Below are 71,461 nucleotides of genomic sequence, written 5' to 3'. Positions count from 1 at the left end.
GATATGGGCTCTCTTCTGAGACTATTGTTATGAACAAAACAGAAAAATACAATAATTTCACGTAGTGTGCAATTCCTTTCTTAATTATAACTGACGTCTATAAAATATGATCTGAACTGGCTACCCTTAACAAAAAATAAGTTGGATTTTAGTTTGTATACACATTTTAGTTGATATTAACTTGGTTTTAAGTAAGCTCAAGTAGTCAACATATTTCAATGAACTAGTTAAAAGGGTAATAAGTTGTTATTAAGTTGGCAGGGAAATCCTTTTTCTTTTTCAAGTTTGTAATTAGTTGGTTTTTAGTAGTCAGAAAATTACATGTTGGTTTTAAGTTTAGCTTTAATTAATATTTAGTTTGTATTTGTCCCAAATACAAACTTAAAACCAAGTTTAAGTAGTTTCAAGACAACTTATTTTTTGTTAAGGGATAAGGAGGGCAGGCGCTTCTCACCCTGTACCAATTAAAGGGTAATGCTATTAGGCATGGAAAATTATTTTTCCACCCAATCGTTTAAATTCAGAGTGGCCTAACATATGCAACTTTAACCACACTCCTGTCAGTCATATTGCATTGCCCTTTAAGTGTAGTTACAAATATTAATTTATGAAATTGAAATAAAATATAATTTTCAAAGCTCAGTGGTGGATTAACCAATAGACTGAGTAGGGCCTAGAACTTGGCAAAAAGTATGACAGTCAAAATAGAAGGTAGAACATGGTCAGGAGGCCTTAGTTAAACTTGAGCTTAGGGGCTTGATAGTCAATCCGCCACTGTCAATGGGAACAGTTTTTCTAAAAATGAAATTTTCTTTCAAGATAGAAAAGTTTTATTTAAATTGAACAGACATCAATGCCCATCAGATCAAAATGGATGAACCTGTTATGTCAACCAATGATGATGCTGCTATGTGCAAACGATACGCAGTTCAGTTGGGATATTGGGAAGATGATTTCCTTCCTTATTTTGTGAAATCTGGTGATAGAAAGGCTCCAGAAATAAGTCGTGGCTATTATGCTAGAGTGAAAGGAATTAAAAGTCTAATTGACCAGTTCATAAAGGTTTGTTTACTTTTCCATGTCTAAATGGATGGGGCTGCACAATGGACCTCTGGTCAAAGTGCTAGGTTGGGATTGACCCAACCAGTACTAATATTAAAAGGTTTTTTTTATGTAAAGAGAATGACTTACTATGTTTAGGTGATGCTCAGGCATCATAGTCTAATTTTTCCCCTGCATGAGAGGGTGGAGGGGGAAGAAAAATGTAACTGGCTTGCGCTTCAATCACATCAGAACTCCTAAGTTTTAGAACACCAATATGATACTGCGTTGAGCAGGGAGGTGGCCTGATAAGGGGAGATTGACGTGAGGTTGCTGGGAGGTTAGAGGTAGACGGAAGGTTGTGTAGTTCAGCCGATTAAAGTGTCACTAACATGAAAGCGCCGCCTCTAGTAACAACACTTAGACCAGTAATTTTGGTAAGAAGTATTAAAAAGGGTTTGATTTATAATAATTTTGTGAATTTAATTGCCTAAGTAAAATTAGTCCCTTACAAATTAGTAACTTGAAATATGCTGACAACTTGAGCCTACTTAATACCAAGTTAATATCAACTAATAATGTGTATACAAACTGAAATCCAACTTATTTTTTGGTAAGGTATGTATGACTCAATTTTTTAACTGATTCCTTACAATGTTATTCCTTTTGTGCCATCTCAGGTACAAATGGTATACCTTACCTTTATTCAGGGATTTACTGGAACAATAACAATTAAACTTAAGCTTAAATTTTTGTATATTAATATTTAAGGACATGTTTTAGTGAAATTTCCATAATAGTTCTTTCTCTAAATTAACTTGACCTTTAATGTTACTGTTACAACACTGTCTCTTACATTTACAAGGCTGCAAGCATGTGATGGAGTTGCAAGGAATTTTTTTTGTTCATTTTTTCATTTTATTTTATAGAAACACCTATTTGATAGTTTTTCACTGAGATTGACGCTGAAAAATTGTAATCAATGAATTACATGATTTGGAAAAATTAATAATTCGGGAAAGGGAAACTAAACTTTGCTATATGGAAAAACAGATTATTCTACTATCACGAAATATTTAGTTGATCTAAGAATCAAAAATCACTTTTTTTAACAGACCTTAAAAAGTATGATTTTTAATTGGTACTAGATCTTTAGATAGGGATAATCAATAAACTAAGCAAATAATCATATCTTTATTTGCCTTTGCAAAAGGGATATATCAGTTTAGTTTAGAAAAACTGTTTTACAATGAGGTCCCATATACATTTAAATTACAATAAATTAACATAAAATAGACTACTGGGTGTTTTTTACATATTTAGTTATTTCAATTTTAAAAGTGTTGAGATTATTGATAGTTTTAAGATTAGTTGGTAGTTTGTACATAAATATAAGTAAGCTGAAGTGATATCTTTGCCTTAGAGTTAACCAACCCAATTCAATAAATTATTCTGTTGCTGAGTCATATTTGCTTTTGTGTGGGATTATTTTAGCACAACGATTTTGAATTATCTGAAGTTTTTTAGATAGGTGTCCGTGCACATATTATAAAAAATTGATCCATAGTCGAAAACTGGTTGGATAAGTGTATTATATAGTTGAATCGCTCATTCAAGTTTAAGGTTATGTAAAAGTTGATATAGAGTCCAAATTCTTTTATTTAATTTAGCGATGGTGTATTCAACGTGATGTTTCCAGGTCATGTTTTCATCTAGATATATACCAAGATATTTAATTTTGTCGACCCTTTTGATATTAGTGGTTCCCAGTTCAGTGATGCTGTTTAGTTGGTTGGTATTTTTGTTCGGGGAAAATAACATAAATACATTTTTGTTAGGTTATTATTATTATTATTATTATTGATGAAGGGGTGAAGGGCTTTGGGAATGCCCGTTCGCGCACGTCGACCAGAGGTCCATTGTGCAAAACCCGAACCTTAAGACTTAAAAAGTCCAATATCCGACACAAAACGGAGAATCCTCTTGGCCGGCATATTATAGAAATCAGAAGTTTCCAGTTGATGCATACCAAGATGCTCGAATCTTTGGGCCGCGTAGTAATCGCTTTTTGTTAGGTTTAAATTTAAACCTAATTGGCTTAGCTCATTATTAAAAATCATAGTCATTTTGTAATTTCATCAAAACATTGTTAATTGATTCATCAGAGACAAGCAGAGAATTATCATCCGCAAACTCTAAGGATAATGAGGAATTTCCCTTACCAAAAAATAAGTTGGATTTCAGTTTGTATACACATTATTAGTTGATATTAAGTTGGTATTAAGTAGGCTCAAGTTGTCAGCATATTTCAAGTTACTATTAAAGGGGTAATAAGTTGTTATTCAGTTGGTAGGAAAATACTGCTTTTGCTAAGTTTATAATTAGTTGGTTTTTAGTAAGGAAATTACATAATATTTTTAAGTTGGTTTTTAGATGTTTCCCTAGTAGGATTTAAGTTGCTTTTAAGTAGTTAAATGTAAATGTTGATTCTGGTTTAGTTGGAAATAAGTTGATTAATAAAGAGGATTTAAGTAATTTTTAAGTAGGCATTTGTCCCAAATACAAACTGAAAACCAAGTTGATATACAAGTTGTCCTAAGTGGCTTTTAGCCAACTTATTTTTTGGTAAGGGTAATGACTTGATTGTTATTGAAGTATTGGGCTGATATTAAGTATAAATCATGTTTCTATCCATTTCTGATTATGAAATGTGAATGTATGAAATCCAAAAAGTTAAGGGCTACAGAAGATCAATTACCCTCTATGACGATAGTGATGGTTATTCATGTGAAAAAAATCTGCGAACTAATTGCCAACGAATTTTTTGCTAGTTAGTGGTTAACTTTTGGTACATTTTATAATTAATTGGTTCTACTGATATCATAATAAACAATACTATTTCTGTTGATAGTGGATTAGCATTATTGGTTTTATTTTCTCTAAGTAAAATATGTGAATATGAATTTGTCATAGTATTATTTCATCTGAAATCATGGTAGTATTTGAAATGGCGTTATTATCACTCTTTCTTTTCAGGCTACTGATGGTAATTGTCAAATTGCTAGTCTCGGAGCAGGATTTGATACACTTTTTTGGAGATTAAGGGCTCAGGGTATTCACATAAAAAGTTACGTTGAAATTGATTTGCCTGGAGTTACATCGAGGAAAGTCTACTATATTAGACACAGGAAACCATTACTTAATGGCATGGTTAGTGAAGGTTAGTTCAAGGTGCTATTTGGAAAAAAATTTAAGTGTTATTTATTAATTTGTTTTATATTTCTTAAAGATGAAGACATAAAGTTCTCATCAAGCGATTTACATGCCGGTGGCTATCATTTAATTGGTGTTGATATGAGAAATATTCAAGAACTTAAAAATAAAGTGAAAGACTGCTTAGACTTGTCAATTCCAACAGCTTTTTTGGCAGAATGTGTGTTGGTTTATCTTCCAGTACCACAGTCAACTGCGCTCATAAAATGGATTTCTGAAGATTTTGATTCAGCGGTTTTTATCAATTATGAACAAGTACATCCTCCTTGTATTGCAACCATCATTATCATTAACACTTAGAAAACTTCGCACAGGAATGTCCCAATACCAATTTTAGCTTTGAGAATTGGTAAATTTCCTTCGACAGCAGAGTTAGGAACTATGACCACAGAGAGTGGAAGTAGAACTTCCATCTTGAAACTGCAGTAACAGTTTCTCTTTGGCAACATTTTGCCTCAATAATTTTTGTTGGGAGAATAGAAATTTAATTGACAATCAACAAGTCTTAATGTTCCTAAAGGAATATCATAGAAGTAAAGTGTTCTTGTGTGAAATACTTTTATTTGTCCATGGTCTCTAATTGCTTTATGAAATATATTTTGGGTAAAGTACTTTGAATCTTAACTTTTTGGGGGAAATTTCTAAAATAATTTTGTTAAATAATAACCAAACTTGGTTATTTAATTTTCTTAGAGAGACTCAAATTAGCTGTACGCTTTACCGTGTTATTAATAAAAATAAAAGTAATTATAAAATCTCTTCTACTTAAAGGTACAAATGACTGATCGATTTGGTGAGATAATGATTGAAAACCTTAAGAAAAGGTTATGTAGCCTTGAAGGAGTCGCAGCCTGTGCAACAGTGAAGTCACAAGAAGATAGGTTAGTATGGTGTAGTTTTGACGTATCTGTATATAAATATGTTGGAGGATGTGTGTGGTAATCAAAACAACTGTCAAACATTATCATTAAGTTTAATATAAACAGATTAAGTGTATACATACATTATTTTTGACAACTGACTAGCTAAGCACAAAAAAATAACAAACCTCTCCAGAAGATACAAGTTTGCCCAATTATTTCACCCCTCAGTGATTATTAAGAAATAAACGTGACAAATTATAATGGTTGTTAATTGGTCAATTTAAGATTATCATACTGTCTACTGATTATTTAATATTAAATCAACATTAATAATTATGTCAAAGCTCATTAACTAACCAAGTTTTTTTTTCTTAGCAAAATGTATAAATAATGGTGAATTTATTTATTTTAGGTTTTTGTCTCAGGGATGGAACTTTGCAAAGTGCTACGATATGCAAGAGGTTTACAACTCGTTAGAGAGAGAGGATGTAAATAGGTACCGTTTACATTTTCCAAGTCATATGTACTTAATAACCAAATATTGAATTTTTGTTAGTGTCTGGCTCTTAAAACCCACCCTGTAACTCTGAAGATGATTCATCACTTAAATTGTACCATTTATCCTCATTTGATATTTATATGCAGATAGATCTTGGAATTTTTAGCTGGTACTTAGGCAATGCTTACTGTAAATGCAAAAGTTCAATTAATATTCACTCAAATAACACTAGTAGTATAAGTAAATCAATGATGTTTATCTTACAAAACTGCCCAATGCTATAGTGTTAATTTGTATATTTGTTAATTTAACCAATTAATAAGATTAGCTTCGTTACATACTTTTATCTTTTGGTTGAAAATTGTTTTATTTAGCAGTTATTTCATTTTTCAGGATAGAAAAATTGGAGTTTCTTGATGAATGTGAACTACTACAGCAGTTACTACAACACTATTGCGTAACTGTCGCTATAAAAGGAAATCAAATTCCACCAGATGAAATTTGTTTTGAGGCATCCTGATAATGCCTCAGCATATTCTTTTGAAACGAATCCCAGCTTTTTAATCATGGTAAACATTTTGTATAAGAACCCATTTAGGAGGTGTTTGAGGCCCTTGCTGAAATTCATTTAGTATTTAAATACTTTAAAGAGAGGCACATAACACTGTCTAATTATAATTGGTTTGTAAAAACCTTCGTGTAAAATACCTAGGTTGATGAGACCTTTCAGTATCAATAGTAGAAGGAAAGTGATGGCGAGACGCCACTCCCGGGTTCGGGATTGAAATCCGGGATTTAAGGGATGAAATGGGGGTAAAATCGTCAAAAAGTCAATGTATTTAGGGTATTTCTCGCGACGATTTGTTTTCTCATATATCAACATATTATGTCCAGGCCAACTTGTTCATTTATCTACGCTTATCTCGAAAGATACTTGAACGTATATCTTATCACGTTTTATCGTACGGAATAAGTTGAAATGATGTAAAAATTGATAACCTAGACGGCGCGTGCGCGGATTACCCGGGGGACGTGGTTAATTGGAATTTAAGAGTGTTTTGACGTCATGGAATATTCGTTGTTAAAGTAGAATGGAAATATTTTTAAACTTCATTTTAATATCATTGTAGTACGCTTGGCACTTGAACCTATCTCACGAGTATTTCACTGGGTGAGAGATAACGCGCGTGCGTGGATTACCCGGGGCGTTGTTTTTGCGGCGCGGTTAATTTGAATTTAAAACCCGGATTTGAGTGTTTTGACGTCATGGAATATTCGTTGTTAAAATGACGTAGAATGGAAATATTTTTAAACTTCATTTTAATATTATTAGCACGTAAGTTTTAAATTTGATTATCATATTTTTATACCTATATTTACATATTGAAATTGTTACGCATACATGGTCCCCATTTAATATTGGGATATTTATAGTAATAAATACATAGAAAAATACTATAAAAGTTCAAAACGTATAAAGAGTCCTTCAAAGTACTTTAAAAGGATTTTATTTACGAACTAAATCCATATTTTTTTTTTCAAACTTAGAAGTTAGTTTGTATGAAATACTTTCTAATACCTGAAAAATGGACTTTAGAGTGGATAATTAAGTATTTTTTCAATCCTTATACCTATATTTACATATTGGAATTGTTACAAAAGGTTCTTTTAAACGTAACTTAGTACATTAATTTATTTTGGAAGTTCAAAACTTTTTAAGAGCCCTTCAGAGTACTATAAAAGGATTTCATTTACAAACTAAATCCATATTTTAGAAGTTAGTTTGTATGAAATACTTACTAATACCTGAAAAATGGACTTTAGAGTTGATAAGATTTGTAAATATCATTTGAAACTAATAATTTTCATGCTTTATTTAAGTCAAGCAATTACATTTTTAAAAATGAAAGAAGTTAAACAATATAAAAATTTGTAAATATTGTAAATATTTTTAGGTAATAAAGAAATTAAGAAATGTTTTAATTAACATATCTTTCATTTTCTACTACATTTTTAAAAATGAATGAAGTTTAATAATATAATTATTCTAATATAATTTCAAATCCAGGTATTATTTAATGTACAAATGCATAATTTAGTGAAGCAATTCTTATTTAAATACTTTTATTTAATTAATTTGTGTATCTGAAATGTATTTATTGAAAAATAAGTGGGTTTTACTATTTATCACGGTAATTTTTATATATATATATTGGAATTGTTACTAAAGGTTCTTTTAAACGTAACTTAGTACATTAATTTATTTTAGAAGTTCAAAACGTTCAAAACGTATAAAAAGTCCTTCAAAGTTCTTTAAAAGGATTTTATTTACGAACTAAATCCATATATTTTTTTCAAACTTAGAAGTTAGTTTGTATGAAATACTTACTAATACCTGAAAAATGGACTTAAGAGTGGATAATTAAGTATTTTTTCAATCCTTATACCTATATTTACATATTGGAATTGTTACAAAAGGTTCTTTTAAACTTAACTTAGTACATTAATTTATTTTGGAAGTTCAAAACGTATTAAGAGCCCTTCAGAGTACTATAAAAGGATTTCATTTACAAACTAAATTAATATTTTCTTCAAACTTTCAATTCGTTATAATTTGAATGTAAATGAAAACATCATGGATTATAGGTGCGTAATCTACTATTAGACCGAACGGATTAAAAAATACTTAAAGTGAGTGGTTTTACTGATAAACTCTAAAGGAATTTAACTTTAAAGGGTATCTTAGATTATTGTTTTTAATTTTATTCAAGTTCAAAACTTATAAAGAGTCCTTCAAAGTACTTTAAAAAGGATTTTATTTACGAACTAAATCCATATTTTATAAGTTAATTTGTATGAAATACTTACTAATACATGAAAAATGGACTTTAGAGTTGATAAGATTTGTAAATATCATTTGAAACTAATAATTTTCACGCTTTATTTAAGTCAAGCAATTACATTTTTAAAAATGAAAGAAGTTAAACAATATAAAAATTTGTAAATATTGTAAATATTTTTAGGTAATAAAGAAATTAAGAAATGTTTTAATTAAAATATCTTTCATTTTCTACTACATTTTTAAAAATGAAAGAAGTTTAACAATATAATTATTCTAATATAATTTCAAATTCAGATATTATTTAAAGTACTAATTAAAAAAAAATACTTAAAGTAAGTGGTTTTACTGATAAACTCTAAAGGAATTTTGGTATTTTCTAGAATAGCAAAGTAAAACTAAAACGTAAACCAAGTTTAAAACGAAACTAATAACTGGGAGAAAGGTTGAAGTAAGTAATTTTTTTTGATTTTTCGTTTTTTAATTTTTGAGTTCCCTATATTATTATAAACTAAATTAAATATAATTTTTGAAAATTTGTGATAAAAGATCTGCTCCTTCGTGTTTTACATATATTTAAAAACTCGAGATTTTAATGAATTGTTTTCAAAGCATGAAAAATATAGCAGATCCTTTGATTTTAATTGTAGTTAGTAGTTACTTAAAAAAAAAGTCGCTAGCTGACTTGGAGCTGGTGTAGTTAAATTTTAAAAATGTGTATTTTAAATTTTGTTTGTAAAAGTTTTTTTTGAAAAAGTTTTTAGTATTATAGTTTAAATTTATTAAATAAAATATAAATTATACATTTGGTTTAGTATTTTACTATTGCAAGTAAAATTAATAGTAATTTCAATAACTTTTTTATATTTTTTTTTTTTTTGACAAATATGCAAACTATTTATTTATTTCAAAAACAAATACGTGGAATTATTTGGTATTCGAAATACTATTGGTTAGTTTTTACATCTTTAATTTTATTTTTCAGAACAATTTATCTTTGTCTAGCTTCTTCTAACTTTAATTTAGATCGCCTTAAAGCCAAGTATTTAACAAATTTTGTAACCAAGTAGATGGAGCTTTAAACAATTTTTCAGTCATGTAGTCAAGGAAATGTTCAAATATACGTGTATCTGGTCATTTTGATGGTCAAATAGCCCAGTATGGAACTGCGAGATGATAGTCAGACATTGAGACGCGGGTGGCGCCCGTGCCCCCAGCGTCCGCGCCCTCGCCCTGTCGGTGCCCCATTTCACATTTCAGACGTCGACGGAGGCTCGGGGCACCATCAGGGCGAGGGCACGGACGCCACCCGCGTCTCAATGTCTGACTATCATCTCGCAGTTCCATACTCGGCTATTTGACCATCAAAATGACCAAATACACGTATATTTAAACATTTCCTTGACTACATGACTGAAAAATTGTTTAAAGCTCCCATCTACTTGGTTACAAAATTTGTTAAATACTTGGCTTTAAGGCGATCTAAATTAAAGTTAGAAGAAGCTAGACAAAGATAAATTGTTCTGTAAAATAAAATTAAAGATATAAAAACTAACCAATAGTATTTCGAATACCAAATAATTCGACGTATTTGTTTTTGAAATAAATAAATAGTTTGCATATTTGTCAAAAAAAAACTAAAAAAGTAATTGAAATTACTATTAATTTTACTTGCAATAGTAAAATACTAAACCAAATGTATAATTTATATTTTATTTTATTTAATAAATTTAAACTATAATACTAAAAACTTTTTCAAAAAAAACTTTTACAAACAAAATTTAAAATACACATTTTTAAAATTTAACTAAACAGCTCCAAGTCAGCTAGCGACTTTTTTTTTTAAGTAACTACTAACTACAATTAAAATCAAAGGATCTGCTATATTTTTCATGCTTTGAAAACAATTCATTAAAATCTCGAGTTTTTAAATATATGTAAAACACGAAGGAGCAGATCTTTTATCACAAATTTTCAAAAATTATATTTAATTTAGTTTATAATAATATAGGGAACTCAAAAATTAAAAAACGAAAAATCAAAAAAATTACTTACTTCAACCTTTCTCCCAGTTATTAGTTTCGTTTTAAACTTGGTTTACGTTTTAGTTTTACTTTGCTATTCTAGAAAATTCCAAAATTCCTTTAGAGTTTATCAGTAAAACCACTTACTTTAAGTATTTTTTTTTAATTAGTTCGGTCTAATAGTAGATTACGCACCATGATAAATAGTAAAACCCACTTATTTTTCAATAAATACATTTCAGATACACAAATTAATTAAATAAAAGTATTTAAATAAGAATTGCTTCACTAAATTATGCATTTGTACTTTAAATAATACCTGATTTTGAAATTATATTAGAATAATTATATTGTTAAACTTCTTTCATTTTTAAAAATGTAGTAGAAAATGAAAGATATTTTAATTAAAACATTTCTTAATTTCTTTATTACCTAAAAATATTTACAATATTTACAAATTTTTATATTGTTTAACTTCTTTCATTTTTAAAAATGTAATTGCTTGACTTAAATAAAGCGTGAAAATTATTAGTTTCAAATGATATTTACAAATCTTATCAACTCTAAAGTCTGTTTTATTTAAAAAATAGGCTTGTTCACTTTCGATTATTTAAACATTTAACAATTTTTATTTAACTATTGGTTATTTAAATAAATACCACTTTTATTCAAATAAATGCTTGGTTGGGTAAAAAACACAATTAAATAAGTTAAAATGATATTCTTTTTACCAACGTTTTTTAAATAAATCGGAAAATTTGTGGATAAAAATTAATCGACTGCCGAACACTAGAAGCAATTCTAATTTAAATGCGTATATTTAAATAGGAAAAAATGAACGATTCGATCGGAGGCATATCATTAATTTAACGTATTGAACGTAGCGTAAGAGGCTTTTGTAGTAATTACTACCTATATTTGCATTTCAGAAATCTATTTTAACATATTGAACGCCAAGAAAAGAGGCTTTTGTAGTATTTACTACCTATATTTGCATTTCAGAAATCTATTTTAACATATTGAACGCCAAGAAAAGAGGCTTTCGTAGTATTTACTACCTATATTTACATATTGGAATGTAATTTAACGTATTGAAGGTAGAGTATAGAGATTTTGTAGTATTTACTACCTACATTTGCATTTCAGAAATCTATTTTAACATATTGAACGCCAAGAAAAGAGGCTTTTGTAGTATTTTTCCTCCTATATTTACATATTGGAATGTAATTTAACGTATTGAAGGTAAAGTATAGAGATTTTGTAGTATTTTACTACCTATATTGGCATTTCGGAAGTATATTTTAACGTGTTGAATGTAGAGTATAGAGAGTGTTGTAGTATTTTTCTTCCTACGTGACTACACCGGAAACGTCTGTGTTATTCGCTTTAGTAATCAAGCCGACTCTGAACATATGTTTTACTCTTTATTCTACGAGGTTTAAACATACACCATTTCAGTACATTCTTAACTTATTCCATACGCTATTTAAAACACATGCGATAAAGATAACGAGGAAACAAGTTAACTCTGAACATATATGTTATGCTCTATACGTGAAGGATGTTGTAAGCTTAAATTCATAATGGTTAATGTGTAGTATTTTTCTACCTTTTTACATTTTATAGTATTTCTTTATCTATATTTGTGTATCGGAAATGTATTTTAACGTATCGAACGTAGAGTAAATTTTTTTTTATATTTTCTTTATATATTTGCGTATCAGAGTTGTGTGTTGTCGTATTAAAAGAAGAAAAAGGAACTTTTCATAGTGTTATTCTACCTATTTACATATCGGAAATGTATTTATATTTTACCGTATTTAAAATATAGGTAATTGTTTTTATTGGCTTTGACTTAAATAAAGCGTGAAAGTTATTAGTTTCAAAATGATATTTACAAATCTTATCCACACAAATTTAATTTTAATTTTAGTGTTTTATAGTATCTTTCTGACTATATTTGTGTATAAGAATTATATTTTACCGTTAAATAGTATTAAAAGCGAATTGAAAGTTTGAAGAAAATATGAATTAAGTTCGTAAATAAAATCCTTTTATAGTACTTTGAAGGACTCTTAATACGTTTTCAACTTGAATAAAATTAAAAACAATAATCTAAGATACCCTTTAAAGTTAAATTCCTTTAGAGTTTATCAGTAAAACCGCTTTAAGTATTTTTTCAATCCTTATACCTATATTTACATATTGGAATTGTTACAAAAGGTTCTTTTAAACGTAACTTAGTACACTAATTAAGTATTTTTAATTTACCGTAATTAAAATATAGGTAAGTGGTTTTTATCTTATTTTATACCTACGGAAGCGATAAATAAATTAAAGCAATAAATTTTTGGAGTTTGGAGATGGGTGGAAAAAAAAAATAAGGCTCTTCGTTTTTCCAACTGCTTTTCTGATGTACCCAAAAATGGACCAAATTAGACCAAAAGTACCCTAAAAACGACCAAAGTCACCATTTTCGGCCCTATGTACCCCATTTCGGACCAAAAGTACCCCAAACTGGACCTATTAGCTTTATTGTAATGTTAAACTCCCATAGAGATTCCCCTAAAAAGAAATAAACTTGCGGTCCAATTTTGGGTACATGAATTATTTCGGAGAGGGAATCCATGTTTTAAATTCAAATTAACCGCGCGCCCGGGCAATCCGCGCCTCCCAGGTAATCCGCGCACGCTATCTTCCTGCCTAGGTTATCAAGTATCATACAACTTACATAATTTCCACTTATTTCGTACGATAAAACGCGATCGAGATATTAGTTTTAAGAAATACTCGTGAGATTGGTTCAAGTGCCAAGCGTACTACAATGATATTAAAATGAAGTTTAAAAAATATTTCCATTCTACTTAAACAACGAATATTCCATGACGTCAAAACAATCTTAAATTCAAATTAACCGCGTCGCCTAGGTTATCAATTTTTACATCATTTCAACTTATTCCGTACGATAAAACGTGATAAGATATACGTTCAAGTGTCTTTCGCGATAAGCGTAGATAAATGAACAAGCTGGCCTGGACACAATATGTTGATATACGGGAAAACAAATCGTCGCGAGAAATACCCTAAATACATTGACTTTTTGACGATTTTACCCCCATTTCATCCCTTAAATCCCGGATTTCAATCCCGAACCCAAACCCGAACCCGGGAGTGGCGTCTCGCCATCACTTTCCTTCTACTATCAATGTGTTATTAAAAATTAATTGTAATCATTCTTCCTGGAAAAGTGCATAGGCAATGTTGAAAGTGTCAATTTTACTCTTGAACATGGTTCTCATAAATGGGTTTTAGATTACATTTATTGATAAAAATTTAGCTTAAAGTGCAATCAAAAATGGCGTTTGGGTAAAGGGGTTATTCAGTTAATGGCAGTCCACCATGGTACACTTGAGCTAAGCTGAAAACATTGAGTACCAGTTGAACAGATTGTCCCAAGTTACATTTCCTATTCCCAAATAACACTTTTGATTTTTTTTAATTTACTAAAACCTTTGATATTGTTCTCACTATTTTGAAGAGCTTAAAGGGTGACAATGAGAAATCAGTATTAGCCAGATTACTTCCTGAGAACAAAGGTCTAGCAAGTCGAGATACTTGACTTTGGAAATAAAAATCCTAGAGTATTTTTACATTAGACTGGCTCATTAAAATTTTTGTAACATTGCTTTAACGATCTTTTTAGTATTGTAACCGGCTTCAATCCCTATTACAAATATTTAACTGGATTTACGAAGCCTTCGGTTTACAATTAATTACTTAAGTCGGGCTCAAAGATATTAGACTAGGCTTAATTGTAATTAACGAGGACTCAGGCTTAGAATATCGAAAAATAACTTTTAATGAAAAATACAACTTACAATAAAATCGACCCCGTCGATGTTTTCGTTATCGATGTGCCTGGGCATCGTTTACAAAACAAAAATGGAGTCTTTTTCTAATTTTAACTCTTAACAAGGTAATCAAAAGGAAATTGGTAAACCGCTTGACCACGAGAATGCTGCAACAGAATAATTGTCCCCTCAAAAAAAACAAAGCACGAGCCTTTTTGTCTTTTAAATGAAAAACATAAGAGTGGAAGAACGGGGAGCCGTCACGTGACTTTTGTGCGGCGGAAAAAGTTTTAAAAAATAATATCTGCTATATTGCAACGGGGCGGGCGACATTTGGTGGATGGCGTCTGACCCGTTGCAGTATATTTAAATTATTTGATTACTATAGATATAAGACTAAAAACTTGTTTGTCTCAAATTAGATTGTAGCCAATATGGTCAGTGGCAGGCATATTTTTTATTTTTAGTAGGCCAAATCGCCAGGCCCTTATCTTCATAGACCTAACTCCCAAGGGCACCAGTGGTGGCGCCCCCAGTGTGGGGTTAATATAAAAGGAGAAAACATGGAGAGGTGGTGGGCAGAAGAGCAGAACAGTAGAGAGAAAAGAAAGCAGTGGTTAGTAGCAGTCAGGAGTTAAAAGGGGAGTGGTTAACTCCCAGACAGCCAGACAGCCTGCTAGCTAGTATAGTATCTCCCCTTGTGGCTGCAAAGGTTGCATTTCCTTCCCTTGGTGGGAATGTCTAACAAGTACAAACTACACAATAATTATCCTAGTATAATAAGAGATTAATACTTGTAAATAAATACATTCTTGATTAAAATTTAGTTTGGTAAGAAACAATTGGAACAATTTAAGACGATGGCCTTAAATTTATTTACAATGTGAACCTTTTCACTGACAATAAACGTACATTTGAAGTTTTTTTTGCACAAAATTATGCCTCTTTAAACATTAATTCTATATTTGTTCAGGTACTGCTACAACTATTGGATTTTTACGGAATATAAATGTAGAATTGCTGTATCAAATAAATGCCAAATATGAAAGCTCAAATTGTAATTTATATTTGGTGTTTTTAATTGACACATTTCGTGAGGAAAACATGAAAAACTACTCAACATTCAAGTACCAGTAGACATTGTAAATATTATGTATTTTCATTATTTATTAAATCATTGCACTGTTCGTGATGTGTTTGTAAATTATTTAATTTCAAATATTTGTTAATTGTTCAAAGTTAGTATTAACTGCCTAGTAATAGAACTAATTTTTTGTCACATTTTTTATTAAAATAAAACAAATACCATGTGTAGACAGCATAGACTAAATGTCTATATGAAATCAACAAACTAGTTCAATTTGAAATTTGACGTGTGTTAATATTAACCTTGTTAAAAAAGTGTAATTGGAGTGACTTTTTAACCAAAAGTCATAAAACATTGTTAGGTAGAGCAAACTTAAATTACTCAATACACTAAAATATCTTTGCTTCCCAATTTTTCTCTACCTACACTACAACGTAAACCATTGGTGTCATAAGAATGTTATTTCATTTTTTACTACTACTCAGAGTAGGGGCGATTACTATAAACAGGAAAGAAAAGTGTCGGATTGGGCTGAATTTTACAAATTTTTTGAAATTGTTTGTCAGATCGTTTAGGTGACACCACATGATATTGGAGAATATTTTTATCTTTGTTACTAGCATTTGATTATTTTTAAACATTTTTCAATTTAAAAATTGTTTTTAACTGTGCTAAAAATGACTAAAGAATTATTATTATTAGGCAGCACTCCGACAAGAAGATCCATTGTGCTACCCTTACCATTGAACTCCTATCTCTGAAACAACTGATCAACTTCGCTAGAATATTGGAAAGTTGCATCTCTAACCTATGCATACCAAAAATTAAAACTTCAGAGTCGTGTAATAATCACAGCCATAATAAATATGAGAGGTGATTTAGTCTTCATCAAGGTTGTGAAGATGAGATCCTCACTGATAGCAATCAGATAAAGATACCAGCCAACGGTTATGCTTTGGGTATTACCCTAGTTGATTATTATTGGGTCATTCCATGTGAACTCAGTGATTTTGTAATGAGCAGAGCGATTTTATTCAAATTTTATACACATTTTTTCCAATATTCGAAACTTCTTTCTTAATTTTGAGCGCAAAATAATTTGTAGTTTTTGAATTACAGCTATATAATAATTTTAGATTAAATATTGGTTTCTAAGGTATATTGAGCTACGAAAGCCAGTGAAAGGTTTGTAGATCCTTCCTCGAGTTTTTATTTTAATGACCCCTAAATTAAGTGTTTTTTGGGTGGTATCATTTGGAGTGCTAAATAGCGACATAGACAAAAGAAATGGCAAAATTGAACTACCGCGGCCTCATGTAATTTTCCTTTTTTTTTGGTGGATAATGTAACACTTGACGCGTAGATTACGAAACTATTTTTTTTGGGCTGCAAATGATAATTTTTTTAATTAACTGATTTTAAAAAAGTAGTAATTTTAGGGAATTACCGTTTTTTTAATTTTTTTGGCGGAGAATGTAGCGTAGATTACGAAGTGTTTTTTTTGGGCCGCAAATGACAATTTTTTATGATCAATTTTAAAAAAGTAGTCATTTTAGGGGATTAGTAACATTTTTCTCAAAAATAGTTCCGTCCTGTATCCGTCGACACCACTTTTTTGACGCGCCCCAGCCCCATTCCAAGGATTGACGGTGGGCCTTCTGTAATCGTACCTAGTGGCATCGTAATTAGTGAAATCGTATCAACTTAAATAGTAACAAAAATGAGAACAGGTTTGCTTCCAAAACACGTAAAAGACGTTACTAAATTCCCTGTATTGGCGCCTGACGCCGCCGCGCACTCACTTCGCTCAAGCGCTGAGGGGGGGCGCAGCGCCTCCCAAACCCCATACCATGGCAAATAACCCCCAGAGGGTTATTTCTCGATGCCCATACTAAAAACCAAATTTGCCAGAACGAAAATTCTAAAAACTACATTTCTGGATAACGTGGGAACGCGACGCGGGAAAGGAAGTTTGGTCTGAACTACAGAAAAACGAACTGGGGAGTAAGTGCTAGGGTTCATATTTCTTACAAATGACGCAAGAGAGAATAATGAAATTAACGGTATTTATACGCCTTTATATGCTCTTTCGTTTAAAATTAATTTTATTCTGGGAGCGCCATAATTGAGCGAAATATCAATGACGTAAGCTTACCCAAAAACTGGCATAGGGTTGTATTCTATTTGAATTTTATAATAATTGACGCGGGGGAGGTTAATCAAATTATCGTTATTAGTACACCTTTAAATGCTCTATCGTTTAAAATTAATTTTATTCTGGGAGCGCCATAATTGAGCGAAATATCAATGACGTAAGCTTACCCAAAAACGCGCCGTTTTCGGGACCAAGACCGCCATAGGGTAGTTTTCTATTTGAATTTTATAAAAATTGACGCGGGAGAGGTTAATGAAATTAACGTTATTAGTACACCTGTAAATGCTCTATCGATCAAAATTAAAATTATTCTGGGAGCGACATTATTAGTCGAAATATCAAAGGCGTAACTCACTAAAAAACGTGTCAAATCTTAAATTCCGAAAACATGCCCGCCATGTTCTATTTGAATTTCCCAAATAATGACGCGGGACAGGTCAATCAAACTAACGTTAATTTTACACCCTTATATGCTTTATCGATCTTAATTAAAATTATTTTGGGAGCGACATTATTAGTCGAAATATCAAGGGCGTAAACTCACTAAAAAACGGGTCAAATCTTAATATCCGCAATCATGCCCGCCATGTTCTATTTGAATTTCCCAACAAATGACGCGGGACAGGTCAATCAAACTAATGTTAATTTTACACTCTTAAATGCTTTATCGATCAAAATTAAAATTATTCTGGGAGCGACATTATTAGTCGAAATATCAATGGAGAAACTCACTAAAAAAGCGCCTCTATTCATTAAATAGATAGCTTTGTACTAGTTTTTATTTTAAATTTTGTACATTTTATTGTTGTTTTGAACGTCTTAGATTTCTTTACCTTCAATTTCCTTGACGTGTCTTTAATTTGCTGCATGTGTAGTTTTAGAATTACACTGGAATGTAGTCTCTATCTCTGATTTCTGTTAATGAATACTATTAATATATGAAAAAATCTATTTTGAAATGGGCGCTCGGAAAGCGGTTAACGTGATTTTTTTTCGTACTTTAAACCAATTAGTTTCGCTGTTATATCAGTTTAAATTATAAATATAGTTTTAGTAATATTATAATTTTCTTTGATCATAAAAGTTACTTATGGCACACGCCGCGTAAAGGCTTGGTTTATTGTGGCCTGTAGAAATGCTGATTAAAATAAAATGGCGAACTTAATTGCTATTTAATTTTTTCTCAATATTTCTACAGATATATTATATTTCGCTTTTTCCAACAAAATATAACATATCCCCTCCCAACCCATTATGTTTTAAGATGTTTCCAAAGAAGCATGTCGCCTCTGAGAATGGTGTAGGAGAAGCATGTAGCCTCTGGGAATGGTGTAGGAGAAGCATGTCGCCTCTGAGAATGGTGTACGAGAAGCATGTCGCCTCTGAGAATGGTGTAGGAGAAGCATGTCGCCTCTGAGAATGGTGTAGGAGAAGCATGTCGCCTCTGAGAATGGTGTAGGAGAAGCATGTCGCCTCTGGGAATTAGGTTATGATAAGCAAGTCGTTTCAGATAATGGTGTACGAGAAGCATGTCGCCTCTATAGATCGTGAAGAATTATAAGTTGATCGTTTAGCCAAGAACGTTATTCCCCGCTATAATACAATTCGGAATTTTAAGTACTATCTATTTCAGAGATTCCGCCGTCATACTTTATATCACGTTTTGAAGCTCTGCTTTCGCGTAGAAACCGTCATATAAAGTTCGACAACGAACTTTCCTTTCCATTTTTGGACCACTCGAAAACGACTATCATCGCGGACAGCCTAGATGAAGGTAATTTTCAAGAAATAGAACTTTCTCTAGAAGATAAAGGTCTCCACGCAAAAGCATTGCAAACCTGTGAAATTGATCAAAATTAATTAGTTTGTATATGTTCTATTTCTGATTGAAAATTATCACGGAATTTGTTAATATCATTACTATTTTTATTAATTTCATCTGATAATTTTTCTGATAAACATTTAGCGTATAGACAAATAGCTGGTCCGCAGTTGTAATAATATGGTTGAAAGTACAAGTTAGATTTTGCCGACGTTATCCACGTGGTTGGCGTGAGCTTGAAATGATTTTGAAGGGAAGTTAAATATTTAACCAAATGATCTACCTCATTTTGATGTTTTCCTTTATAAGGAGTTATTTCGTCGTTGATGAAATCGGTGACTTAGCAATTAGAGTCGTAAACTGTAATTTTAAATACGTCTTTTTTGATCAATTTCACGGTTACCAGAAAGAAATGATTTTTAGCGTTAGTTCTTTAGTCTTAAATCTGTTAAATTCATATAAAAAATACTCGAAATAAAAGTTTAATTGGTATTCTGTAAGTTTGTTTAAATTATTTATAAATTTCGCAATGGAAGTGTAAAAAGAAGTGTCTAAATATTGATTTTTCAAAAAGCGCGCCTGCAGAGATTTAAAATAACCGTCTACCATAAATCCAGTAAAACACTTCTTAGACGCGATTTTTTCTAATTGTTTTTTGCCTAAACGGAATTGTTTTTTCGCACTAGATTCAATTTCTATTTCGTCAGGGTTCAGATCTATATCCCAATGTACCGTATTTTTACGCACCACTATCGAAGACGAAGGATTTCTGGAGTCGCAAATCTCCTCTACCGATTCGCAAATTTTCTTTTCAGTTATTTCGGAATCAGAAAAGAAATTTACCCTTTCGAGTAATTCGTTTCCAGATTCAAAAATTTTATCTGTGAAAATTCCCGTTTCGGATTCGGAAATTTCCTGCTCTGTAAATAAAGTGGTCTTTATAACTGTTTTAGCCAATTTTTTTGAAGGAGTTGTTAAACTAGTATCACTTATCCTTTTAGAAGCTTTTCTCGTACCCGATTTAGAGGTAGATTCTAAAATTTCGCCCAATGGTTTTCGCGGCTTACTTTGATATCCCCTTAATTTCTTCCCGCTGATGTCCGATTCCCCCCTTTCGTGTTGCGGCGTATGCTTAAATGTCTCTTCTAATTGTTCGTACGATTTCTTTCTGTTTTGATTTGGAATTATTTTCCTAGAGATTTTAACATATTCTAAATATAAATTATCGTTATATTCGTTTAATTTTGAAACAAGCGCGTCTACGCGTAACCGATTGTAACACAGTGCCTGACTTTTTAAAACTTTGTTGTAGCCCTCAATGTGCCCCTAGGTGGTGGCTTCCTGGTCTATGTAATTAACTAACCCATTATAGGGTTATCGACAGTATCATTAGCTGTCACGTGTTTCTGGACGTCAGCGAATACTCTTTCTACAATTTGGTCGCACATAACTTTAAAAATATTAGTGCTTCCTCCCCCCAACCAAAATTCCTCTTCATTATTCGAATAACGTGGTTTAGCGGTGTCACCGGCTTCAGCTACTATCTCTTCAGATTCAACAATTAAAACGCTGCTTACGTAATCGGCTATTAAAAGATCATTTTGCGGAACTTGGGATCCAATTTCGTCACCTAATATGTTAACTAAAATCGACCTTTTATCAAGATGCTTTTCGTAAAACGCGTTTCGTTTTTGCGAAAGAAATAAAACAGCTAAACTATACAATCTATCTTTAAATTCAGCCAAAGTTGCGCTATTAAGAAGTACACTAAATTCGAATAGTCCGAAGGAACGTTTGTCCTTGTAAAATTCTGTCGCCTTCACGCTGACGTCCTTCATCATGTGACAGGTACCGCAATGAATTAGTGTTTTGTTTAAATCCTCCCCCGTGGCCACCCCAGTTAATATCCTATTAGCCCTAAGCAAATACTAAGGTCTTCTCTGTTAAATTCCTTCAGTACCGAATTAATTAGAACTAAACTTCTATCGCACGAAATTACCGCTGGGGTTTTAACGTCCTTAGGCGCGCATTTTTGAGCCTTCATAAATGTCGCGAGAAAGTTGGTTATTGTGATTTCGTGTTGATCGTTAGTCACGAGTTCAGCGAGCGGAAGTGGAGTGGAAGTTGTTTTTCCTAAAATGGGGTGTCGCATTACAATGGCGTAATACATAAAAGCCTTGCCGTCCAATTTATGAGCTACAGACCCGGTCGCGTCGATGAAAAAAATATCCCTTTTACTGTGTTTTCTAAACGTTCTAACTGAAGCTTCTTTCCATAAATAAATTACGCAAGAAGGTTTGACTGCAATGTGCTGAACGTATCGCTTAAGATTTGAATCTTCGGTCATTTTACTTAGGCTTGGAATGACATCTTTGTCCAATCGCAATTTGCACAAAGCTTCGTACCTTGCCTGTTTTAACACGTTTGGATTAACTACGCTTTTCCGTAAATTACCCATTGCATAATCTGCAGGTGTACAGCTCCTATTTAAATCATTTAATTTTTGTTTAGGTTTCAACGCTAAATTCTTTGAAAACTCTTTCATAACTAATCGTCTTCTTTCGCCGCGTAGTTGAGGAGACCCTATTGATCCGGCTTCGTGATGCGGTTTCCCTTCATGCAAAATTTTACCCCGTAAATCATTAAAAATCTCAATTCTACATTTCATGCTACAAGTTTTAACTCTACAATACATGTTGCAAGAAAAAACTAAATTTGTGGGTGAATTTTTGTGGTAGTGTCTATTTAATACGCACCAATGACAGATAGGACTGTAGTTCTCGAGAATAATATCTAACTCTCTTTTGTACACCTCCGAATTGGACAATATATCCCACGCCCCCTCGGATATTTCGAAATTCATAACTCGCTTTCGCTATATTCGTTGAGCCCCATGATGTCACTATAAGTTTCAGGTGATAGTGGAGAAGTAAAAGAGCAGTAAGAATCTGGAATTGGCGTAGAAGATAATACACGCGAACTGTCTCCCATTTCTATATCAAAAACTATATCACGCGAGCTACCTCCGTTCTCTCTATCAAAAGTTGCATCATGCAAACTATTTCTCCCTTCTTGAATCGAAGTTAAACCACCCAAACTAACGACTCCTTCTTTATCTGAAGCTAAACCTCCCAAATAAACTACTCCTTCTTTATCTGAAGTTAAACTGCCCAAATTATCTACCCCTTCTGAATCTGAAGCTAAACCACCCAATTTATCTGTCCCTTCTCGAGGCGGCCTAGTAGAATTATCGCTGTTAGACACGCGAAGAGCATGGATTTTGGGGTTTGTTTCCGAAATGTCTTCTCTTTCAAAAAATGCCATAACCCAATTTCGAGAAATAGGAGGGTTAATAGCAGTGAAGACTACGGTGTCATCGTAGCAACCCCAATTTGAAGAATTTAGTTTTACGTACGCTTTATAATGACTACTCATAGACTCATCTCCGACGTGAAATAAGCAACTTTTTAAATTGTATTTTAAACCATAAAATTTTAAAATTCCCGGAACTTCGCACTCCTCTTTCGTGCCGTTTCTCCTCTATAAACTAAATATCAAAACTGGGTTTTTGGGCGGGGTAGACACATGGTGTGTCGTTACCCGTCTGCAATTGGGACAAGAACGATTTTCTCCTATTTCTAACCGATCCGAGTAATCGTTAATTGATCTTAAATTAGGATTAATTTTGTAAATGGCCTCAAAAGGTAAAAATTGTTTATTGTCACAAATCTGACAACAGTGGATCGCTTCGAGATTATCAATACTAAACAAAGGCCAAAATTTGGAAATAACCAAGTCAAAGAATTCAACGGGGTCTTCACTTCTACCTGACATTAAATGGTTTTCTGAAACATCTTCAATATAATCTAAAAAAACTTAACTTTAGAGGACGAAACGGGACTTTGGGAACTACATTTAATCGCGTCAACGCATTGATTTAATTCATCTGAAATGCTCGAACTATTGGAAAAAGCTATAGTTTCTATTAGGCCTTGGAAGACGGACGAAAACCAACAATTTAAATAGGTGTTTTCTATACCTCGTCGCATGAAGTTTTTAAAGCATAAGGGGCACTTAAAATTTGTATCACTTTTAACACGCGAGAGGGTAGTTGGACCGAGGGGCTAACCACTCTTAGAAAGTCTGTACACCGGATTACACTTAGATTACCACTGCCAAAGGCAGGGACTTCAAAGATTACGCGTAATCCCATTAGTATTGTCAAAGGTACGGCTCTGTACACCCATTACGCGGAGTGATCACCCCCTCGAGTTGGACTTTCGCCGAGATATACGCATCTAAAATGAAACCAGGCTTGACAACACCGCGTTCCATCGTTTGGTTGCTTACAAATGCAGTACAACTGCTTTGATTTAACTAAGGGAGAGTAATTATAATTAGCATCAATTTTGGGTTTTCTCACGCGTCCAGTTTTCCTAGTAACTAATTCGTTGTCAATAACACGGTTTTCAATATTAGCCGTCTCGTTCTCTTCTACTCTATTTTGTACTGTAGTCTCAGTAATGGAACTCACAACTAAATTAATATTATCAGTGGTGTCGTAACTCTCTACTAAGGGCTGAGAAAAGTGAATTTTAGATGGGCATGAAATGGAATTATTGACCTGGTTTATTAAATCGGGTGTAACCTCGATCTCTGTAGGTTTAGAATACCCCTGATCGAGAAATAAGCTATTAGAAACGGTTGTAGGAATATTTGGATCTGAGGGAGAAACATAATTAACATCATCGGTACAAAGGTTAATTGGTGAGGACGGTTTTAAAGATAGGCTTAATGGGGATCTCTCTTTTTGTTTTTCATGGTTCTGAATGTGCGTATAAAGGTACGACCGCATACCCATAGAATTATCCTTATATCTTAAAAATAAAGTGCGACGTGCATTTCTAATATTTTTCTTATTTAACCGTAAATCAGAAGAAACACTTAACCAGAGAGTTCCACAGGTGTTAAATTCTTCCAATCTAGAGAAGTCGAAGTTGATAGCTTTCAACATAGCTTCTGCTAGTTCTTCATTTTTAACTCGACCGTGCTTGAAAACAAATTTCCCTGCCATTTCCAAAAACCAAACTAGAAAATTGAAATGACTTATTTTAACATAACGCCTGAAGTGAAATAAACGGAACTTAAAAGGCATTTCTCTACGATAACATAAGAATATATAACCAGAAGAAAATATGGGGAATTACGCTTCTGTAGCTTTTAGCCATGCAAGTCGTCATATATCTACATGAAGGAAAAATCCAAACCGAAAAAATAGTTCAGTTTTTGTTTTGTTTACACATGTCAATAAACTTGGAGACTAAAAATTCCTCAACCTAATTTAGTATAGTGATAAAAGGTCAATATGTGCCAATTGTTCTTTTTCAGAAAAAAATAGTTTAATAATTATAATAATTATAATTAGCGAAGCGAAACTAATACCAAGTCACCACCACAGGCCTAAGTCAACTTGCGACTTATAAGGCCTTTTAACCAGTGGCCGGGTTATACAGCGAAGGACGGGGGTGGCCAGCCCTTCATGCCACGCGAGCTCACCGACAGCTCCCTACACCTACTATTACCGTTAACCTCATCAATTTTTTACGCGAAGGGGAAACTGAAGATCTCGAGGGAAATACCTTTAGCCGGTAGGAAGAGAACTTCCAACTCTACGCGGAAGGACTGGTTCCGGATTTTCACCCAGTGCCACAAGCTGGGATCGTACCCGGCTCCTCTTGTTGCGAGGCGAAAGTGCTAACCACTCCGCCACCCTACCACAAGGCTAATAATAATAATAATAATAATCAATGTATTCACTCCAATTTCTCCAAACCGTTTTGGCGCCAAAATTCGAGAAAAGTGACGCCTCGCCAAAGTAGAACAGATTCGTACTTCTACCTATTTTCTTCTGATATAACTTAATATACCTAAGTCTTTAGTAGAAACCGACACGTTAATTTGTATTTAAAAAATTCGGGAAATTTTAGGCTATAAAGGAAACTAACTAAAGAAATTGAGCACAAACATTGATAAATTATAATAATTAAAAAATCTTACTTTGAAAATTTGATCTTCAGGTGTACCAACACCCACCTATATACTTTTTTCCAATTGATATTATCCGATAATAATTACAGAGAATTCAGTCGGAAACCTTACTTTTAGACGAATAGCAATCTAGCAAAGCTCAATCCAAAAATATCGAAAGCGACTTCACGGTAAATTTGCTTATACCAAAGTATTAGCAACTCTTAGAAGAATGAACAAAAACCACGAGCTGGGTCTAAGACCTCATGAATCGAGCGCCGGAAATTGGTTAAATCGCGAGCCGGCAATTGGTCAAATCGCGAGCCGGAAATTGGTCAAATCGCGAGCCGGCAATTGGTCAAATCGCGAGCCGGAAATTGGTCAAATCGCGAGCCGGAAATTGGTCAAATCGCGAGCCGGAAATTGGTCAAATCGCGAGCCGGCAATTGGTCAAATCGCGAGCCGGAAATTGGTCAAATCGCGAGCCGGAAATTGGTAAAGCATCTTTCTCGACCTTATATTTCTTTGAAAGAGGGTTTCCCCCTTGAAGTAAAAGTGGCAGAAAATGCATCAAAAGTATAATCCCCTCTACTTAAATTGAAGTAGCTATTATTAAAAATTGTATTTATATATATATAAAACCTAAATAATAATAATCTGGTTCAAATTTCAAACTGAAATGGCTCAACAACGAGTACTTTACGAGAAAACCAAATTAAACTTTATAAATTGAAAAATGCTTTGTAGCTGTGGTACAATAATACTATTTTTTGTTTAGAATAGAAGGGAAAATGCAAAATTTTTATTTTACTGGGTGTCTAGAGCTTAATGGTAACTAGAGACCTTTCGGCCCGCGAGTCTTCATTAGTGGTAGAATAAAAAGTTGAAACATTGCCACGCGTTTTTCCCTTCTTTTCTAAACAAAAAATAAATTAAACTTTATTTGAAAAAAAAACAATGTTTAGGATATAAATTTTTTTCTAAATGACAAAATGCAACACTTTTTTAAACACATCTGAATTGGTCAAATCGCGAGCCGGAAATTGGTCAAATCGCGAGCCGGAAATTGGTAAAGCATCTTTCTCGACCTTATATTTCTTTGAAAGAGGGTTTCCCCCTTGAAGTAAAAGTGGCAGAAAATGCATCAAAAGTATAATCCCCTCTACTTAAATTGAAGTAGCTATTATTAAAAATTGTATTTATATATATATAAAACCTAAATAATAATAATCTGGTTCAAATTTCAAACTGAAATGGCTCAACAACGAGTACTTTACGAGAAAACCAAATTAAACTTTATAAATTGAAAAATGCTTTGTAGCTGTGGTACAATAATACTATTTTTTGTTTAGAATAGAAGGGAAAATGCAAAATTTTTATTTTACTGGGTGTCTAGAGCTTAATGGTAACTAGAGACCTTTCGGCCCGCGAGTCTTCATTAGTGGTAGAATAAAAAGTTGAAACATTGCCACGCGTTTTTCCCTTCTTTTCTAAACAAAAAATAAATTAAACTTTATTTGAAAAAAAAACAATGTTTAGGATATAAATTTTTTTCTAAATGACAAAATGCAACACTTTTTTAAACACATCTGAAACTTAAACATGTTTATGCAACACTGATAAATAAAGAAACATGTTTAGTAACTTAAGTGTATTTTTAGATTGTCAACGCGTTTATGCGAAAAATGTATTTAAAAGCTAAACGTGGTTTTTTTTCTGTATACATATCCCCCAAAATATATAAGATCACAATTTAACGGCATGTTTAGAAAAACGTTTAATTGTCTTATTCGTTGCCAAAATAAACGTTTAACGACGCATCATAAACACTAATTAAGTGTTTACAATTTTGGCGTTTATGTAAAAAACATCTATGAATTTAGGTTTTAAACCATTTAAATATGTGTTGGAAATATATGTGATTAGGTGGTGCTAAAATTGTCGTCAAAGGCTAAACGCAGTTTTTTCTGTGTATAGGAATTTGGCTGTTAGTTCGTTTAGAAATGTTTGTAGTTCTTAATTCATGTGGAAATCGTGTATTTGCAAAAATGCAATTTTTAGCTAGTAGTTTCCTGCCTTAAAAATTGTGCGTAAGCCCAAATGATCCGTTTTACTACCAAGTCCAATACTAAAACAATAGGTAGTTTAGTTTTTAAGTAGAAAATATATTGCAATTTTAACTTTTACTGGGCACAGACAATATTTTTATTACAGTGAACGGATCGGCACAGAGTTTCGTCGTAGAAATTGTGTGTCCCCAAAAACATTTTTCGGAGACCTCCCCCCTCGCGCACTTAAAGCTTGAACGAATAACGGATATTAGTTCAAGGTTAAAGGCTAAAGCGGGAGTGGGCACGCTTATTTTATTTCTCTCTATCATTGGTTACGGGGATCATCCAATGAAAGAGTTGCTAAACTACCAAGAAAATAGTGACGCGCGGGGGAAATTTGACCGGAAACCACTCGCATAAATACCGTCCACCGAATTGTATTTTGTTTACTTGTGAAGTTCTGATTTGATCTTCTGGGTTATTTAAAGCGTATTTTTTATACAAAGCTACATCTTAAAACCTAGTTAAGTGGTTATCATAGTTATCAACCTTGGAGTTTGTTTGATCAATGTAAGTAGAACTGCATTCCTTAAATATTTTAATTATTTAAAAATTGGCGCGTCCTGAAAATAACATTTTAATATATTAGGCGTATTTTACTAATAAAGTATAACGTAGTTGGAGTTTACCGCATGCCTATAATTTTAAAATCACTTTTCTGAGTAAGTTACTGGGATGGAGTTGAACACATTTATTTCTTTGAAAAACCTAATTATTTGTTGGATATAGTGTACAAAATTCAGTTATTCGAATATAATAATTGTTGTTTAATTACCACCCATATTATTTTTAAGTGGATAATCTAGTTATAGGTGATCTAATCCAATATCTAATATCGATATAGTGCCAATCCCTATTTCCCTTTTCTTCTTTTTAAAGGTTTTAGTTATTAAAACCGATTATAATTCTTTCCATATTTTAGGGAGATAGTTCTAAAGATAGGGTCCGTTTGGACAACAGCCAAAGTAGTTGAAGATGTTAATGGAAATGAAACTACTTTGGTGCTTTGGAAGGCAACGAGGGATGCAAAACTGTCGCCTAAAACTGTGGAGCCAAAACATCTTGGATGGGCGCAATTTGAAGTGTGTATAGAAAATGGACCGAAAGTATCCGCGCCGTTTTCGGTCACCTGGGAGTCCAAAGAATTGGGGCCAAACTTCATAAGTAATACCAATTGAATTAAGATATTAATAAGCAATCTCATAAAAAACTATTTAAAATTTACGATTTTTAGGTCGAATCTTGTATGAAAAACTTTTCGGTGTTCATCGACTGAATGACTCAAAAAAGAGAAGCAATGAGACGGTCTGTGATGACATGGTGTCAAGCTCAACAAAGAAAACAATGTAAGGATATTTTACTGTATTTAAACAAAGGATTTCTTAAATCCCGAGATCACCTTCGAATTTATCGTGTTCAAATTTAAAGCTCCACTCAATTTATTTAGACGTGTTTGAATGATTGAAAGGAAATTCTTAAAAATCTTGAATACATGTAGGTTATACGTACCAACATAAGTTTATGATATTGATTCATAACAGTGGCGTAGACAAGGGGGGGGGGTTCCGTGTCCAACCTTGGGCCTACCTTTGACTGTACTAAATTTTAACCGCCTTCTCAACCCCCCTCTTAACATTAACATACTTAGACCCCCTCTTTGACGAGTTTCTGGCTACGCCACTGATTCATAAGTCTGTCACTTCTTATTTTTATACGCAAAACATTTCCTGTTTGCGTCCGCTCGTTATCGTGTAGTGTGTGGCCTTTATCAGCGCCTCGCTAGGGGAAAGTTTTCTTACCGTGATGACGTAACTCAGTTAAAAATATTTCTTAAAGTGACACACTTATTGAAACATATTATAGACTTATGGCACCAACTATGAGTTAAGTACAATGGTCTAGAGCTCGGCGTTTCGATAAAAATTAACCGTTTAATATAAATTATTTTTTGCATGTGAAATCGTTGTTTATTCACGGATAATATCCGTAAATAAACGGTTAACCGCAATATTTGCGATTAATCGCAATTTTGGTGGTTAATTTATATGTTATGTTGAGATCTACAATGGTCACAGAAGTCAGAGCTGACAGTCATACAATTCAAACTGGCACTCGTCAAAATAAATCTTAGTGGTTAAATTAGTGTACTTTAAAATCAAATTTAGGATCTCGGCCTTTAAGTTCAATTTCTTCGTCATTGAACTTGTACCAATATTAATATTAACATATTTCATAGGAAATATTCCAGCAATTTTTCGGAAGAAAGAAAATTTTTATCATCGTTGCATATGCGTACAAATCAGTGGCGTAGATAAGGCCCCCGCAGACCCCGCAGTGCGGGGGGCCCCCGGAGCTTTAGGGGCCCCCTAATTTCATATCAAAGTATATACTAGATACCGGATAAAATTCCGAATATTGTTTTGCGGGGGGGCCTCGCGGGTCTTAGCTACGCCACTGGTACAAATCAAATTTTGAAAACTCAATTCAATTCAATTGTTGGCGAAAGTGTTAGATTATCATACTACAATCTCTTGGACAAAGAATTTTCAAAAGAACTATTTGTTTTTTTAGAAAAACAAATTATTTATTTCAGTGGTCGAATGTCTCAGATTAAAATCAATGGACAATGGCGCGAGATTCCACGTCAACAGGTGGCGTTCGGAAACGATGGGTTGAAGTATAGTTATTCTGGTAACACGTTTCCTGCCAAACCGTGGCCACCAGTGCTGAAAGAACTATGCAAACTAGTGTCCAAAATAGCCGGAGCTGACTTCAACTTTGTTTTAGTAAACCGTTACAAAGATGGGAAGGATTACATAGGGGAACATCAGGATAACGAGCCTGACCTTGACAAAAACGTTCCCATTGCGTCCATATCATTGGGGCAGAAAAGAGATTTTATACTACGGCATAAAGATTTGGTACGACAAAGATTAAACCAAACGAAGGCATCCATCCACAACACGAAAACACTGAAACTGGAGGACGGATCTTTACTTATAATGCACCCGCCCACAAATGATTTTTGGTTCCATTCGGTGCCACGTTGCCCAGCTGCTGTAAGCCCAAGAATTAACATGACATTCAGACATATCATAAACAAATAAAAAATAAATAAATTACATCTGTGACAAAAAATTATGTAACATAAACCCTAAGAAATAATTTATCAAAAAAAAAAAAAATTGTATAATAAATTGGTTTACAAAACTCATTTATTTAAATTTTAGTTAAGAGAAAATTTTTAGAAAAATAAAATAAATAGAATAACCGCTTTCACGAAAAAACTTGTTCTTTAATCTTTTCCCATTCGTTTCCTACAACCTCTCCCAAGCTAAATCAGTGGCAACGCCAAAAGAATATTCCGAGTAAGCGCTAGTTTAGAAAAGGGCCCTTCCTACGAGGCGCTAGCCCATTAGTATTTAAAAAAAAATCGATCATTTGAAGGGCTTCAGAACCATTTGAAAAATTTAATACAATTTCAGTTTACTCGTCTTACGCAAGAAACTGGTAAAATTCAGATTCGATGCTCTTTAACAAACATTTTCTTAAATGGAATTTAACTTCAATGTTTTCTTTATGGAACATTTTTAGTGATAATTCACTAACAAAGTAGCGTAAAAAATATAACGAAATTTTAAAAGTTGCTGTTTAACTAAAAAATGATGTATAATTAACGTCAGTTTGACTGACCTGGCCCGCGTCAAATTTTGGCAAATTCAAAAAGAACATGGCGGGTATGTTTTCGGAATTTAGGATTTGGCGTGCTTTTTTAGTGAGTTTCTTCATTGATATTTCGACTAATAATGTCGCTCTCCGAATAATTTTAATTTTGATTGATAAAGCGTTTAAGGATGCATAATTATCGTTAATTATATTGACCTGTCCCGCGTCAAATTTTGGCAAATTCAAATAGAACATGGCGGGCATGTTTTCGGAATTTAAGATTTGACACGTTTTTTAGTGAGTTTACGCCCTTGATATTTCGACTAATAATGTCGCTCCCAGAATAATTTTAATTAAGATCGATAAAGCATTTAAGGGTGTAAAATTAACGTTAGTTTGATTGACCTGTCCCGCGTCATTTGTTGGGAAATTCAAATAGAACATGGCGGCATGATTGCGGAAATTAAGATTTGACCCGTTTTTTAGTGAGTTTACGCCCTTGATATTTCGACTAATAATGTCGCTCCCAAAATAATTTTAATTAAGATCGATAAAGCATATAAGGGTGTAAAATTAACGTTAGTTTGATTGACCTGTCCCGCGTCATTATTTGGGAAATTCAAATAGAATACTACCCTATGGCGGTCTTGGTTCCGAAAACGGCGCGTTTTTGGGTAAGCTTACGTCATTGATATTTCGATCAATTATGGCGCTCCCAGAATAAAATTAATTTTAAACGATAGAGCATTTAAAGGTGTACTAATAACGTTAATTTCATTAACCTCCCCACCGTCAATTATTATAAAATTCAAATAGAATACTACCCTATGCCGGGCATGGTCACGAAAACGGCGCGTTTTTGGGTAAGCTTACGTCATTGATATTTCGCTCAATTATGACGCTCCCAGAATAAAATTAATTTTAAACGATAGAGCATTTAAAGGTGTACTAATAACGTTAATTTCATTAACCTCTCCCGCGTCAATTTTTATAAAATTCAAATACAATACTACCCTATGCCGGGCATGGTCCCGAAAACGGCGCGTTTTTGGGTAAGCTTACGTCATTGATATTTCGCTCAATTATGACGCTCCCAGAATAAAATTAATTTTAAACGATAGAGCATTTAAAGGTGTACTAATAACGTTAATTTCATTAACCTCTCCCGCGTCAATTTTTATAAAATTCAAATACAATACTACCCTATGCCGGGCATGGTCCCGAAAACGGCGCGTTTTTGGGTAAGCTTACGTCATTGATATTTCGCTCAATTATGACGCTCCCAGAATAAAATTAATTTTAAACGATAGAGCATTTAAAGGTGTACTAATAACGTTAATTTCATTAACCTCTCCCGCGTCAATTTGTATAAAATTCAAATACAATACTACCCTATGCCGGGCATGGTCCCGAAAACGGCGCGTTTTTGGGTAAGCTTACGTCATTGATATTTCGCTCAATTATGACGCTCCCAGAATAAAATTAATTTTAAACGATTGAGCATTTAAAGGTGTACTAATAACGTTAATTTCATTAACCTCTCCCTCCGTCAATTTTTATAAAATTAAAATAGAATACTACCCTATGCCGGTTTTTGGGTAAGCTTACGTCATTGATATTTCGCTCAATTATGGCGCTCCCAGAATAAAATTAATTTTAAACGAAAGAGCATATAAAGGCGTATAAATATCGTTAATTTCATTGTTCTCTCTCGCGTCATTTTTAAGAAATATGAACCCTAGCACTTACTCCCCAGTTCGTTTTTCTGTAGTTCAGACCAAACTTCCTTTCCCGCGTCGCGTTCCCACGTTATCCAAAAATGTACTTTTTAGAATTTTCGTTCTGGCAAATTGACGTTGGTAACTTGGTATACTAAAAAATGCGATGGGCCATCTATAACGCGACCTAGAGGACAGTACCAATCCTTACGCATCAAGTATATACTTTTAATATCAACCAGAAAAAAGCGTCTGTGGCCCAAAAATACAAAACACCTATAAAATGAAAAAAACCTGTAATTGATTTAATAAAGTACAGGAATATCACTTTGTGGCCCAAAAATACAAAACACCTAGAAAATGAACAAAAACTGTAATTGATTTTATAAAGTACGGGAATATCACGTGGAAATTATTAGGACACCGAAACTGTGGTGTCGCCAAACACACGACGGAAATAAGTACAACGAAACACGTGAAAATGCTAAAAAATGAGATTTTTTAAAATTTCATTAAAAAATTAAATAATCATTTGCGGCCAAAATAAAAAATACCCTCGGAATCTACGTGACAAGGTCTATTAGGCGCAATCAAAATTAATATAAAATTCAATGAACCCGCTGTAGTTCACTTCACCCAAAGAAATAATCAAATTTAAAAATGTTATTTTAAAGTTCACAAAGAGCTTCGTGTTTTTAATTTTCTTCATTTTCCAGATTAAAATACTGATAATTTAAAGAGATAAGTGTCAGAATTTTCTACGTATATGAAGTTTTTTCATCAATTATTTAAAAATATAGTAAATAAAAATATAGCTATAAAACATTTGGTATAAATATTCATGATTAATTTCAAATTTTAAAATAGAAAGATAGCGTAACTTTTTTTATCACATACTGTCTACGTCATAGATAGGTTGATGTTTATTGGTTGCTACTAGAGCGAGCTGGAAATAGAATTTTTAGGGGATTACTGGAGGATATTTTACTCCCATCGCTTTCTTTTGATCGGAGTTTCACGTTTTCGCACGCTTTAAGACCCTCATTCGGTGGAAAGTAATGGAAAGATAAGCCACTTTTGTTGTTATTATTACTGCAGGAAGGAACTGCACAATACACGGTCTTCGGTGCTTTCGGTGGCATATTTCCGTAGAATATAAATATTGTTATTATGACTACTTATAAGAAATAATGATATAATTTATAAACACTACCTTGTTATCGATTTTTTCTTCAATTTCTACTTTGAAAATAATATTTTTACACGTAGCTGGCTCGTGAAGTCGTGATTCGAGAATCTCGAACTGCGTGGACCGCGAGAAGAAAGTCAAAAAACGCGCTTACAAATCCTCTACGCGATAGTAGAAAAAGACTACTGGAAATTCCCCGCGGCTCGAGCGCGCCGAAATCTACCAAACTCATGACGTCAACAATCTGTGAAGTTTTGCGCGGCTATTGAAATACCATTATTTTACATTAAAATATAAATCTAAATACTAATTGAAAATGCTAATATGTATATATATTCTGATTCAGGACTTAAAAATCTATCATAACGTGTAATCCAAAGAACAAAATTTTAAATTAATCTGAGTTGGCACTATCTCTAAGATTTTACCAAATTATAACTTTTTTCTATAGTAGTATTACTAATTATTTGGTTAAAATAATGAATAATAATTTAAAAATATTTAATAATAATTTAAAAATATTTAATAATAATTTAAAAATATTTATTAATTTAAAAATATTTAATAATTTAAAAATATTTAATCATAATTTCAAAATATTTAATAATAAATTTAATGCACAGTTATTTTTATATACATTTAAAAATAAACTAATATTACATTAAAAATATTTTGATCTTAATAAAAATATTTTCAAAAACAATTAAATTTTTTTCAATATGGCCACTTGGTATAAAAAAATACCAAGCGGGAGAAACTCATACTTCGCTTAACAATTAGTTATTTTTTATTGTACTGGCTACATATGCATTCTGAATTATTACTAGTTGACTCAATTCAGGTAAGAACGAAGGACAGTGCGTTGTTTGAAACTTGCCACAGATTTGGTCTTTTTCTTGCACGTTTTCTCCTGTACATTTTTATAATAGTGTTTTCTGACAACTGAAATTAATTTAATTTGAAAGTCCGTACTAAAATATTTAATAAATTATTATTTCAAAGCTTTCATTGCGTAGGAGGGTGGTGGTAAGCCCTTCATGCAATGCGAGCCCAACGCACCTTATATTTTCTATTACCTTTAACCTCAACAAGTTGTATGGAAGGTGAAACCAAGGTGCTCGAGGGAAACTCCTCTAACCAGTGGGGAGAGTACTCCACGCAGAAGGAGTGGTTCCTGGTTTCCACCAAGTGCCACAAGCTGGGATCAAACTCAGCTCCTCTTACTACGAGGCGAAAGTGCTTACCACTCCACCACCCCACTAGATGTCTTAAGGGTATAAAATTTCTTGCAACAGTTTGGGCAGAGCTTCTGACGCAGTTTTATGTCATTATCCGTGATTTGGTTGATGATTCTTCAGATAGTAGGCCCAGATATTAGTTTTTTTGTGCACATCAAATGGATCTCAATGTGTATTTTTGTGAGTGGTTCGAGGCATTTATCTTGCTTTGGCTATTATAAGGGCTAAGCCAATTTTACCATTTTCTGCAAAAGCCATTTCATAAATCAGTAAAATTTGAAGAAAAAAAACCTAGTTATAAGGTATTAAACACAGAAAATAACTAACACATTTCAAAATATTTCAGAATATTTAATATTGTAACAAATGACCAAATTCATATTACTGCATCTCAAAAATTGGTTAAAAAATATAATACAATAGGTTTTTCACAAATAGTTAAAAACAATTTAATGTTACATGAATTATGATGCCTCAGAAGAACTATCATATTCCAATTTTGGAGGCACTGCTCCACCAAGACCTTCAACATCAACTTCAGTTTCAGTAGCATTCAGCATGTTTAACGTTAAATCTGGAAAAAATTTCAATTTATTTAAAAATGAAACGATTTTAAATTAATCTGAATTAAATGTAAGTAACTTTGTTTGCTTTGAATTGAAATTGCTACAAACAAGGGAGGGGCTGAATAATTTGTGTATCCACTTCCCAAAAAAGATAACGAAATCTCAGTATAATCTGTGTACTCCATGTACAGGCAAATTTTTATTTTTATAATTCCATCATACTGGTTTTGCAATTTTGGGGCTTATTCTGGAAATTTTGGCTTTTCTCTTAGCTGGCCAAACAGGTGTACTGTGGAATCCCGACTTAATTTTGGTCTTTTGATATTCTATTGTAACCAGCATAAGTTATTTGAAAAATTAAGAACCACCAATCTCTAAAAATTAATTGGGTAGTTAGGGGCCAAACAAAAATGGGGGAATATTTTAAATATATTTCCAAAAATGATTGTCTTTGATTCTAAATGTTTGGATAATGCAATTACAGAATTTTTTTATATTTCTGAAATTGTTAGATACATTATATTTGTGAAGTAGTTAACACTAATTTGTTTGTACGACCGTTTCATATACAGGGTGTTAACTAAAAAACGATACAGAGCCAATTACTCAAAATGTGTTTTAGGTAAGAATTTGAAATTTGCAGGTTACATAGAGGGTGCAGGGGGACAAATGACAATGAAAATTTCAATGACCTTGAACCAGGTCTTGAAGGTCATTCAAATTTTATCTCGTGACCCATTACTAATGGGATTAGAAGAATGGTTCCAACTAGAAATGTGTTCTACGTTTAATTTTAGGTCTAAACATCTTTGAACTGATCTAATTTGACCAATGGGAAGCCGAGAAATGTTAGACCAAAGACCATAAGGTCGTGTGTGGTATTCTAATCAAGATACGACATTTAACGGATTATAAATCGAAAACTACCAGATCTGATTGATCAAAATTGTCGTGACACTCTAAACTGAGTGGGGGAGTTCAAAATTTGTATTATTATTGAGTGGGGTGGCAAGCCAAACACTTCGACCTAAGGTCCATTGTGCATCCCCAAACTGGTTGACTTAAATAAGTCCTATTGCCGACATAAAGCTTAAAATCTGCCCGGCCGTGATATTAGAGACGTCATACGTCTCCAACCGATGCATACCCAAATGCTCAAACCTCTGGGCTGCATAGTAATCGCAGCTACAGAGTACATGTGAGGCAGTTTCCTCCTCAGCTAGACAAGATCTGCAAATCGGGTCATCACTGACCCCGATAAGCGTTAAATGTCTGTTAAGATGGCAGTGACCTGTTAGTAGGCCAGTAACAATCCTAATACTGGACCTAGAGAGCGAGAGTAATTCTCTAGCTCTCTCCCTAGAAGGGCCAAGAGAACTCTTTGGCCTGCCTTTGACCCTCAATTTCAGACCATTGTCTGAGTTGACGATCCGACATAAACTTGGAGATTAAGCCGCGTACAAGTCCTCGGGAGATGGGGAGAGCAGGTTCTGGACCAATGAACCCAGCCCTCGCACCTTCCTTGGCCAAGGCGTCGGCCCTTTCATTCCCAAGATGCCCCTTATGCCCAGGTACCCAACAAAGTTGAACTTTATTGTGCAACCCAAGAGTGCAGAGGAGATCTAAGCAGCTAAAAACCAGTTTAGAAAGAATACTATACTGGCTGAGAGCTCTAAGAGCAGCCTGGCTATCTGAATAAATCTGGATAACCTTCCCATGATACCCCTGATGTAAACAGTGAGCAACACAGGAGCAAATTGCAAAAATTTCAGCCTGGAATACACTAGTGTGTATCCCTAGACTTTCATAAAAGCCAAAATTATTAGTAAGGCAATACATCCCCGCACCAGTGCCATAGTGTGTCTTAGACCCATCAGTGAACCAGACGATCTCTCCTCTGGTACCGAGGGTCAAGTGACTCCACTCCGCACGGCTAGGGAAGTTGACCTCAAAAGGTTTACTAAAGTGGAGTTTAGTAACCATCAGATCAGAGCCCATTGTTAAAATCGGCATCTGATTGGACATATCTCGGAAGAGCTTGGTGTGGCTATGCTCCCAATTATTAGCCTTCCACCAGCCATTTTGGTTAAGCCTATAGGCACCTAAAAGGGCAGCTTCCTCAATAAAAAGGTGGAGAGGAAGCATATTCAGGAGTATTTCCAGAGAAGCGCTTGGGGCTGTTCTCATGGCTCCTGTAATGCCGACACAAGCCAGCCTTTGCAGAGTGCGCAGATCAAACTGCACAGTCCTTAAAGTAACCCTTGGCCACCAGACCACAGCTGCATAAGACAGGATAGGTCTGATGATCATGGTGTACAGCCAGTACACAGTCCTGGGGCTTAAGCCCCAGGTCTTGCTAACTGCACTTCTAGTTCTCCAAAATAACATTTTGCCCCTCTTGACTATGTAGTCAAGGTGTGGTTTCCATGTTAGTTTGCTATCCAGGATGACCCCGAGGTACTTCCCCTCGGTGCTCTCCACTAGGTCCTTTCCAAATAAGGAAATACCCTCAAACATACCTTTTATCCTTCTACGAGTAAAAGGAACCAAGACAGTTTTATTAGGATTAACCATGAGGTTGACCTCCCTGCACCAGCTCTCAACTGATGCTAGGGCCCTCCTCATTACGTCCTTCACTGTTGCCGGGAATTTCCCAGTAATGATGATAGCAATATCATCGGCGTAACCGAAACAGCGGCATCCTCCCCTGTTCAACCTCCGAACGAGTTCATCCACCACCAGGCACCACAGAAGGGGAGAAAGAACTCCCCCCTGTGGGCAACCACGACTGGTGGAGACCATAAGGGAGTCACCCAGCAAGGAGGATACCACTTTTCGGTCAGTTAACATAGATTTGATCCAAAAGCACAATGTGTCATTGATACCAAACCTTTTCGCAGCCTTAAGTATAACTGCGCTGGAGACCTTATTTATTTTGGAGTTTTATTGGTTTATTTACCTCGGGTAAAAGGTAACTTGACTTAAAAACCCTTGACGGGCATTTTCCTTATTGGAACCATTCTCCTAATCCTAATGGTTCTCGAGATACATTTTGAATGACCTTGAACTAATGTTTCAAGGTCATCATAAGTTACAAATTTTGAACTCTTACACTCACTTTAGAGTGTCATGACAATTTTGATCAATCAGATCTGGTAGTTTTCGATTTATAAGCCGTTAAGTGTCGTATCTTGATTAGAATACCACACACGACCTTATGGTCTTTGGTCTAACATTTCTCGGCTTCCCATTGGTCAAATTAGATCGGTTCAAAGATGTTTAGACTTAAAATTAAACGTAGAACACATTTCTAATTGGAACCATTCTTCTAATCCTAATGGGTCACGAGATAAAATTTGAATGACCTTGAAGACCGGGTTCAAGGTCATTGAAATTTTCATTGACATTTGTCCCCCTGCACCCTCTATGTAACCTGCAAATTTCAAATTCTTACATAAAACACATTTTGAGTAATTGGCTCTATCGTTTTTTAGTTAACACCCTGTATGACTTTACACTTTGACAATTCTATTTACTAGGGTTTAGCTGATGTTATCTAATTATTAAATTTAGAAAGTTTTAATTCTAGCAGTGAGTATACTTCCGAGAGATCTCTTAATGATCTTTTGATATTCGTCAATCTGTTTATAACTTTTTCCCTAAAAAAACAAGTGATAAATTTATGAAAACAATTGGGGTCAAGGAAGCATAAAAATTTCACATTTTTGTTGTTTTCAATGTTTTTAGGCCGATTTTTGAGGGCTCTTAATTCTGAAACTGGGCTTTATAGGACCATGGTTCATTTGACATTTTAAACTCTTAGGGGCCCATAGAAAACAATATCAAAGTTTCAGTACTCTTATCCTTAACACACTTATTTATTTGTACTCAGGGTTAATGTTGAGACAATCTGCAGGTATCATTTGTTGGGGTATAGTGAAGAACAACAAAAACTGTATTAAACGAAATTAATTTACTACTAGTATTATATATAAATTTTGGTTCAACTATGGAAGTGGCAAACTGCCCACTTTGTAGCTGATGATCTTACTTCTAACAAAACAGTTCAGTTCAATGTTGCCGGCTAGTTCATATTATATGAATAGAGTTCTATAACATTAGGTTCATGACGAAGACTAATTATACTATTACAATATCATTGTGAAATTTCCCCGGCTTGGGTGATGGGGAAAGAAAAATGTCACCAGCGTCCATTTCAATCACATCTAAAGACTTGGTTTTAAGGAACCAACGAGATACTGGTCCTATTTGATTTTATAAGAGGAAGAAGCTTAGTCTTCAAGCATGATTGCAATTAGAAGCCAAGCCAAAATGCATTTCATTATTCGCGACCGTAAACTATCGCTACGCGTCCCCTTTGGTTCGCCTTTGAAACCTAGATAGGTAGTGGCTAAAGCAAACGCTATTAGTTATTCGTCATTGCTATTCTTAAATTTGACTTTACTAATAAGATACTTTCATTTCAATATATTTTTTCATCATTTGTTTATAATTCGATATGTTTATATAAAAAAAAACCACTCATGGCTTTTTAATTTGACTGCTACCTTGGAGAAGCTGGCGTGGTTACGCCACCTAGACTCATTTCAGGCCCCAAAAAGTCATGCTCTCAATAAAAATAAAAAAAATACATTCTAGCTTGTAGCTATTTTTAGAGATTTCTGTTTGAGGATGAATCTTTCGGCTGCGGAATAGATAAATTACTTAGATTCTGCCAAATCAAATAAGTATACCATGAAAATAACTGAACATTTTTGTTTATCAAAGGGTTTGTCATCACCAATACGATGAGGGCTCACAAAAAAGTACAATTTATAACTTAGCATGGGCCACAAACGACCAGAGTATGGTCATCACCAAGTTAAGTTGACTATTAAGTTATATTTCTATGGATAAGAAGGATTTATCAGTTTGTGTGATGATTGGCACTGTTGAGAAATCATGAGAGGGAATTGTGTGCTCATAGAGTAATGAATTAACTAACCTGCTGACTTGGTAGTTGACGTTTGAGTCAAAATAGCAGATCCTAATGATCTCTGAATATCCTGTGAAGTCAAACCTGTTGCGGGGCTTTTCACAGCAATCACTGTTTGCTTTTTTAGGGGAACTCCTGCATCTTCAAAAACTTTCCGCTTCATACTATTCTTAATTTGTGATCTAAAGAAAGAATTATTTTCAATAGGAACTCACAGAAAATCCAACTAAACTATTAGATAGTGCAGGGAACCCAAGTCCCTTGGTGAAATCAACTAGTGTTCATCCTCACTCTGGACCGGACAGATTTTTTCTACAATAATAATGAAATTAAAAGTCCACTTTTACAAGAAAACGTTTTATTAAAAACTTTTTTTTACAATCAGTGGACTTTTAATTTCATTTTATCATATTTTACATACAAGTGTTTTTTTAGTTTAGTCAGATTTTTTTTTAAATTGCTCTCAATTAGCAATTTCAGTTTACGCAGAGTATGTAGCAGCTAATGCAAGAAGATGATAAACTGATGGATTTTTTTCTGTTATGAAAACACATTGCTTTTTTAGGACAAAAAAATCAAGAAGTTTGTGAGCTCCTCGCATTGCCCATTACGAAGCTCTCTGAAAACTGAAGAGGCTAATTAAACAATATCAGGTGATGTTAAGAAAGAATTAGAAATTGTTAAACTATAATGAAAAACCGTTCAAAACAGTCGCTGGAGTTAGATTGAGCAGCACTACTGAAAAAAAGCAATGCACTAGTGAACCATTTTGGCTCAAAGGGTGATTTTTCTATAAAAAACATTAAACACATACTATTTATAAAATTTGTATCTCCCCATCCTGACTTAAATCTAAACGTGCTTGATCCCTACACTACATAATGTAAATTTACTCCCATATTCCTTTACATTTTCAAATTCAAAATGTTTATTTTATCAAGTTGGATATGAAGTTCACAAAGGAACTTGTTATTGCATGACACGCACTTATTTTGCAATGAAAAAATTGCAAACCATAGTTCCACTGTTTTTTTTACACTGGCAGGTCTTTTTAAATGCACTAGTCACTTTCTAATTTTCCCAGCCAAATTACAGTAACTTGCATGGAACTAGTTCAAATGTTGGTGTGACACTTTAAATAGTGTTTGAAATCAGTGATTGCTTTTCTTATGAGATGCATTTACTATGATCATCAAGGGTAGGATGAAAATGGATTTATAAATTTTAGCCCTCGAGACTGAAAGCAAAATGTTCTCAAGCATAAAGGGGAAATTGGTTGTTCATTTCAAGAGGAGAAAGGTGGAATACACAAATTGAAGCTTTCGTCAAAGAACATGATATTCTACATAGGGGAGTGATATATGGCATCTAAGAAGTTTTGAGACTGATAGTTTTGGTTCTACCTCAAGAGTTAAAGGTATCCCTTACCAAAAAATAAGTTGGATTTTAGTTGGTATTTACTTGGTATACACATTTTAGTTGACATTAAGTTGGTTTTAAGTAGGCTCAAGTGGTCAGCATATTTCAATAAACTAGTTAAAGGGGTAATAAGTTGTTATTAAGTTGGTGGGAAAATACTTTTTTCTTGAAGTTGATAATTAGTTGGTTTTTAGTGGTCAGAAAATTACACATTATTTTTAAGTTCGTTTTAAGTAGGTTTTTAGTTGGTTTTAAGTAGGTTTTTAGTTGGTTTTTAGTTGGTTTTAAGTTGGTATTTGTCTCAAATACCAACTTAAAGTATTTCATATACCACTTATTTTCTGGTACGGGATAGGACAGGGTCACACTGATAATATCGGTTCATGTATTTCTGTTAAAATGCTACCAACAAAAAGTACTTTAACAACAATTAACTCACATGGTTCTATTTTTTATATGTAAACTGATTTTATTTAGATCTTCTCCAAATCGTTTTACAGCTGTTTTCAGCATTTCAATTTCTTCGTCTGCCCATTTTCCACTATGTCCCAATCATGAAAATAAACAATTATTTTGTGAAGATTATAATCTCAATGCATAATATGTAATAAAAACCAAAAAATTTAAATATAGTTTTCAGAAGTAAATGAACCAAAGTTATTAGAACCCGCCCAATACAAAATTCGGACACGTGCACCTATCAAGAGGGCATTCTGAATAGCTTACAAGGAGAGTACCCGAGGTGTTTATTGCCGATTTAGTTCAAAGTCGGCCGTAATGTAGATCTATATGAGATATAAAATTTCCCAAAAGGAGACGTTGCACTACCCATTCGATTTGCCATGGCAACCGAAAATGTTTTTGACCACTTACAACCAAAATAAGATTTTTTCCTTATTTTACCCAAAAATTGTTACAAATTTACCCTAAAAATGTTTCAATTTACCCAAACTTGATGAAATTTACCTAAATGTGGTCCAAATTACACATATCATGATTTTCAAAATTTTTCAAAATGTTCGTGAAACCGAGAAAATCCCATGCTTTTTTAAATGGAGATTTTATTGTTTTAAGTGATCAAAAACATTTTTGGTTGCCATAGCAAATCGAATGGGTAGTGCAACGTCTCCTTTTGGGAAATTTCATACTTCATATAAGTCTACATTACGCCCGACTTTGAACAAAATCGGCAATAAACACCTCGGGTACTCTCCTTGTTAGTGAAATATTCTGCGAAAACTTGGAAAATCATACTATATTGCAGATTTGTTACTGTCAAATCTGATATCTGAAATTTAACAACTGCTCCACAATTTCTATCGACAATCTTCAAAACATCTTATACTCCCTTTCGCAGATGAACAAGTTTATTTAAAAGACCATATGATTCAAGCTAAAGCAAAAGGTTATTTTGAGGCGAGAGTGCAGTGGGTGATTTCTTTTTTCACCCTAGATGTGGTCACAATTTTGATCTCTGCCAACAAAATTTTCTATTTCTAAAATAAGTTGAACCCGCAAACTTCCTATTCCAAGGTACTTTTAAAGATTGTTGATTTTTCCATTTGATAAATGAATATAATATACCCAGCAGGAGATGGTTCCGACACAGGATGTAGTTGCATGGTTAACTCTCCTAATTTTGTAAATGCTGCTCCAGCTGCTGTAAATATTTCCCCTACCTATAATGAAGAAAAATTAATTTATCCATTATGAAAATTTATGAGTTATATTCGTGCATGCTAGGAAGAGCACATGGTAATGTCATGTGTTTTAAAATACTTAAAATGTTACATGAAACATTATTAAATTTCAATGTTAATTCCAAGCCTAGCCACCACTGCAGAGGGAATTTTGTTCTCTTTTACGCTCAATCACAAAAAATGGTATACGCTTATTTTTAATACATTGTTCTGCTGTTTTCCCTCAACAACAGCTTCACCGTTAAAATTTTTATTCCCTCAAAACAACAATTACACATTCAATCATTAAATTTGAAAACTTGGGAATTGATTTTTTGAAAAGTTATTATGGTTTAATGATGTTTTGGCCCATTTCCATTAAACGTTTTACTTTGTTGTTAATTATTGGCAAATATGGCAAGTTTATTCACGCGTAAGTTAACTTAAGCATTAAAGCTGGCTTCACTTATGTATCAGTGAGGTAAAGGCCAAAATAAAATATATATAAATATATGTTGTGTCACAATTAAGCTCAGATAAAATGCTAAAGAAAGTTTTGAGAGGCCTTGGACCAAAACCTACTAAGTCAAGATTTGATATTATTGGTTTCCAAATTAACTAGAAAGGTTTCAACTTCAATTTTCCAGTCTAGGCTTTTTTTGATAACACCCCCACCAAGCTTGTCATCTTTTCAAATTAACACTCCCTACCAGAAATTGGGGAGTAAATCTGTGATGAACAAGGTACACTTTTCCGTAAGTATGTGGTTAGTATAAAAAATTACATAAATTCATGTTTGGCCACTTAAACGTAAATGTTTTAATGGTCGATAGATGTCCGGAATGTTTCTATCATTTGAGTATGTTCCAAGAGAAGAAATGTCAAGTTCAATGGTATTCACAACAAAAAATGCAGCATGTTAATATTTATTAAACTTTTAAAGTATACAATATACTTTCCATTAGCAATGAAGAGCCCCAAGTTCACTTACTTTGGTTGCTGAGCTTGTGGAGTGATTCATTTTCCCTTAACTATACGAATGAGAAAAATGCCGATAGTGAAAAGATATAGGAAAACAGGGTTATAAAAGAAAGAGATAATGGAATCAAACGCCGAAAATTTATAAAAACAAAGCAATAACTTTAGGCGTCTTGCTCACTACGCTCATAGACATTATAGAGAAATAGACACAATATTCTACGCGCGGTTAATACGGAAGCGACGCCAAGCAGGCAACCGGCAGCTGTTCGGTATTCCTGGGGTACTACGTTTAAGCGACGCCTGTTGAGTAGTTGAGAAAATAAAAAATCACATTTTCGTGTTTGTAATCTTTTTGGTACTCTGATGTGATTCGCGAATATTTCGGCTGTGAGAGGTTAGCATCACCGTAGAGATGAGTCGGGCCGGCTATTTCGAAAACCCGACCCGACCCAACCCGCCAAAATTCTTTAAAACTGAAACCCGACCCGACCCGGCCCGCCAAAATTGAAAGCCGACCCGCCCCGGCCCGATAAAATTTGTAAAATTTTAAACCCGACCCGCCAAGGCCCGATAAAATTGAAACCTGACCTGACCCGATAAACTTGAAGTCAGAAATTTGAATACCGCATGAACTGTGAACCCACGGACTGTAAATTTAATACAGTCCGTGGTGAACCTCTCAGTTTCCCACAACAACGCTTGTCACGAAGTGAAAAGATAGAGTCACGTGGGAGACTCGGGAGAGGAGGGAATCATAGGTAAACCAAATTAAAATTTTGGTCCAATTCAGCGCCGCCAAGTGAAGCGTTTTAGAACGTATTTCTCTCTACGGGCGAGTAAATCTAAGAGTGAAAAGGCGCCAGGGTATATAGACCAAATATTAAGTATTTTTTCCAATTAATAGACTATGTAGTCTGTACTCTGTTGTGAAACTAGCTCTCAGTAAAAAAAATTGTGATGGCAAAGCTAGCGTTTAAACGTTTTTGAGTCTTATCATGTCGCTTTTGTTAACAAGCAATAATGAAATAATTCGCTTTCTGCATGAAGAGATTAGCGATTGCGAATAGAATAAAAACTCGGAAGGCCCGATCATTAATATATAAAAGCCTGACCCATAGAAATCTCATAGGTAACTAGAATGCTGCCGTGTAACTGGCAAATGGACCAAACGCCGTGGCAGACGATAGCCAGATCATCTCAGCCAATCAGAGCTCAAAGAGTGGTTCTGCCAAGAATTTAATGTGACCAGAGATAATGACCTCACCTAGCTCCCGCTATAGTTACGCGGAACCAAGGAGGATTATTATCCTCCTTGGCGGAACCACTCTACGGCCTCTCATTGGCTGAAGGATCAAGGTGAACTGGCGTCAAGCTCGGCCGTAGGCGGCAGCATTCTAGTTACCTATGAGATTTCTATGATTTAGACAGACATAAACTCGGTTTAGGCTACTTTAACCAAAGTGATTTTTTTATACTAAAATTTAAAATAAATAATTTAGCTGTACTTTTTAAATAATTTAAACGTGCTTAGCCTTTAACAGTCTAAACTCGATGGTTTTATATTTAACCAAAACCTGGTAACTCGCCCTTTTTTAGCTTCTTCCTCTAGTATAGAGGCAAATATTTTCGCTCCTGATGTGGTGGTGAAGGTGAATAAAACAGTGGAAGCTATAGGTCCGTATAGTCTTTAGCTCCATATAGGTCCCCGGGAATCGACGAATTGTCTTCAACGGCACCCGATTAACATTTATTTCAGGCGTCATTCGATTGGTATTAGTGGTCTCTATCTACCTATGCTAGTGCTGAGCCGCGGTTTAAAATCAAAGAGGTAAAATCAAGAGTGCTAGGAGGAATAGTCTACTATTGTGGCTGTGCCATCTTGTTTGCTACTCTGGTATGGAACCACACGCAGAGGTATTCCTTGGTTTAAATGTATTAATTCCAGCGTAATAACAAAAAGAAATTTTCACATTATTTAATGAAGTCCGAAATTGTACAAATTCAGTTACAAAAAAGTTACAATTCCAACGAAACTTTTTGAAAAATTTTTACATTACATTATTGTTATTATTATTATTAGCCCAAAATGTCGTAATAATAACAATTATATTATTACATGAGCAAAAATGATAGGAGTCGCTGTCGTTTAGAGGGTCCTAGTAGAGGTTCTTCGAAGGCAGCGGCGGGTCCTGGCCCAGGTGCGGCTTGTTCTATCGCCACCGTCGGGGCTTTTTCTTCTGGAAAATAAAAGAAGAGGTCTATCATCATAGTGCCCTACGCCAGCGTCCCCAAGCCCGGACAGGTGACAAATCCAGCATGGGTAGTAGTACCCTACTACTGATGGTCGCACCTTCGACGCAAGCCGCTCAACCCAGCAGAAGGTGCAGCAATGGGTGGACCATTTCCCACTTCGCACACAGCAGTGGGATTAAGAGTGGATGCTGTAGCAACTCCAGCCGACACCCTACCTACCTACGTAAAGAGTCAAACCCTTTTGAGAGAGCTCCTAAAGACAAACGACGGGCACACAGCGGTCCACATAACCCGGCTGGTTGCAAGTGATTGTTCTTCTGCAGGACAGTTTTCCTTGATTAAATAAAGCACCTTTCCTTTTCCTGCTTTCAGAAAAAAATACATTCTTATATCAGGGCTACACAGACCAATCAAAATCTCCAAAAGGTCGATATCTTACCCCACCACTGTTACAGATTCATTTGACGTGGCCAACATGAGAGCTGTTGTGATAATTAGGATATCAGCGTCTTCCGCAGCTTGATGTGATTCAATTTTTGCATCATAAAATTTTCCCATTAGAATACATGTAGATATAAACCGGCTCTTGTTTTTGGGGTTTGCAAGGAAACTCTCCCGCGAGACAGTGGGCACCATCGATTCTGTAAATGATATTGAAACAGAATGTTTTCTTTGCGCTCTTCTCAAGCGTTCTATGCGCTTGGTGCTTTCACAAGCTTCGACAGGGCAGCCATCTAAAATTACCACGGCTTTTGATTTGTAGTTTGACTTAACAATATGATACATAACCGCTGAAAATTTCGGAATATGTATGGCCGTGTTGCCATTTGACCCTGTGTCACAAAAACCCTCCGTCCATGACATATTTTGTATCGTTCAAGTGCACCTGGTCATTTGGCGCAAAAGCCCTTTACAAGCTCGATTTTGTTCCCATGCTCATCGAAAAGAGGGAGAGGTTAGGGGTTAAGTTCGTAACGCAACAATTCTTGCAGTTGAATGTTTAACGATGCATATTCGTTGGAAAAGTGTGGTTCATGATCGCCAGGGGCTGCACCCTATCATTTCGTTTGAATTTTACAGCTTGAAAATCACAACCACAATGCGCTGTATACCTTTCACTCCCACCTACTTGGACAAGTGGCAGTTGATCATCTCATCCGCGACAACGTTAGTGACATTAGGTTAGTGGTCTCTGCGAAAGGAGGATGCTCGTCGAACCAATTCAGAAACTTTTGTACGTCAGTGTTGTCTCGGTTTTGCCAAGTATCTCTGCTGTCAACGTGCTGTTCTGACGTTGCGAGTTCCACTCCCGTAAATTGCTCAATCTTTTGGCACACATTATGCATTGCTGTCATCCCTTAATTGTGTCCATCTTGTCACAATGCCCTCAGTTACTCCACGGCCATAAGTGAGACTTCATTGACTTCATTAAAGTCTGTTCAATGGTCATATCACTCCCGGTTCCACACCACAGTTTCTCACTTAGAACTACTAATAATGAAACCTCCGGTGGAAAAACTTTCGTATTCTGCAGGTGGCAATTCAGTTTTCAAGTTATGTATGTCCTGGAGGTAAAGATGGCTGCATTTGGCATACAGATTAAGGCCACTGGCGTGAAAGAAAGGTAGCATTTCATTTATAGTTTGAAAGTGTAGATCCCAGTTGCCGCTTCTTTCGGCTTCAATGATGTGTTTAATCAAAGTTACCATTTCAAAATGTACTACCCAGAGCTTGGTAGTGGGGCCACGTTCTGCCAATAGTTGAAGCTTGGGTTCTAATTCTTCTTGCACCTCTTTCACAATTTCCTTCACATCATTACAAAGAATCACTGTTCTGTCCATGTTATATAAAATCTCCTCGAATTGAACAACCGTTGTGTGCGACATTGATTGAATCACTATTTTGGTCAAAGTTCTGTGAGCCAACATATGAGGTCATATTGCCCTTGCGTAGGCGTGGTCAGACCAGATTTTTACCTCTCCGAGGGGACAAAGTCCCCTAGGAGGGGTTATACAACGACCGTGTCTGTCTGTGGGTGGGTCTGTGGGTGGGTCTGTGGTTTCGGTGCAAAGTGTAATCACTGCGTACGCAGTTTCTCAAAGGGTTGGCAAAACCACCGTGTGACGGTGAGCGTTAACGGATGCATTTGCGGTTTGGTTTGGATGGTGTTTTTTCGCTCACCGTCGTGACGGTTTGGTGTATTACGGTTTTTGTAATGTTTATGCGTAGGTTGTGAGTGTTGAATTTGTTGTGTTTGTGTTCTGATGGATGTGCATGTTGAGTCTGTTGTGTTTATATGGGCGTTTTCTCTCCAACTTCTTCTTAATGACTTTGGGACGGACCGAGTGCTGAGTGTAATGCTACCTCTCAACGTCCAATGGCAGGGTTTCCACCAGTTGTACACGGTATTCGTCTTAGTATCAATTTGCGATCGCATCGGGCGGGATTTGAACCCGAGACCTCCTGATTGACAGGTGGACGTTCTACCACAGAACCACCGACACTTGTTACGCCTTATTGAAAATTAGACCTTCAGCTTTATCGGAAGCGTATTTAATAGAGTACGAAATTTTGGTTTAATTGAAATAGAATTGAATTTGAAATTATTGCATCGAAGAAATTCTAATTTAGCGATTCTCTATTGATTAAAAACAAATGCGCCACCCAGGTTTCGAACCCAGACCATTCGGCTTGGCAGTCGAGCGCTCTACCACAGAACCACCGATAGCTGCTTAGATTCACTGAAATTAAGACAGGCATCGTAAGCATAATAGGTAATAAAGTCTTTTTTTATTAATGAATTTATGAAGGCCTAATCTGGTATTTTTTAAAGGTTAAATCTTGTTTTAGCGCAGTCAGCCGAGATAAGAGGGTTAAAGGGTAGACCCTGTGGGTGGTCCACTTTCTTAACGACCTATATATAGTTCTGTTAATTCAAAGGATATAATTTAACGTTAATTGCTTTAAGAGCTGGCGGTTAGTCAAGTGGCTCTCTGTGCTTTGTTGATGGTAAGGTTTTTGCTTCTTGTAAATACATTTGGTGTAGATATTTGGATATCTACGATTTCTAACGCAGTCAATGATTTCTTGGGTGTGCGAGTCATTATATGATATTGGAAATTGGACGGCATTGGTCTTTTTCATGTGGTATGCGTCACAACGTCAACAGGAAGTGAACGAGTCGTCCACTACCAGATATCTACGGTATCTTCATCAAGGGCGAGTGTTGAAATAAAATGAGCGTTAAAGATGCGGCAAGTATTTCGTAAGCGAGTAATTCCAAAAAGCCTCTGTAGATATTTCATAAAAATTTGCTTCGTATTATATTTAACTGATAAACTTGTTCTGTAAAAGGGTTTAATTCAATTGTGCATTGTTATAGTACGTCTAACTTACTGTTGTAACTACTTAACTTATGATATTCTGAATAAATTAAAATTGGTCATTTCGTCTCAATTATTTTAATTATAATTAAAATTTTATACCGGGCGGGATAGAAATGGGTTAATATTTTTAACAAATAACTCTAAATTGCGGAGATATATCTTTAAGGGTTATCTCGAGAAATTAATACCACTAGGGACAATTCTTCCGAGGAGAGGTATATTTTGGCTTGCCAACTTGTTTTTCAGATGCGTTCGCCGCCTATATGGTATTGAAAAGTTCAGTCGTATAATGAAACCAATTGCCCCTATAAAGGACATCAGTAAATGAAAACCACCGAGCCTCGTAGCTACATTTGACAGAGCAAGATCATCAGGACGGCTAGCAAGAATATCTCGTGCCTTGAGGTAGAGGGGTTGGTCAAATATCACCAGACGGGTAACTTGGTCTACGGCTTTAGTCTTCTCTACACGGGCCAACAATGATGTGAATATTATATCATAATCACTTGGAGGAGCATTGGTAATTAACAAACGTGTGTTCATAAGAAATGTCTCTCGTGATATCTTCCATAAATCCATTCCATCCGAAGAGGCCAGGAATATCTTTGCTTTTCCCATAGAGCTATAGAAGATCAGGCACAGATGGAATCACAGATGGCGTATAGATTTCCTTGAGATCTTTTATCTTAATTTTAGTTAAGCCTTTAGGTTTTGTCCTTTTAAAATGGATCAGTTGAACAGTTCCGTGACTTCCAGAAACCTCAGGTAGGGGTATCATTTTAAGCCGAGGGACAAATTGATTTGGGCTACTGCATGTTTTGGTGTAATACAGGAAATGCCACCCATGACGTGAAAAATGTTATATCCGTCGATTGTACGTACGTTAAAATCAGCGTTATCGTACAACTGCTGTGTAAAGCACGGCTGGTTAACTTGCAGCGGATCGCCTTTGATGACTGATGCTTCCAGGCGAACAGCTTCTGTATAAGACGAATAAAACCCCAATGAGGAAACCACATCGACCAATTTCTTTGAGCCGTGCTTCTTGTACCAAAACACTGCTGCTACAAGACTATGAGCCAGCGCTGTGCTCTTCTTCTTCCACATATCATGGGCCCCACGTTTTTTGTTTAGTTTCCATAAATGTACGAAAGGTAATAATAATCAGCTAGGCTACTACCCAAGGCTCCACCTTAGGCCTAAGTCATTGAGCGACTTTTAAAGCCATTTAATTCAGGTGGCCGGGTTACAATGCGTAGGAGGGTGGTGGCAAGCCCTGAAAGCTACGCGAGCCAACAGCTCCCAACACTAACTATTACCGTTAACCTTAACAAGTTTTTATGAAAGGGGAATCTGAAGAGCTCGGGGGAAAAACCCCTTAAACTGTAGGGATAGAACTTGCAAACTCAACGCAGAAGGAGGTTTTCCGAGTTTTCATCCAGTGCCACAAGCTGGGATCGAACCCGGCTCCTCTTGCTGCGAGCGAAAGTGCTAACCACTCCGCCACCCCACTTTCCACGAGTTCCTCATTTCCTTCCAAAAACTTCCCCCTTTTTATTTTTTTTTATGGTTGGCGGGCCCCCCCCCCCGAAGCTCGAGGCCCCCCCGCACCGTGGGCCCTGCGGAGCATCAGCTACGCCACTGGTGGAGGTACTGTTCTGTCTCATAAGCCTGGCTCCGCATATCCGCAACAATAATTGCAGCAGCCGTCTTAACAATCCGTAGGCATCATTCACAATTATCTATTTCCCAGATTCTTCGGTATGTCTTCAAATATGTCGTTACATTGTTTATATGGCATTTGAAGAAAAAAACTAAATTCAATAAGTAACTTTCTTTCAATTAACGTGGTCACTACGAATCACTTTGATATTGTTAATTTCTACAAGTAGAATACTTCGTTCACTTAATAACGAACTTTTCATACTAGTGGTCGTTCGATAAAAAAACCAAAGGAAACAATTAGGTCCAAGGAAAATTAGAAACTGCACATTTGCGCGTTTTTTAGCGTCTTGGAAGTCGATTTTTGACGGCGAATTACTCTTTGTTACCCAAAGAACACTCCTGTAATAATAATCAATTATAATAATAATAATCAGCTAGGCTAATACCCAAGGCACCACCTTAGGTCATCATGCGACTTTTGAAGCCCTTAATTCAGGTGGCCGGGTTACAATGCGTATGAGGGTGGCGGCAAGCCCTGCATGAGATGCGTTCGAGCCAACAGCTCCCTACACTAACTATTACCGTTAACCTCAACAAGTTGTTATGGAAGGGGAAACAGAAGATCTCGGGGGAAAATCCCTTAAACCAGTGGGGAGAGAACTTGAAAACTCAACGCAGAAGGAGTTGTTCCGAGTTTTCACCCAGTGCCACAATCTGGGATCGAACCCGGCTCCTCTTGCTGCGAGGCGAAAGTGCTAACCACTCCGCCACCCCACTTAAATTTGTGCTAGACATTTCTGAAAAACACCCTGTATATTAACTTGAAAGATAAAATGTCAATCGTAGGTTTAATCGATTATAACGCTTAGTATTTCGTTTTTTTTTGTCGGGTAATTTATTTTATTATGTTTATATTATTGTGGTTTTTAACCTTTAATAGTATTAACTATTATCAAATATTTTAATAAAATGTTTTACGGTAGAATCAGACGAGATTAATCACCTTTTAATACCTTTGCACTCAACCCCCCCCCTGCCTGAAAAGAAAACCTGAGTGAGACCTGTCTAGGCTGTAGAGGGTACTTACAACAATAAGTAAAGTCTCTGGATATTTCCGCTAAAATTAATTTTAAAATAATTTGCGTTATTTAGTGGTGTAAAGGGTACACCTCCTAAATGTAATATGGGCCACAAGGTGCTTTTTTCTACACACCCTGAAATAATTTATAAAGGGGTGCGGAGAGGGTTTGATAAAAACAATTACGGAAAATATCCCTGTTACAAAGAACTTCAAGAAATAAATTGTTTAGGTTTAACTTTTTAGGTCTATACTTTAAACTGACATCTTCTATTAAACTATAAGACGCGGTTTAATAAACAAATTTTTCACGAATATATAAAAAATCACTAACATGGTTAATTAAAAGGAGCCTAAACCCCGTTTTATATCTGTGTCTTAATCAAGCATTAAACCGAAACTGACCCGGTTAAAATAATATCAATCATTAAACAAAAAAATAAATAAAAAGTATTTATTAGCAATAAAAATTGGTTCACCCTCCAGTGAGCGATTTCCGGGGAACAGACTATCCCGTCGCTCACCGTGATCAAGAACCGCACCCCGACGGTTCTCAAAAATGAACCAACGTTCAGTCGCTCGGGATACTTTTTCTCAGCGCGCCGCGAGCACTTCTAACTGAACCAAATATCTCGTCGCTCACCGCGAAAATGATCCTTGCCCCGGCAGTTCTTAAAAATGAACAAACATTTAATCAATCGGGATACTTTTTCTCAGCGCGCCGTGAGTGCTTTCTACTAAAAAAACTAGCCCGTTGCTCACCGCGAAAATGATCCTTGCCCCGGCGGTTCTTAAAAATGAACAAACATTCAGTCGCCCGGGATACTTTATCTCAGCGCGCCGTGAGTGCTTTCTACTGAAAAAAATATACCGTCGCTCACCGTGAACTTGATCCTAGACCCAACGATTCTTAAAAATGAACAAACATTGTGTCGCTCGGCCCTGATCTCTCTCAGCGCGCCGTGAGCGCTCACTACTGAACCGAGTACCCCGTCGCTGGGGGGGTAATATTTCTTTAAAGTGAGAAGACAAACCCGGCGAAAGTGCGCTCTCGCTCAAAGTGCCGTGAACAATCGACGACTGAGAAAATTTTTCTGTTATCCCCTCGAGCTGGCTCAGTTTAAGAGAGACGAAATAAAATCGTCTGCCGCAGTCACTCGATCACTTGAGAAAGGCAATTTGAGAATTGTGAGTGTTCATTTAGGAAGTGGTTAAATTGAGAATGCCCACCTCGGTATCACACTAATGGCCCCTATGGACCGCTTGTTTTTTTCATCAACTCATGTCTTTGTGAAAAAGTGTTCTTTTCCAATACAACCAATTTCTTTAAACCTATTCGACAGCACTTTACAACTTTCACAATGAAACGTTTTTTTCTAGCACCCACCGGTAAAAAAACTATAACAAAAACCCGAAATTATTTTCGATTTTTCTGAAATTTAGTATTTAAAGCGATCCTACACTAGAAAAAAAACCCTTAAAATTTCGCAACTCTTATCTCTTGCAGTTTCTGATAAAAATGCCCAGTCAGAGCAATTCAGAACACCCTCTATGTCTCTAGTGGGGGACCATACTGCGGACCAGTATTTCAGAATCGGAAGCACGTAAGTTTTAAAACCGTTATTACAATATAGAACTGGACGGATTAGTTTTATTTCGCTTCAATTAAACTTACTAAGCCTAACAATAGAAAACACGAAAGGTAGCTTCGAAGTAACACTCCAATCATGGATAATATTCAGATCGGCCTGCAGGGTAGCACAGTCCCGCGCCGAGAAAGTAGCCCTCCGGAGGAGATACAGCCCGGACCAGGAGCCTTGTGGGGTTTGACTTTGGTCAACAGTTAATGGGTCCCTTTGACTGAGAAGACGATAGCTGGCATCAGAGGCGCCCGGAGAGGTAAAGAAGGGACTGTGTCAAAGTGTACGACGGGAAAATATCACAGAAATGATTGGCTAATAGAGCTTTTTCAGGGGCTGTCACAAAATTCCGGTCAGCTGAGTTCAGGTCAGGGACTCCCTAACTTTGGTTTATCTTCCCAACAAGCTGATAGAAATGCCGACGATAGGCAATAGAGTCAACGTGGTCAGTTGTCGCAGCCCTGAGCGCATACTTCACGATATATGGATTTTCGCCTGCTCAGAAGACGAATTATTTTATCTTTTACCAGTGCATGCACGATTTACGAACCTTGATCTTTTACAATATAGCAAATCGTTTGCTTAGCAGACGACAATTCAGCAGCTTATCAAAATGAATTAAAATTTTGCAAGGAATTTAATCGAGGGATTAAAAATGTAATCATGATTTAATCATTTTTAATCTTTATACAGCCAAAGCTACAGATTTAATTTTAATCTAATTTAATCATACGAGGGTGTCCTAATAATCATTGGTACCAGGTTTTCCTGCAAGATGTCTTGCCTAATCTTCTGGACGACGTACCACTAGCGACGAATGTGGTTGCAGCACGACGGAGCTCCTGCTCACTTTGCCTTGGCGGTCCGGAAAGAACGGAACCATTGATTTGGTGGCCAGGATGCAAGCCGCTACCGAACAGATTCGGAACACACCGGGAGTATTTCAACATGTACGTGATTCCCTCCGTCGACGCTGTCGTCTTTGTGTAAGAGTTGATGGAAGAAACCTCGAACATTTATTGCAATTTATACGAAATACACATTTTCCTACTATGATCTTCTGTCTTTAATTAAACTCATTGCACATTTCTTATTTACTCATTTGTTTTTGTTATTTATTTCAATTCCCACGCATTCGCAAATTCATTGAACCCCTGAAATCGCATTTCCCGGCTGCTTGGTTTGAGCTTGTTGCAGCCTACTTCCAGGGGCTAGTAGGCCACACTTTGAAGCTGTCTGGCGCTCTTTTAACTCGTCGTAGGAAAATGGTAAAGAAAAAGGCATACTTCTCAACTCACCCCCTACAACTCCTTAAAATTTTTGCATAACCTTTTGAAACACGTACCTGTACTGTTTAATCGGTAATAGTACCAACGGCCAAATGATCAGGATATTATGGTTGGATATCTTAAAATAAAATCGAGAACTGTAATACCCTATTCAGATGTGGTCTCTAAACTCTGATAAAATCTGGTTAAATAAACCAAAGTTAGTTATAGTTAGTAAACCCGGTTTTAAAATTAAGTTAATTTGTGGCTTAAAATAAACTGCATTCGGCTTATTTTCTACACGCGAAAAGGTACAAAAGACCATATTAAAAACTGGAAAAAAAGCTAAACCCTAATGAGATTTAAAGTTATTACAAAACTTATGGAAAAGTCTTTGAGAATAAAGTAAAAACCCGAAACTCTGATCAAATATACAGGGTGTTTTTTTAGTTCGAAAAAGTGATTTTTTTCCAAAACTATGTTTTCTAGAAAGTTGAAATTTGTGCTGTACATTATACGGGCCATGGGGACACTTTCTACCAAAATTGCATCTAAATCGAAAAATATTGTCACGTTTTTTTTAAATGAGCCAGATTGTGGTTTCAAAAAGAGTGCCACGCCTCATGAACCCCGAAATGTGAAATACTATATTTCAAAACTATGAATAGGGTGAAATGGTCTGGCACATTGGCCAGCACGGTCGCCAGATCTTACGTAATTTAAATCGCCATTAATAATTTAATTTATTAATTTGATTTTTTCGCCATTGTCTCCTCGATTTTTCAGCGGTGTTTATTGTATTAAACACCAAATTAACAAATTTCTGACTTTCATAAAGTTACACTACTCTCCCAATGGAATTCAAAAAAAGTTATTTTAGCTTGCCCAACGTGTCACTTTTTCAAGTCGTATTTTGTCAGTGAAAAAGACGTCAATTTTTTTTAACGCCAACGCTATTTGTACGTTTTCGGTGACGCTCTACAATTTTCTCATTGACAATTTTCTTATAGCACCTAGCGGTTAAAATTTAAATTTTCAAAAAACGTGACAATATTTTTAGATTTAGATGCAATTTTGGTAGAAAGTGTCCCCTGGCACGTATAATGTACAGTACAAATTTCAACTTTCTAAAAAACATAGTTTTTGAAAAAAATCACTTTTCGAGCAAAAAAAAACACCCTGTATATTCGAGTCGAATACGAATTAAAACGTAATTCAAATAGGGCTTATCAGTACCGTGCAGGGAATCTGGCATGAGATTAATTATGGGCCAAATAATAGAGGCTAAGCCTAACCATTAAAAACTTCAAAACGCGTTGCGTAGCAACGGAAATTAAAATTGGGGATAGTGGTGGAGAATAAAATGTGCGAAAAGTTTAAGTCAATAGGCGCTTAAATCATCTTCCAAGGAAATCGCCAAGAAGTAATATTTCCGAGATCCAGAACCCGCAAGGTATTGTTTATATAGTGCTTGTTGAAACAATGGAAACTTTTCACCTGTAAACAGAACGTCGTGTTTTTGCCAAGCCTTATTACGTCAAAAAAGCTACGTTAGATCGATCAGAACACCCACAGGCACATCAACCGCACAGGAACGGCCACAGTCGGTAAGGAAGAGTCCGGAACGTCCTCCAGCTGCATCTCAGTATCTTCGGATTCTGAAGAAAGATAGAACTTCAATTGATTGATTGATATGCCAAGGCCAAGTCTCAGCCGGCTCCCAAGTAACCATATCCATCAGCACGTAAGAGGCCGGCGTCAAGCGCTCCACAATGCGAAATGGACCCAGCCAACGGGGAAGGAATTTCTTGGTCAAACGCTCAGCCGCGCTGGACATGCGATGGTTCTCATCAGTATACAACTTCTGTCGGTCACTCGCTAGAGAATTCATTTATTGAGCCCGATCCAGGGACATCTGGAGTTCCCGCAAAGGACCCCACTCATATTCAATCACCTCCACCTCTGATAAATCAGGAACCCCAGCAGCCAGACCACTATCCCAAGGCTCGTAACCATGATGAAGATAAAATGGTGAAAAACCCGTAGATTGGTGGACCGCACTATTAATGGCCAGCTGATTCAAGGGCAAACCCGCATCCCAGGCCGAGGGGCTAACCACTCTTAGAAAATCTGTACACCGGATTACGCTTAGATTACCACTTCAAAGATTACGCGTTATCCCATTAGTACAGTCAAAGGTACGGCTCTGTACACCGATTACGCGGAGTGATTAGCCCCTCGTCCCAGGCTGTATGGCAATTCCCCACAAACATGCTTATCATCTCCCTCAGGACCCTGTTAACCCGGTCCGTCAGATTAGACTGAGGTATGATAAGAAGTCGTAAACTTAGACTGAATATGCAAGAGACGACACACATTTGCCCACAACCCAGAAATAAACTGCGGACCATTGTCGGACAATAAAGCCTTTTCCCTTAAATTTTAAAGGTAAAATCTTGTTTTAGCGCAGTCAGAAAAGATAAGAGGATTAAAGGGTCCACTTAGTTAGTTTTTTGTCTATCGGTACTTTTTAACCGTAAAGGGTCAATTATGAATACAATTTCAAGTGGTATACTACGTGCTTTTTTCGTTTTGCTTACTTTACTCTTAACTTATCGGCTTTAAATGTGTGATATATTTTCATTAATGTTGTTACGTTGGTTTTATGTTTTGAGATATGCGCTGTTGTTAGCCTTCACTATTCAGTTAATGGAAAAGTCCAGGTTCGGTAAAACTTGGGTTTATTTGAAAGATCATGTCTAAATATACTCAAAAATATCAGTCGTAAAATTGTATCTTTTTTTAATGACGAGAAATTAATTAATTAAACGACTGAAATCTACCCGCCAAGCGAGCTGCCATTTTCTTCCATTTTCCCTCCGCAGACCGCACGCGGAGCAAGCGCGCGCAGGGAACAGAGCGCTGCTATAGCGCGAACAGCGCGTGATTAAAGTCCTAAAACGTCACCGCGAAAGAAAATGGCAGATCTTTCAAATAGATACAAGTCTTACCCAACCTGGACTTTTCCTATAAGGTTTTTTTGTGTGCGTTATAAGCCGGGAATTGTTAACGGTCAGGTGTTTTTGGTTTTTACCTCTCCGAGGGTACTATGTAACCTAGGAGGGGTTATACAATCACCGTGTCTGTGTGTGTGTCTGTCTGTGTGTGTGTCCTGCGAACGCGTTCGCAGTTTCGGGGCAAAGCGTAATGCGTAATCACTGCGTACGCAGTTTCTTTGATTCTAAATTGTGGCAAAACTGCCGTGACGGTGAGCGTTAACGGATAACATTTGCGTTTGTGGTTTGTTGGTGTTTTGTTCGTCAACGCTCACCAAATGTTCACGGTATACGTCCTATTATCAAATTGCGATCGCATCGAACGGGTTTTGGCAGGTGAGTGCTCTACCAAAGAGCCACCGATGCTTGTTAATAACATAGAACGAAATTTAATTTTTCATTTAAATTATTGCATTGAAGATATTCTAATGTAACGTCTTCTCTGTTGAAAAGAGACTTAAAACGGTTTTAAAATTCATAATTTATTTATTTAAAAAATCCTACGTTTCGGAGGAACTGTTCCTCCTTCTTCAGGGATTTTTACAAGTCTGACAGTATAATGGTAAAAAATTGGGGCGAAAAATATTTATGAGCTTTATACATATAGTGGCTACTGTTCTATAGCCGCGAGCGTTTTTTACCGTAGGCGAGTCGACCGTCGAAGGGTTATAGGAGCAACGGGCTCGATATCCTCGTTCGCGCGCGAGGCTACTATTGTCGGAATGGGGGATTCTGCGAGAGGATGAATTGGTTTGTTGTGTGGGAGAGGGTGAGGACCATAAAAACATTTAAAAAGGGGAGAAAACGTGGATAAGCTAAAGGGACCACCGTCACGGTTTAAACATTGCGCAGATTTATTTTTTAAAATTTCGATGGATTCGCGTACATTAAAATGAGTTTTATGTAATTTTGGTTGAGCTAGTATGTCTATTGAGTCCCACCTAGCATTATGGCCAAAAACACGAAGGTGTTCGCTAAGCGGAGAATTATTGTACGGGTTGTTTATATTTTTGTGTTCTTTAAGCCTTTGATGAAATGGGTGACGGCATTGCCCAATGTAATAATCACCACATTCACAGGAGATTTTATAAATGATGGCCTTGTCGAGGAGGGCAGTTGGTTCTTTGTTATTACATAATAAAGCTGACAATTTGGGTGGTGGGAGATAAATAGGATCGAGACCTACTGATTTAAGATTTTTGGCTATTTTTTGAGAGAAGCCAGGATAAAAGGGAATACATGCTGGGATGAAAGATTTTTTACGTTCTGAAACTACAGGAGCTAGAGTTGTGTGGAAACTGACGGTATTAGAGAATTTCTTTGATATTTTTATTATTATGTGATCTATTTGGGATTCTGAAAAAGAATGATTTAAAGCTGTGGATTTAACTAATTTTAATTCGGAGGAGAGGAAGGAGGAATTGGAGGAAATGGTGAAAGCGCGGTGAATTAATGTTGATAGAGCACTTATTTTTTGGGAAGGATGGTGGCATGATTTCGCGTTTAAATAAGATAAGGCATTGCAAGGCTTACGATAAACTGATGTTTCAAATTGGAGGGTGGCCTAGTTGTTATGTATAAGAATGTCAAGGAAGGGCAGTTTGCTGTCTTGTTCAGTTTCTATGGTAAATTGAATGGCTGGATTGATTGAGTTTAAATGATTGTGGAATTAAGAAAGACAAGCTAAGCTATGGGGCCAAACGCAAAAGGTATCGTCATAAAATCGGAAAAAACATTTAGGTTTTTTGGGGGCAGAACTGAGGGCAAGTAATTCAAAATTTTCCATAAAGGAATTACATAATAATGGACTTAAAGGTGAACCCATGGCCATGCCATCGATTTGTTTATAATACACATTTTGAAATGAGAAACAAGTGTTATTTACACATAAACGTATTAAACTAATATAGTCTGAAATTTCACAATCGGAATATAATTTGGAAGTAATTAATTTGGACTTAAGACAATCTATGGCAGCAATTGTGGGGTTTTGGTGAAGAGATTGACAACGTCAAAAGAAACGAGGATATCACCAGTTTCTAAGGTAATTGAATTAAGTTCGTCAATGAAATGGGCGGAGATTTTAATGTGGTGAGGAGTATTGCCGATAAGATGGTTAAATTTACTGCAAAGCCATTTGGCTAGAGGTTGGGAAGGGGCATTGACACAGGAAACGATTTGACGTAACGGGACGTCAGGTTTATGAATTTTAGGGAGGGCATAAATTTTTGGGAGGGCATAGTAAGTTGGGATTAATCTTTTTTGAAAATTGGAGGGAATAACAAGACTACCTTTAACGGCGTATTTAACAGAATCATGCAATCTATTAACAGGGTTTGATGCTAATTTTGAATAAGTGACGGGATCATTAATTATATTACGAATACCTGTTACATATTTGGAGTGATCTAATAAAACAATACTCCCACTTTTGTCGGCTTTTGTTATAACGACCTGGTTTGTTTTACTTAATGTCTTAAGTTCTTTTGCAGCTTTGATTTCTTCTTGAGTTATGTTGCAATGAAGACGCGGTATTTTTGAGGAATTTAGAGTGTTTTTAATAAAAGTACGAATCGAAGATTTTTGTTCGTAGTCTAGTCCCACTATGCTGCTTTCGACACTACATATGATGGTTTCCACTGAAATTTTTGCTGGAGTAATAGCAAAGCCGAGGCCTCTGTTTAGAAGTTGAGTTTGAGGTTCTGATAAAACTATTGAAGATAAATTCTTAACTTTTGGCGGAGGTTCATTAGCTGGTGTGATGATTTTATTGTTGGGAAGATTGAGTAATGCGGGAAGAGAGACTGGAGCAGTTGGGCTGTACGCATTTTCCGATGATCTGTTTTGAAGGTTTTGTAATTTAAGTTGAAGGTTGTTTCTTTTGGATTTGCAGGCTGAGATGGCTTCTGCGTCACTAATTAAATCGAGTTCGTTGAAATCGGAAGGGTGGAGATTCTTGCTGAGGCTTAGGTGGAGATTATAAACTTGTTGATTCAATAAAGCGATTTTCTTGTGAACAGATTTGATGATATCGTTTAAGATTTTAAATTTTGATTGTTTCACTATATGATTAATGGATGGATTATTTAAATTACAGCGAACATTAATAAAGTTTGGTAAAAGACGTTCCTTTTCGCAGTTTCGAAGAAATTCTAGATCTAGTAAAGTTATACGTAGTTTTATTGATTAAAAAGAACGCGCCGCCCAGGTTTCGAACCCGGGCCCTTCTATATGACAGGCGAATGTTCTACCACAGAACCACCGATAAATATTACGTTTCTTTGAAAATTATAAACTCAGCTTAGCGGAAGAATATATTAATGGTTTTTAAAGTCTATATTTTTACGTATGTAATTTTAAAGGTCAAATCTTGTTTTAGCGCAGTCAGCAGAGATAAGAGGGTTAAAGGGTAGAACCTGTGGGTGGTCCACTTTGTTAGTTTTTTGTTATTTACGGGTTTTATTATCGTCTTAAATATAGTTGTTATAAAGCAAATGCATTTATTTAACGTTTATTGATTATCGAGCTGTCTGTCGTTTAGTCAAGTGGCTCTCTGTGCTTTGTTGATGGTAAGGTTTTTGCTTCTTGTTAATACATTTGGTGTGGATATTTGGATATCTACGATTCCTAACGCAGTCATTGATTTCCTGGGTGTGCGAGTCATTATATGATATTGGAAATTGGACGGCATTGGTCTTTTTCATGCGGTATGTGTCACAACGTCAACTGGAAGTCTACGAGTCGTCCACTACCAGATGTCGAATATAGCTATTCTATGGTATCTTTATCAAGGGCGAGTGTTAAAATAAAATGAGCGTTAAAGATTCGGCAAGTATTTCGTAAGCGAGAAAAATACAAATACCATTATAATTACAATTTTATACCGGGCGGGATAGAACCGGGATGACGTTTTTAGTAAATAACTCTGAATTGCGGAGATAAATCTTTAAGGGTTATCTCGAGAAAATAATACCACTAGGGACAATTCTTCCGAGAAGAGGTATATTTTGGCCAGCTTGCCAACTTGTTTCTATTATAATTTTCATTACCGTGGGTATATGGATTGACAGTTTCTGGATTTCGAAGAATTGAATGACCTTGTTGTTTGATTGGGTTATTATTATATATGATAAGTTAAGTTAGAAGAGACCACCTATGGACTGTGAGAAGGATGATAAAATACGTGAAAAAGTAGATTAGTCCATAATTAAAAGGTATAATATATCTAAATCCTAAACAAATTTGAAGAAATTAAAAAACTTACTAATAACTCGTACCGATAGGTCTTCGAGCGGATCTCGGATCAAATAGATCTTCGAGTAATAAACTACATAAAAACTAAATAAAATAGCCAGAAATTCCAACGGTAGACCGGTTTCGTTCTATTTGGAACTCATCAGTACCGTGCGGGAAATCTGGCTGGCGACTGTTATATCGAAAAGAGAAACTAAGCCTAAACATTAAAAATTTCTAACGCGTTGCATAGCAACGGAAAGCCGAAAAAGGGGGGAGTGTGGTGGAGAATAGTATATACGATAAGTTAAGTTAGAAGAGACCACCTATGGACTGTGAGAAGGATGATAAAATACGTGAAAAAGTAGATTAGTCCATAATTAAAAGGTATAATATATCTAAATCCTAAACAAATTTGAAGAAATTAAAAAACTTACTAATAACTCGTACCGATAGGTCTTCGAGCGGATCTCGGATCAAATAGATCTTCGAGTAATAAACTACATAAAAACTAAATAAAATAGCCAGAAATTCCAACGGTAGACCGGTTTCGTTCTATTTGGAACTCATCAGTACCGTGCGGGAAATCTGGCTGGCGACTGTTATATCGAAAAGAGAAACTAAGCCTAAACATTAAAAATTTCAAAACGCGTTGCATAGCAACGGAAAGCCGAAAAAGGGGGGAGTGTGGTGGAGAATAGTATATACGATAAGTTAAGTTAGAAGAGACCACCTATGGACTGTGAGAAGGATCGGTACGAGTTATTAGTAAGTTTTTTAATTTCTTCAAATTTGTTTAGGATTTAGATATATTATCCCTTTTAATAATGGACTAATCTACTTTTTCGCGTATTTTATTATTATATATTTTTTGTTGCATATTTCTGTTAATACAATGTTTATTACTGTGTGTATTTAGATCGACTTTTTCTTGATTCCTAAGTATTTTAATTAACTTGTTACTTAGTTGTGTTATTATTATATATTTTTTTATTGGTTATTTTTCTTGTTTGTTGATAATGGGGGGGAAATTCATGTCAACGATTTTTTATTTGCTGAATTTTATCGGCTTCGTTTGGTTGTCGTCATGAGCCCACGCAGTTTTTATTAGTGCTTTCACTTATATATTTGGTTCTCGCTTTAACTTTTGTTTTTCCATATAAATTTGAATGTTTAAGACCTATTATACAATGGGTTGGTTTTTCTCTATAAAATAGTTTCTTGCACGTATATTTTACGTTTCGTGAGTGTTCTAATAATTTTAAATTTTGTATTTTCTATTTTTCATTTTGTTGCTTTGGTAATTTAATAACGTTTTGGGTGTTAAGTCGGTTTTTTGTTCTATTGATGTTAGATATTATCAAACAAGAATGTATTTATTTACAGATATACTGAGACCATATCAGGCGCTGCTTCCTCATCCATCTTCCCCCTACAAAAATCAAATTGTAGCTTCAATTCATTGGTTCCCTAAAACCGATATTTATCTTGGGAATTCGACTATGATACCTTCGGATCGTCCCAACATAATTATTATCCCTAAGTATAAACAATACATTCTTGGTGTATGATTGTAATTTCGTACGTCCGGGAGGGGTGGACTCGGGTCGCCTCTGGTTGCGCCATTGATACGTGTTAAAAGTCGTATTCAGAAATCCACTGGCGTGAAAATTATAGATTTACTGGGCTTACAGCAGGTCTATAAAATATCTAAATGTCCTTATTTCACTTCAAGGTCCCTTAACCACCATTATCGCGAAAAAACCCAATTTTCAATAAACTCAGGGAAAACCCCCAACGTTTCAGAGTATTTTTATATTTCTGTCTCAGCAGTTTACAAAATGCTCAAAGATGAGACATAATAATAATGGAAGTTTACCTTTTTTTGGAATAATTAAAAACTAAATTAAATTTTTGGTTCCAATAATTTAAAATTGGGATAATTTATTTTAAATTTAGATAATTATTTTCTTTAAACACTGGTTCCTATTTTACCCGTTTTTTATCATAAAAAATTTCCTTATTCGGGCTTTACTTTCCGTTTTCCCACTAACTGCACACACTGAAATTGTTATAGTTATTAATCGTGAAAAGCGGTACCGTTTCCAAACACCAACTGTTCGCCTATATTTATGGAAGCCGACGCGAACACGTACACAAACTTTACTTCTACTCTAACAGTTTGAAAATTTGCTACTAAAGGTTTTTTAGTGTGCGAACCAGACCACGTCTGATATAGGTTAGTTCCAAAGCAAGCCGACGCAGTGTGCTTGTTATAATCATACTATTCGCGTTGAACGATGGAAATGATAATTCTAGGAAACAACTTGAACGCATCGTTATTTGACTACGGTCCAGATTACGATAACAACGAGTCCCTGAAGATTAAAAAGCAACCATATAGCCAAGAGAGTCTCTGTTCACCAACAATAGCCACGTCACCGACGAAAAATCGACGTCAACAACGCTGCAGAACAACCTCGGATGCTGACTTCAACTGCTACTTCTTCAAAGTAATGGGAATCATCTTCATTAATGTGACAGTCGTCTTTTACGTCATGGGCGCTTTCGCTAACTCCTTGTCCATCGAATGTTTGACGTCCAGGACATATTTCAGGAATGCATCAATGTTGTGCGCTGCCATAGGAAGTGCGTTTCTGGTACGCGTTATATTCAAGAAATTCGAATTAATTTGGGGATTTTTAGCTAGCGCATTTTACTTCGTAAGTTCTCAGTCCTTTCTGACATCGTCTGTCTGGATTCATTGCAGCGACGCCATGTTGGTGAACATGGATGTCGTCTTTATGGGCCTAGGAACGGCTTTTCAATTTTTAGCCGTGTTGTCATTTCTCTTCGCCATGAAAAGTGAAAAATCGGATCACATGTTTCGTGTCGAATCGACGATAAAAAAGGGTCGGGTTTTCACCCTTACTGGCAAGTCGTCAGATGAAGTGATTGGTTCGTACGTATAAGTGCGGTAATTAAAAGTAGCGTAAAATTAAAAAAATGACGTTTGCAGTAATACGACTAATAATCAATTTTGCGCCATTAATTCGTCATATTTTCTTACTTAAACGTTTTCTATCAAGCGATCTTTGAGTCGACGAGTTGTTATTTTCATTACGGAGGCTCCAGGGGCCGATAACGTACTCAAATGGGTAGCCAAGAACACGAGGAGTACTCTACTAATTACTCAGAGTACTCTACTAATTACTCGAAGTACTCTACTAATTACTCAGAGTACTCTACTAATTACTCGAAGTACTCTACTATTTACTCAGAGTACTCTGCTAATTACTCGAAGTACTCTACTGATTATTCGGAGTACTCTACTGATTTATCGGAGTAATCTACTGATTAATCTAAGTATTCTATTGATTAATCGGAGTATTATATTGGCTAATCGGATTATTATATTGATTAATCGGAGTACTCTTTTAATTATTTGGAGTACTCTTGTATAATTAGGAGTACTCTATAGAGTTACCACATAATGTTAAGATTACGTGGAAATAACGCGGATTATCCCTTTATAACGTACTCATTACTGGAAGCTTATGATTCGATTACGCGGAGTGATCAGCTCTATAAAATGTTAAAAATTGAAAATGTGGAATATTAAAAATGTGTAAAATGAATAAAGTCGTCACGGTTTGCTGCCGCTAATGGCGTTTATTAAAATACTACTCGATGTGATCGGAGGCTGAATTCAACGAAGAAATGTGATATGGCTAAAGCCATACGTAACATACTACCATAACGTTTGACATGTATTGTTTTAATGCTAATTTTATTACCAAACATAGGAGACATAGCAATAACCCTTAAATTAGGTTCGGTGATAATGTTTGCTGTATGTCATGCTCATTTTATAATGTTACTTATGTTAAACCTAATATAAAATATATTATTGTAATTTCCACAGCCCAATAAAGCCCAGTTTCTTGAGGTTCTAGCACGATATTTCTATAATAGAATCAAAAATGCATTCATGTACCTACATTTATTTATTCATATGCAATCATGGTACCTTAGATTATGGGGTAGTATTATTAATTATAAAATCTAAATAGAGACGGCGATCGTGAAATAGAGTTACAAGAAAACAACAGAAGACGAACTTTCGCTACAAAGTACATGTATGCGATGCTGGTATTTATAAACTTATATTCCGAGGTACATGAATTAAAACTTTCTGGATTTATATACTTGAATAATAATAAATAAATGAAGCACCACCATAGGCTTAAGTCAACTACATATAGCGACTTGAAAAGATAATTTACCAGTGAAGGGCTTGTCACCACCCTGGTGACCAGCCCTTCATGCCACGCGAGCCAACAGCTCCCTACACTTCTGCTTAGAATACGAAAATCGACCAGTTTATGAGCTTCTAGCCTTTTTTTATTTTTGGTCTAATTTATAGTAGAATTATTTTAAAAAATTAAACAATAAACTTAATTTTTATGTGATTTTATAATTTGAAAGTTCATGATTAATTTATATTGGGTGAGATTCAGATTACTTTTATGTAATTTAGGGATTGGGGGGTTTCCAATGGTTACTCTTCATTGCGAGCGGGTAGGGGGACCGTCGATTTTTACCGTTACGTAGTCTGTGACTATCCTCTATGCATAAATTGGTCGAATATCTGCGAATTTTCTTCGAAATACTGTAGCTGCGAACTTTACGGCCTTGGTTTCGACAACAAACTAATAGAATCGGTCGTTGGTAAGTGTTCAGTCACCATGACACTCTTCATGCTCTATACAGTACACAGAGGGCCGAACATGTACATGAGCTTACGTTTTCTAATGCGACAGTACTCGGCTACTCGCTAAAGTGGGATATACATGTAAGGGCAACGACACGAAAGCGCGTTTACATGGCGTTTCGAACAAGGTTTTAAATGTAAATTTAGGACGTGTTTCTCATTATTCAAAAAGCCCGTGTTCAGTAAGAATCATTTTACAAACTCCGATTTCTAAGTAAAAAACACGATGAATATGAACTTCCTGTATTTTCCAGTCTCAGGGTGCGGGTGCAAAATGTAAGAGGGTTTTAGGTCAGAAAGGGGGCTTGGACCTCACGCATTGGAAAATCCTGGTTACGCCCTTGATCCGTCATCATGACGTAGTTTATCGCCGTCATGAGAGGGGGAAGGCAATACGTCAGAGGCATGCTCTTCAATCGCGTCGGGGGACGCAATTTTATTTCTCTGAACAGATTTCATCCTCACAATTATTTATTTCTAAATAAAAAACCAATTATGAAGGAAATTAATTTATGTAATGATATAATATTATAACTCATCTAGATTTAAATTCATTTCAATAATTTATATAAAAAATTTCATGTCACCTAATGCTTTATCCGGTTTTTGGTCATGGATTAAGTGTCTACATGTAGCTTCGCTGAAGGATGAACCTCAAACCATAGATCTCTACGCTGAGTTCGCCGTTTGATTTAGGTTTTATATTTTCCTCGCATGGCTAAACCCAGTGAAGGTAAATTTCCAACGATATCTTGGTCGGTAACCATGGAGATGGTTTTCTTGTGTCCAGAAAACAGCCTATTCCGCTAGGTAGCGTTCATAACACAAATCGAAATGTTTTTTTTTGTGTTGAGGTATATTCTTAAGTTAATTAATCTATGCTTTGATCGGGTTCAGGTAGAGAGTTATTATTAGGTCGGGCTGTGGCTAGACCTTCATAGCATAAGTTGAATAATTGTTCTTTGGTTTTATTAAACTTTGTGGAATATTTGGCCGTTCACAATTTACGTAACGCAATAAGGATGGAATGGTTTTGTATTACGTTACAGGAGAGAGGTTGGGGTAGCTCAAACGAAACACATCATAGTTCTGTTAGAACTATCATAACGGTTATTTTAAATTACAGTCGTGATGGTTTTTATCATTTGACATTGTATGATTACTTTTCTAGATGTAAATTTTTAAGCAAATAGACTTAATTTTGAAAGAATTAAAAATAATTTTAAGGTTTATGGTGCTATTATAATTGAGAGGGAGACTGTGGCATTACGTAAATTGGGAATGTCTGATGTTAAAATTAATGACACGACAATTACTATAAGTACTATCCGATTATACAAACAATTTTATAGTACAAATAAATCAAATGAAAACATACATACCAAAGTTAAATGTTATGTAGATATAAACATTCTTCACAAAATTCTAAATTTATTTTGGTTTCCCTTACAAGTTTTCTAGAGCGGGCTTAACCTGTCTATTTTATGAAGGAACTCACTAAGAAACGAACATTTTATCATTAACAGAAGTACAAAATATAACCATAAGTCTATCATAAGTATGAAACAAAGGCAATTTAGTTGCATAGCAATTGACCCAAATGAAGGGTTTACATGTAGGTACCAAAATGTCGAGGTTGTCCCCTGTCGGCCTCCCGAGGTACCACGAAACGGTAGTGACTCATTACGCATGCCCCACAGTCTAAACTATAAGGAAAGAAATTTTAAAATGGCAGCGGCGGCAGCAGAGAATCGAGCTGGTCGGTATTTAGGTAAACAAGTTGGCAAGCAAAAATATACGTCTCCTCGGAAGAATTGTCCCTAGCGGTATTAATTTTTCGAGATGACCCTTAAAGATATATCTCCGCAAGTCCGAGTTATTTACTAAAAATGTAATCCCGGTTCAATCCCGCCCGGTATAAAATTTAAATTATAATTTAAATATTTGAGACGAAACAACCGAGTATAATTTATTCAGAATATTATAAATTAAGTAGTTACAACAGCGAGTTAGACGTACTAAAACAATGCACAATTGAATTTAACCCTATTTACGGTACAAGTTTATCAATTAAATATAATACGAAGCCAATTTTAACGAAAGAAATATCTACAGAGGGTATTTGTATTTTTCTCGCTTACGAAATACTTGCCGCATCTTTAACGCTCATTTTATTTCAAATTAAACATCTTAATCAGTCGAGAAAACGTTTAAAATAAATTACGAAGTAATGACGACCCAGTTAAAAACCAGACCAACATAAGTGTAAGTGCACGATGTATACAACTCCAATATCATATAATGACTCGCACACCCAGGAAATACACCTTTTTGGTTTTAATTACGCGCATGCGCTTACGGCCCAATGTCTCTTAGAAGCAGACGACGCCATCTCTCCGTATGTTAACCATGGATAACGAATGTTTAGTGAAAGTGTGAAACTTTAAAACTTATAATAAAACGTTGAAAGTGTTATAACAAATTTAGGAATTAAATTTAAATGAAAAAAAGTGATTATATTACTGAATTTAAGAAAAAAAGAGCGAACACGAGAAAATATTACATGTAAGTGGTAACAGGTACGGTTTGCCGGACTTAGATCATGATGAAAATCTAGGCCTTGACGAAAACGTGGATGTTGCTCGGCCTTCTATTTCTACAGAAGTTGGAAAGCAGTAGCACATTAAACTATTTAGTATTTTGTTATAATTTGAGGAAGCTCTACAATTTTTGTGTGGTGAGTTGATAATGATATCGATTAATTTATTCCTGCTTTAATTCGTGACTAATTTTTCAATCTAAATAAATAAATTAATGGGCAGTTTCTTTACATCAAATCAAGATGTTACCCATCTATGAGATCCGTCAGTTACCTTGTGGTTATGGTACTTGACCCAGAGGCGTACTGTGGGTAAATGGTGACCGGTTCTAGACAAAACAAATTATAATTAGCTTTGATATTCTAAAGATATAGGTGTTTTTGGCGAACGGTTCAAAATGTACTCCTGAACCCAGGCTGGTACGCCTCGGACTTGACAATTTTTATAGAACTATTTGTGGTGGG

At 35.3% G+C, this 71,461-nt stretch overlaps 3 protein-coding genes across 4 annotated transcripts in view; 2 read left to right on the top strand and 1 right to left on the bottom strand.

The window, feature by feature from the left end:
- The window catches only part of LOC149954590 (leucine carboxyl methyltransferase 1-like), a 15,951-nt gene extending 388 nt beyond the window's left edge, over window positions 1-15,563 (top strand). Inside the window, exons 2-8 of the mRNA XM_090167645.1 lie at window positions 820-1,062; window positions 4,078-4,261; window positions 4,331-4,569; window positions 5,086-5,195; window positions 5,590-5,673; window positions 6,070-6,245; window positions 15,364-15,563. Coding sequence (XP_090023771.1) covers window positions 871-1,062; window positions 4,078-4,261; window positions 4,331-4,569; window positions 5,086-5,195; window positions 5,590-5,673; window positions 6,070-6,196 — 936 coding nt within the window. The 5' untranslated portion in view covers window positions 820-870 and the 3' untranslated portion in view covers window positions 6,197-6,245; window positions 15,364-15,563. The remainder of the gene's footprint in view (window positions 1-819; window positions 1,063-4,077; window positions 4,262-4,330; window positions 4,570-5,085; window positions 5,196-5,589; window positions 5,674-6,069; window positions 6,246-15,363) is intronic.
- A 10,150-nt stretch (window positions 15,564-25,713) lies between these two features.
- Window positions 25,714-30,699, top strand: LOC149954589 (DNA oxidative demethylase ALKBH2-like). The gene is made up of 4 exons (XM_090169972.1): window positions 25,714-25,769; window positions 28,515-28,756; window positions 28,827-28,938; window positions 30,186-30,699. The coding sequence occupies exons 1-4, from the start codon at window positions 25,714-25,716 to the stop codon at window positions 30,697-30,699; spliced, it is 924 nt and encodes a 307-aa protein (XP_090026098.1).
- Window positions 30,700-35,744: 5,045 nt separating this feature from the next.
- On the bottom strand, window positions 35,745-45,219 carry LOC149954588 (BPTF-associated chromatin complex component 1). 2 transcript variants are annotated; one of them, XM_090167643.1, is made up of 5 exons: window positions 45,055-45,218; window positions 43,969-44,063; window positions 42,824-42,925; window positions 40,975-41,147; window positions 35,745-35,977 (listed from the first exon to the last, which is right to left on the bottom strand). In XM_090167643.1, exons 1-5 carry the CDS (start codon window positions 45,082-45,084, stop codon window positions 35,868-35,870), a joined length of 510 nt encoding a protein of 169 aa, XP_090023769.1. In that variant the 5' UTR covers window positions 45,085-45,218; the 3' UTR covers window positions 35,745-35,867. The 2 variants fall into 2 exon arrangements, with proteins under 2 accessions (XP_090023769.1, XP_090023770.1); XM_090167644.1 differs by lacking the exon at window positions 42,824-42,925 and having other exon boundaries at window positions 45,055-45,219.
- Window positions 45,220-71,461: the final 26,242 nt, after the last annotated feature.

Source organism: Leiobunum rupestre, chromosome 3, assembly GCF_980474605.1.
Source record: "Leiobunum rupestre chromosome 3, qqLeiRupe1.1.hap1, whole genome shotgun sequence".
NCBI lineage: Eukaryota > Metazoa > Arthropoda > Arachnida > Opiliones > Sclerosomatidae > Leiobunum > Leiobunum rupestre.
Note: the sequence above shows the minus strand (reverse complement) of the source record. Positions and strands in the feature narration are given on the sequence as shown.

Excerpts from the sequence above, each read along its gene's own strand:
- LOC149954588 (XM_090167643.1), bottom strand. The coding sequence starts at position 45,084 with ATGAATCACTCCACAAGCTCAGCAACCAAA. Across the intron at positions 44,064-45,054 it reads CCACAAGCTCAGCAACCAAA|GTAGGGGAAATATTTACAGC; the intron begins GTAAGTGAACTT and ends TCTTCATTATAG. Across the intron at positions 41,148-42,823 it reads CATATAAAAAATAGAACCAT|ATCACAAATTAAGAATAGTA; the intron begins GTGAGTTAATTG and ends TTCTTTCTTTAG.
- LOC149954589 (XM_090169972.1), top strand. The coding sequence starts at position 25,714 with ATGAACAAAAACCACGAGCTGGGTCTAAGACCTCATGAATCGAGCGCC. Across the intron at positions 25,770-28,514 it reads GAATCGAGCGCCGGAAATTG|GGAGATAGTTCTAAAGATAG; the intron begins GTTAAATCGCGA and ends TCCATATTTTAG. Across the intron at positions 28,757-28,826 it reads ATTGGGGCCAAACTTCATAA|GTCGAATCTTGTATGAAAAA; the intron begins GTAATACCAATT and ends TACGATTTTTAG.